This window comes from Miscanthus floridulus, chromosome 13, assembly GCF_019320115.1.
Source record: "Miscanthus floridulus cultivar M001 chromosome 13, ASM1932011v1, whole genome shotgun sequence".
Lineage (NCBI taxonomy): Eukaryota > Viridiplantae > Streptophyta > Magnoliopsida > Poales > Poaceae > Miscanthus > Miscanthus floridulus.
This window is the reverse complement of record NC_089592.1, coordinates 56,335,194-56,407,282: the sequence shown is the minus strand read 5'-3', so window position 1 is coordinate 56,407,282 and position 72,089 is coordinate 56,335,194. Positions and strand designations below refer to the sequence as shown.

Genomic DNA, 72,089 nt, shown 5'->3' with positions numbered 1-72,089 from the left:
AATCGTCGCGGCGGTTGTGCCGCTGATTACGTCAGTCACGGTGGTCGCGGGAGTCGTTGCGCTGGTTGCGGCGGTCAAAATTGTCGTTCCGACCACGATTGCCGCGGTAATCGTCACGGTTTGGAGGGTGGTCGGAGCGTGGAACTCTTGCTGCTTCTTCAACAATTATCTTTTTAGCGTCGTCAGCGTCCGCGTATTTCTTAGCGGTGGCCAAAAGCGCTGTGACTGAATCAGGTCTCTTCCGGAGGAGCTTGTCTCTTAGGGCGTCGTGGAAGCGAAGACCGGTGACGAAAGCCTCGATCGCTTCGTTGTCGGAGATTGATGGGACCTTGATGCGCATCTCTGAGAAACGCCAAACGTACTCGCGCAGTGGTTCGTCTTTCCGATCTTGGATCCATTGCAGATCATACTTGTTGCCGGGTTGTTCACAAGTAGCGATGAAATTGTCGATGAAGGCCTGCTTGAGCTCCTGCCAAGAGTCAAAATAGTTCGGCGGCAAGCTAACCAGCCATTGGTGACCTGCATGACCAACAGCGACTGGGAAGTAGTTAGACATGACATGCTCGTCAGCCATGGCTGATCGGCATGCAGTTTCATAGAGCATGACCCATAATTCCGGGTTTTCCTTGCCGTCGTACTTTTGAAGTTTCTCGAGCTTGAAATTCTTGGGCCATATGACTTGGCGAAGGTGTGGAGTGAACTGCTTCAGACCCGGTGGACCGTGAGCGGTGTCATACTCCATACGGCGATAGCTTTTATGGGATGCACGATCGTTGGCTCTCTGGTTGATGCGAGCACGCAGATCATGTCCACCGAGGTAATGGCGGAGATCGTTATTGCCATCACGGCGATCTCGATTGCCATCTGGATTAGCCCTGCGATCATGGTTATCACGGTGATCGTCGCGGTTATCTCGGCGGTTGTCACCTCGAACATCATGGCGGTTATCCTCTCGACGGCGGTTGTCGCCCCGACCGCCATCATGACCACTGTTTCTGCCTTGACGGTTGTCCGATGGGTCGTTGTTGTGCGAGCCGCGTCGGTTGAGCGGCTATGAGCGACTTGAGAATTGGCGGTTGTGGCTCGATTCAACTGAAACGGATGGAGCCCAGGCTTGATTCATCTCTGCGGTCTAAGCCATAGCAGCCGTCAGATAAGCTTGTATGTCATCACGGACTACTTGGGTCTCGGGAGTGTTGGGCAGCCGCTGCATTGTCGCCATGGCAACGGCTACGTTGGCGCTTGGGGTCTTGAAGACTTGTTTGTCCCCCACCCTATCGAAAGCATTGTTGAGGTCATGTGGTTGGACCCTTATGCGTCGTGCCTCCTGGTCTGCTTCAACTTCGATTTGTCGGCGATTAAACCGGTCAATATTGCGTGCTTCGCGTGCAGTCTTTTCTTGTTCTGTTTCGCCGACTACTGGCGGCTCGTCCTTGCTGACAACATGGATCAAATCCCCTCGTCTTGGCGGGAAAGACGGAAACTGGGGGAAACCCAGGGCGTGGTCTGGCAGATCCAGATCGTATTTGACGCCTTCATCTTCGTGACACTGAAGCTCGGTGTGGACAGATGCGTTGGATGCGATGCCAGACGAGGAGCTGGAGTCACCCTCTTGGACTGTGTGGACGGATCCTTCTTGATAATCTTCAATCCGGACCATGTTGACGATGTTGCATGGCTTTGGCCGAGATCGGTGTATAGGACATAGATCCGAGCGGCGGCGTAGGTTGTACGCGTAGCTGGAGGCAGCGTTTTGCAGGCCGTAGGGCTGGACCTAGTGGTTCTCCGTCGGGACTTCGTACTCGCAGAGTCGAAGACCCATCGCGAAGGCTGGCTGGCGACAAGCGAAGCGCCCCTCAGGAGTAGATACGACCACAAGATCTATTCCAAGTCACGCAGGATGACTAGTCTGAGCTGGTCGGATAGATCTATTGTGGGGAGTTGTTACCTGCTCATTAGGTTGGCTTTGAATCGTACTTACCAGAGCTAGGGTTTCAGCGAGTTTGATGCCGACCCGATCGATGGAGTCGAGCAGGTCGGTGTTGTCGATCTGCTTTCCTCTGTAGCGGGGAAGCGGATGATGGGTTGTCGGCGTGGTTGTAGGCGTGGTCGGCGCCAGATGTACCATGGTCGGAGCCAGATCCATCGTGGTCGGAGCCATGTTCACCGTGGTCGGAGCCACGCTCACCGTGGTCGGAGCCGCGTTCACCGTGGTCGGAGCCGTAGCCGATGCAGGTGAAGTAGTCATTGGCACGGGTTGAATCCACGCCTCCTCCGCGGTCATGGCGATGGAGTCGTCGAGGCCGATGGTCCAGGTGATCTGGCCGACGGTGAATGTGAGGCCGTTGGGCGTAGCCATGGAGCCGGAGATGATGACCATCTTGTTTGCTTGGAGAGCAGTACACACACACCCTACCTGGCGCGCCACTGTTGATGAAATATGGTCGGCAGTCTACTTAGGGGTATGCCCAAGGTAGTAGATTATCGGCAGACAGATGCGCAAGCCTCAAACAAGACGGTGACGCAAGACAGACACGAGGTTTTATCCAGGTTCGGCCGCCAAGAAGGCGTAATACCTACGTCCTACGTCTGATTTGTATTGTTGTATGTCAATGAGAGATGTTTTTTAGAGGGGTCCCCGGCCCGCCTTATATAGTCCGGGGGGCAGGGTTACAGATCTGGAAACTAATCCTAGTCAGTTACAATTGCCATATGTAGCTGGATAAGGATTCCTATCCTAACCGATCAGGATCCTGCTTGGTCGCCAAATCCGTCTTGATTCCTTGTGCGGGACTCCGAACAGGTTAACTGGGCCGCATGTCGTCTTTCGGGTGGACTGAACCCATCGATCCGGGCCAGCCCAAGCTTAGCCGTAAGGGTATAGGGGTTAATACCCCCACACCATGTACCACTTGTTTAGCAGGTACATTTACGTACCCAGTTCACCTAAGGCCTCAGGGTTGTATAGACTCTTTCCATGTTCAAATTTTTTCCAAGGATCCACTTTCGGAGCAGATGGTCCTTCAGCGAGCACTTAGGCAAGGTCCAAACCAGTTTCCTCGTAAAACCGAGCCAGCTCCTCAAAATCGACGTCTAAGTCTAAGCTCGAACCATATTCATTATGAATGACAAGAGGGGTGACTGATTGTTGTGATTGTTGTCCGAGTTGTGCGACACCTTTCCCTGGTCTAATTTTTTTCTGCGCCGCCTCAAATGACTTGGTGAGAGAGCGGTCGTAGTCCGATTTTGGCAGGGTCTTTTTAGATTCCCGCTTTTTCTGGTCCACCTTCTTTCTTAGAAGATCTGGAGGTAGGTAGAAGTACAGTTTCTCCGGGTTCTCCCTCGCTTCTCATTGCTTTTTCACTTTTTCGAAGAAATTGTCCATATATTTTTGTACTACAGCATTTAATTACTTTTCACTTTTCTCATAAGACAGTTTTTGGGGAATAACTAGATCAGATGTGGCTATCTTCTTTGTCGACTGGTGGGCCAATGACTTTGTTTGCAGGGCGGATCTCTTAGGAGCTAGCTTCTTCTTAGTCATCAAGGGAGGCGGGGAAGGCGTTGGAGACCTCTTTGGAGGCGTTGGAGACCTCCTTGGAGGCGTTGGAGACCTCCTTGGAGGTGGCGGCGGTGGCGGCGTTGCCACCTGATTTCTCGGAGCACTATGATGATCTAGAGATTGGATAATTGGACTTAGGTTGGTGGAGACCCTACTATGTGAGTACAAAAAAAGAATAATTAGGTATAAGAAATTGTTATTTTTAATCATGCATGTCAAAAGAAAATTAGTGAAAAATTTTTTGTTCACTTTTGTCTGCACCTATTGTCTGGCAATTGAGGAAGCGGCGGTGGACTAGAGACCCTAGGAATAATGATGTAGCGCTTGCGCCATAGTATGAATGTCTTCTCTACTTCTCCTAGAGTCTTCTCCCCATCACCTCCTGGAATGTCAAGAGCCAGATCACTAAAACCTTTGTTAACTCTATCCACTGAGACGCTAACATATCCAGGTGGTATTATTGCCCCATGGATTCTTGGTGTCTTGGTAGGATCTGGAGGAGAAAAAACATCGAGAGCCACCATGATTGTGGCATTCTCTTTTGGAATATGTAGCTCATATGATGTAAATGGTGCAGTGATGTCATCCACAGGGAAACGTAGCATTGTGTCATCTTGATTTGGCAACTCCGTGGAAGCATAGCTGCTTTTCAACTGATCAGGGGGGCTAATATTAATATTGATTCCTGCATCTGATGCCTGCCTTTGGGCACTCATTGCTATTTGCACTTGCTTTATGATTTCGTCTTGCATTCTAGCTTGCATGTTTTTTTCACGCTCTTGTGCTTGAAGCAACGCCTCCCGTGACTCACGAACATATTCCTCCAACCTGCTGATCCACGCTGCTTCCTCATCATTCCTTCTCTGTCGGCTTCTGTAGGTATCTCTGTCATTAGGAAAACCATGCTCCCAAGGAATGTTCCGTCCTAAACCTCTTGTTCGACCACTATGTTCAGCAGTCTCGATGGCATACGTCAGTTCATCCTTCTCTCTATTGGGCCTGAACGCACCAATAGCTTTAGCTTGTAGAGCATAAGATAATCTTTGTGTTGCTCTTTCGAGTTTTGGGCCATGAACCAGCTTCCCGGTCTCTAGGTCCAGTCTTTCCCCATGAGCGAAAAACCAATTCTTCGCGCGTTTGGGCCAATTGAGTGATTCCAGTGTGATACCCTTGGCAAGAATATCCGCTTCCATTTTTTCCCACTTGGGAATGGCAGTCGCGTAGCCACCTGATCCCATGCCATGGTGGTATACCTTCTGTCGGGCATTCTCTTGGTTCCTTCTCACCTGTTCCTCACCCTCTTCCGATGTCTTGTACTGTACAAAATCATTCTAGTAGGGCCTCAACTTCGCGAGCAGACCACTAGTATTGAAATTCGGCGTTAGGTTCTTCTTGACGTATTTCGTGTATAGGGATTTCTTCCAAGTCTGGAATTGTGTGGCCATCTTCTTCATAGCCCACTTTCGAACTAGCTCCTTCAATTCATTATCGTTGATATCATCATAATCATCCACTTGCAACATAAAATGTTGAAGGATATCATCCCAAATTAAATTCTTATCAAGATCTGAGACAAAACTAACATGAGGCTCGTTGATCTTTTGCTTCCATTCATGGGCACTAATCAGAAGTCTTCCCTTACAAGGTACCCACAGTGTTGCATGAATTTCCTTACATGTGGACCAACTGGTTCGCCTGTCTCAATATTGAATTCCAATATTATGTAGCACCCCTCCAATGGCTTTTTTGGGCATCGAATATTTTTGCTTTTCGCCATTGTGGTCATCGATCCAGAGGGCTACGTATAAAAAAAGAATAAATAAATATCACGTGTACACATAATAGATGATAGATATTCAAATATATATATATATATAATATTCAAATATATATAAATATATATACCTCGCCAGTCTTTTCTTGCACAATATTTTCTTGGTTTTCTTCAAGAGCCAGGTATTGACTCCCGTCATCTACATCCTGCTGGTCACCATCGGCAAATTGAGTGCCGGTGTTGATAATATTCATCATTTCTTCATCCATGTTGTCTCTCGGGGCAGCCATCTAGCTTTTACTCCACTAGATATATCTATAAAAAATAAAATATGTTTCAATAAATAACCATCCGTACTAGTTAACCTTGCTTACGTGATCATCTCGACGAGCATTTCTCCACCAGATGGCACCGTACTTGGCCTAGGAAGAGCTCCGATTCTACGAGGAAGGGAACACGGTCTTCCACGACCGTTGCCACTCTCCCTCGTACAATCAAAGCTCCTCCTTGATGTCCGTTACCGCTCGGCAGAGAACATGCTCTCCGAGATGAACACGGTCCACAAATTCAACTAAACGAATGTTGCCACTTTGATATGTTGAATTATTGACACTTATTTATGTTAATTGCTAAACAATTTCAATTTATGCATAAATTCTATGAATTTATGAAATCATGCTCAAATATGTGTTCTATATTTGCTACATATTATAAATTAGAACTGTATGGTGTTATACAAGCCAAATATTAGGCTTTAGGAACAACCTATCACGTAGGCTCAAAAATACTAGGTCACAGTTCAATTGGTCAGAATCTTTGTGGTGAAACATGTTATAGTTCAACCGGTCATGGTTTCTATGTACTTATTCATCGGACATGTGCAGTTACATAGATATAGTTGTCTGTGTTTATACCAATCTTTAAAAAACAACACGAACTAATGCAACTGTTTGGGCTCCAATTCTACGAACGAAGAGCTGAACCATGACCAGCAAAACCATGACCGGCACCGCAGCCGATGGACCGGCAGAGCAACGCAACCTCAAAACCACGACCGGCAGAGCCGAATGATGAACGATGAAATGAGCCGCACCGCTGGGCACCGCAGCCGCGTGGAGTCGGTAGCACGAGTTCTTCGCCGTCCCGCACATTGCGTTTTACAGAAACTCAAACACGCTCAAACATACAATGCTACCGACAGGCACATACAAGAGAAACTAATTACAAGGGAGCTCGGCCACGCTCCGGTGAGGCAGCGCGCGGGGAAGGCTCAAGCGAGCTCCGGTGAGGCAGCGCGGGGAAGGCTCGGCCGCCCTCCGATGAGGCAGCGCGCGCGGGGAAGGCTCGGGCGAGCTCCGGTGAGGCTGCGCGGTGAAGGCTCAGCGCGCTCCGGTGAGCACGAGCGAGGTAGGGGCCGGGGACAAGGACAGCGCATGCTCCAGCGAGGATGAGCGAGGCGCACTGGCCGGTCGGAGAAGAGGCGCGCTGACGAGGCAACGCTAGGGTGGTCGCCTGGGAGCGGCGGCACTACTGGATCGATCTGGTGGAGAAGATGAGGCGACGGCATGGCGAAGACAGAGAGGAAGAGAACTAGAGCATGGTTTATAAAGGGATACCTTTAGTCCCGGTTGGAGATACCAACCGAGACTAAAGAATATTTAGTACCGGGCTATTATTAGAACCGGGACTAAAGGTTTGAGCTTTAGTCCCGGATGTACCCATGACCCGGGAGTAAAGGGCATTTGGGCGGGCCGTGAAACCTGCAGCTCTACCTTTAGTCCCGGGTGGTTGATCCACCCAGGAGTAAAGGGGGATCTATCCCGGCTAGTGGATACACCCAGGACTAAAGCTCCACCTTTAGTCCCGGGTGGTTGATCCACCCGGGAGTAAAGGGAAAGCTGCAGTTGGCTTTCTCCAATTACCATAAGTTTTTTCCTTTTATATATATATTTTTTATATAAATATGCAGAGAGTTATTAATTGCCTAATAAATAAAATATTATCCAAAAAATGTATAAAAAATTCTTGGACTTGGTTTTGCATTATTATACGCAACAAAAATTTGTAAACTAAACTCTTCTGTTTTACTGTATAAATATTTGACATAGTGTAAATAATAATTACAATTTACACCATGCAAAAATATACTACTTAATTATAATCATTAAAACTATTGTTTTTCGATAGGAAATTAGTTTTCACATCTTATTAACGTTCATCATTTGGTTTTTCATCACACATTCTCCACGGGAAATCCACCGTCTAGCAGAAAATTCATTTAAACCGTAGAAAATATGAAAACACGATAATAAAATCTGAAGTCACAATTATTACATAATAGGTCTAATACATCACTATATATATCAAGCGGGCACAGTAGTGAACTTCTTCTTAACATATATCCCTTGGTTATGATCGCTTCGTAACTATGGAGTGTCCTCATCATTTAGCTGGATGCTTGGGTCTTTATTCACTGTGAAGGGTGGAATTCGGTCATCCTTTTCATAATCTTCTAATATGTCTGACTTGTCTTCAATTCCGACAATGTTTCTTCTCCCTGAAAGAACTATGTGGTGCTTTGGCTCATTGATTGGGTCGTTGTTGTTTTTTCCTCTCTTCAGTTTTGTAGCCATGTCCTTGACATAGAACACCTGATTCACATTCTTGGCAAGGACGAATGGTTCGTCTTTGTATCCAATATTGTTGAGGTCCACGGTTGTCATTACATACTGGTTGTCGACTGCTACCCTGCCTCCAGTCGCCTTTACCCATTGGCACTTGAACAAAGGTACCTTAAAAGTAGGTGCATAGTTTAGTTCACATATCTCCTCTATGCGGCCATAATATGTTTGCTTATTTTCATTAGGGTCGGTGGCATCTATGCAGACACCACTATTTTGGTTGGTGCTCCTTTTATCTTGGGCTACTGTGTAAAAGGTATTCTCATTTATCTCGTACCCTTTGTATGTGAGGATATGCCACGATGGTTGCCTAGCCAACAAATAAAGTTGCTCATCAATACTCTCATCACCCTGACATTCTTTTCGCAACTAGTCACTGAAAGTTTCCATGTGATGACGCGTAATCCAAGCTTCAGACTTCCCTTGAAACTCGGATCAGAGCAACTCTTTATGTGTCTCGATATACGGATCCACCAAAGAGGAGTTTTGCAGAACTATGTAGTGTGCTTTATTAAAATAATTGTCCTGCATACCAATATATGGTTTTTTCCCTAGTGTCCCCTTTCCACTTAGTCTCCCCTCATGTTGTGATTCAGGAACACCAATCAGGTCAAGGTCAGGAATAAAGTCAACACAAAACTCAATGACCTCCTCTATTCCATAGCCCTTGGCGATGCTTCCTTCTGGTCGAGCACAGTTGTGAACATATTTCTTTAGGACTCCCATGAACCTCTCAAAGGGGAACATGTTGTGCAGGAACACAGGACCGAGAATGCTAATCTCCTTGACCAGGTGAACTAGGAGGTGTGTCATGATATTAAAGAAGGAAGGAGGGAACACCAACTCAAAGCTGACAAGGCATTGAACCACATCATTCTGTAGTTTAGCTAGATCCATTGGATCGATTGCCTTTTGAGAAATTACATTTAGGAATGCACATAGCTTCACGGTGGCTAGACGTACATTTGGAGGTAGAATTCCTCTTAATGTAATAGGAAGCAATTGTGTCATGAGCTCGTGGCAGTCATGAGACTTTAAGTTTAGGAATTTCTTCTCTGGCACATCACATTTATTATACCCTTTATATTCGAGGAGAATCCAGATGGTACCTTGATGCTTGCTAGGCATTCAAACATGCTTTCCTTCTCTTCTTTGCTAAGAGTGTAGCTGGCAGGACTTAAGTAATGGCGTCCATCATCTGTCTTCTTTGGATGCAGGTTGTCTCGTTCTTTCAAACACCGCAGGTCCTGTCGTGCTTCAAGTGTGTCCTTAGGCTTCCATACACATCTATGAAGCCTAGCAGGTTCACACAAAGATTCTTCGTCAGGTGCATCACGTCGATCGTGCTACGGACCTCTAGGACTTGCCAATAGGGTAGCTCCCAAAATATGGACTTCTTCCACATGGGTGCGTGATCGTCGGCGTCGTTCGGAACAGGTTCGCTGCCATGTGCCTTTCCAAATACTACTATCACATCTTTGACCATATTGAGTACATCCTCACCAATTCGGCTGCCCGGCTTGGTCTGGTGGTCTGCCTTACCTTTAAAATGCTTGCCTTTCTTTCTTGGGGGTGATTCACATGAAGAAATCGACGATGGCCAAGGTACATGACCTTTTGACATTTTTTCAAGAATATACCTTTAATGTCATCGAAATAGTACGTGCACGCATTATATACCTTGTTTGATTGTCCTGAAAGATTACTTAGAGCAGACCAATTATTGATTGTTACAAACAACAATGCTCGCAGGTCAAAGTGCTCATGTTTGTGCTCATTCCACACACGTACACGTGGTCTGTTCCACAAAAGTAGAAATTCTTCAACTAGTGGCCTCAGGTACACATCGATGTCGTTGTCAGGTTGCCTTGGGCCTTGGATGAGCACTGGCATCATAATAAACTTACGCTTCATGCATAACCAAGGAGGAAGGTTGTAGATACATAGAGTAACAGGCCAAGTGCTATGACTACTGCTCTGCTCCCCGAAAGGATTCATACCATCCGTACTTAAAGTAAACCTTAAGTTTCTTGCGTCATTTGCAAACTCTGGGAATTCTCTATCGATTGCTCTCCACTGGGACCCATCAGCAGGGTGTCTCAACATATTATCTACCTTACGGTCTTCTTTATGCCATCGCAACAACTTTGCATGGTCTTTGTTTTTGAACAGACATTTCAAGCGTGGTATTATAGGAGCATACCACATAATCTTGGCAGGGATTTTCTTCGTGGGACGTTCGCCCTCAACATCACCAGAGTCATCTTGCCTGATCTTATACCGTGATGCATGATATACCGGGCATGCATCTAACTTCTCGTACTCCTCGCCACGGTAAAGGATGCAGTCATTAGGACATGCATGTATTTTCTGGATTTCTAATCCCAAAGGGCAGACTACCTGTTTTACTTCGTACGTAGTGGCGGGCAATTCGTTATCCTTCGGAAACATCTTCTTTTAGATTTTCAGTAACTCCCCAAATCCCTTGTCAGATACACCATTCTTTGCCTTCCATTGCAGCAATTCCAGTGTGGTACCCAACTTTTTCTGCCCCACATCATAAGTTGGGTATAGCAATTTCTTGTGATCCTCTAGCATGCGCTCGAACTTGATCTTCTCCTTTTCACTTTCGCGTTCTCTTTGTGCGTCATGAATGGCCTGACCAAGATCATCAGCGGGCTCATCTTCTGCCCCTACATCTTCTTCAGCTTCCCCCATTGCAGTATCATTGAAGGCCCCATATTCAGCAATAATGTCATCATCGTCCCATTGTTCTTCTTCACCTTCTTCCATTACAACCCGGTTTCTCCGTGCTTCGTCCAACAAATATAGTTTGGCATAAACCCCGACTTCAACAAGTGTGAATGAAGACTCTTTGAGCTAGCATATTCCTTCAAATTCTTACATATGGCACATGGGCAGCACATGAAACCATCGTGTTTCTTTACCTCGGCCACACGTAAGAAAGAATGCACGTCCTCAATGAACTCTTGGGAGCAGTGATCAGCATTGTACATCCAATGCCGGCTCATCTGCATTACATGACATACATACCATATTAAAACCTAGAACATAATTAGTTAATTATACGACATGCATGCCACCACACAAGGTATTAATTTATGAAAGTCTCGCTATAATGTAGACAAACTCAACTACCACTAAAAAACTAAAGCTAAAATGCACTTCAGCAGCATAAGGATTTTGCGACCAATCCCAACTAAAACAGACAGATTATGCGTTTGTTCAACATCTATGGGCTTCTTCCGTAGGATTACTACCTCATCAGCCACCGTAGCCGCATGTGCAAGAGAGTTTTGCACGTGTTCAACATACTCTTCCTCCCAGTACCAGCCTGAACATCCAGTGCCATCTCACTGAAATTAAAACAAAAAATTAGAACTTTAATCACAATCATCGTGAAAATAAGTATAAATTAACTATAATTATCAAATGCGACAAAATAACTCACATTGCGAGCCGGACACTTGTAGAAGATACGGCCCTTGTTGGGACACTCCTTCCTCACCCGGTACTCCATCACAATCTTCTCCTCACACTTGCCGTATGCAATGAGAGGGAGGTCCGGCCTCAGTCGCTTTATAACCCGATGAGAGGCCGAGGACCCGAAAGCAGTTGCCATCTACTCTCTATACTCATTTTTAATATAATATAAATTTATCATTTTATAAACAAATAAAATTAAAAAAAACTCTAAAATTCTCTATATCTCTAAAGCTTGAAGTGGGCTATGCATGCTAGAAATGAAAGCTCAATACTAGTTTTGAATAACTACTTTAACCTTCCTTGATCCAAATATGCAAACTTTAAAATGATTTTGAGCTTAAATGGCTTACAAATAAAAAAATCTACCATAAAAAAACCCACATATATCTAGTCCATAAAATGAAATAAGCTACTGATGAAACAAGAGAGTATAAAGTTGGTAACCTTTAGAACCGAAGAATTGATGGAGGAATAGAAGAAATCTTGTGATCACCGGTGATGAGGAAGAAGAGAGGCCGGCGATGAAGCAAGAACACTGAGCTCGAAGTGGCTCGGGCTCGGGAAGGAACAAGGGGTATATAAGAGGGGACCTGTAGTCCCGGTTGTAGACAGAAACCATGACTAAATGTCTCTTTCTAGTCCCGAACGGAGCCTTCAGCCGGGAGTAGACTTTTACTCCCGGTTGAAGGTACAAACCAGGAGTAAAAGTGAACATTTAGTCCCGGTTTGTAGCTCCAACCAGGACTAAAGGTCCCCTGCAGCAAAAGCCTGTCTCAGTAGCCGTTGGGCAGGGACCTTTAGTCCCGGTTGAAGCTACAAACCAGGACTAAAGGTCTCTCTATTCCCGGACGTGAAAAATATCAGGACTAAAGCCAAATTTCGAGATGGGATCAAATGTCGTTTCTCTACTAGGGGTCCCTGTTCCACACGGCGGACAGCACCGACTCGGAGGAGGTCACCTGAGGAATTCTTTGGATGCTCGAGGGTGACATGGAGCGCGCACGCCGGATCAACTATGCCTTCATCAACAAGGAGGGCCCGTCTTCTCCCTAGCCCCATTCATCCAGTCCGCCATCTTTGTCGTGGCCTCGGGCGTCCACTTCTGCATGTTCCCCTCCACTAGGGGGCAGATGATGCTGCACTTTGACATCGTGGTGGAGTGAGACTTTGTCGTGGAGATGTGCCCCATCACCTAGGATGGTGCGCAGCTGTCGCTGGAGCGGTAGGAGGACTCCTCCAACTGTCTCACGGTGGACCAGCCATGGCTCGTCGCTATTTCTGCGACAAACTTCTTCGACGAGCACTGGACGGTGATCGGGATCCCTGCTGCGTTCGCCAATATCGGGGACGTGGTGGAGATCGACGAGTCCTGCCTGCTTGGCAACTTTACCTCAATTCGTGTCCTGGTGGCACGGACAACGACCACAGGGAACCCGGCCACTGAGTTCCTGGGCAACCCTGGAAGAGGCGCGAATGGCAGAGTCCTCGGCTCCACATTCAACATCGAGGTGCTGCGCGTCTGGCCCCGAGCTGAGCAGGTGGACGCCTCAGGCCGCCTCAGGCCTTTCTTCCCTCGCCCACCAGGGCCTAGCAATGGTGGGGGAGGGGGTGACCTGGGCCGGCTTGTCCACCAGAGTCATGTGGTGGGATCTCCTTGCTACGTTTGGGCTAGGACGGGGCTGTTCACTGGCTATCCGACCTATTTCCATCACCTCTCTCTCTATCCTTCCCTCTCCACTCTTATCCGCATCCTGAGGGCTATCACTCGCCTTGCTGACTCCACCATTGAATCCCCCACTCCTACTTCCCCTTCCACTGCCTCCCCCATCCTCACCCTCCCGTGGTATGAGGATGATTCGCCTCCCGCTCCACCACCCACTCCGGTCTCCTCTCCTACTCACCCGGTAGCCACTCGGCACTCCTCCTAAGGCCGCGTGCAGTGGGCGCCGCACTAGGTGCCTCATCCCATCTAGGGCCAGTGTCCGCCTTGCCGAGCAGGGAGATGGATCGTGCCTATGGCCACTAAGGCCATACAACGCAAGGCCATTTGGGAGAGCCTGGAGGCGTGCTCGGTGGCGCTCAAGAAGCAGATCAAGGGGCGCAAAATCCTGAAGAGGAAGAACGCATTGGGGGCGCTGGATCTGGGGCGCCTCGCAAGAGCTGCTGGCCTCTCATGTGCTAACCGCCAGGCGGTCGAGGTGGTCGCTGCCTCCACCGTCGTCCCATGAGGAGCACCACCCTAGGCCACCGGTGGCGTCGTCGACCCAAGGTGTCACCACCTCCCGAATCGCATCTTAGCTAGTTTGTGTTTGTGTTCAAAGGTAGCTGAGTGCCTGTCCGCGTGCAGGATGTTGTCTTCACCCCCTCCGGCCTTGGCCGTGAAGGTGACTACCTTAGTTGTAACCTTAGCTGTCGTAGTTAGGCAAGTCAGTCTTGCTAGGTTTATTTTCATTCTGCTTCCTCTATTCCCCCCGTGTATCTCCTCTACGGTTGTAACCTCGTTTAAATGAATCAAAATCAATTGCGCTTCGCTTACTCCCTCTCCTGGAATATCGGTGGCCTTAGCCAATCTAATAAACGTGACGCTGTTCGTGATGTAATCTCGGTCTCGCACCCTCACATCCTCTGCCTCCAGGAAACCAAACTGGATGTCGTAACCCTGATAAAGACCAAATCTTTTCTTCCCGACCCCCCCCCCCCCCCCCCCCCCCCCCCCCCTTCAGCGACCTCCTTGTTGTCGTAGCCGAAGGATCTCGTGGGGGCTTGCTCACTGCCTGGAATCCAGCAATCCTCTCGATTGGCACTCCGATGTTGGGCACCTACACTCTCACCATTCCCTTTTCATCAACCACCTCGGATTATAGCTTCCACCTGACCAATGTCTATGCCCCCTCCAATCACAGTGAGACCAGCGCGTTCCTTGCTGGGCTCCGGAGCATCCAGCCACCGGCCAGTTGCCCCTGGCTGGCCGTTGGTGATTACAACCTCACTCGCTCCCCCATGGACAAGAACACCGCTGGCTTCAATTGGGCCCTGGCCATTTGGTTCGATGGGACCATTGACGAGCTTGCTCTCCTTGAACTCCCTTTACTCGACAGACTCTACACTTGGAGTAACAAGAGAGAATCGCCCACCTTAGCTCGATTGGATAGGGCCTTCATCAACACGGAATTCTGTTGTAATCCTAGCTTGGACCAGCTCATAGTTATCGGCCTAGATTAGAATAAGGAGAGCCCAATCCTAACCAGGTTGAGTGCGTCAGTTAGTTGGAGCTAGATGCATGCTGTGTTCATGCAGTGGCCTCCCGTTTTCTTAGTTTCTGCAGAGTAGTGGAGGTACTCGACATGCTCTCGACCATGAGATGGCGCGGTCCAGTCGGAGGTCATGGGAAGTGCAGCATCGTGGCGCGAGGTGCGCTCAAACATTGTACGTTTATATCAATAGAGTCAGAAAACGTCGCAAGTAGCGCGCGGCACCAAAAACACTCTTGAGTTCGTGTGTGTTCTTCTGAGTTCCTGGTGTGCAGTTAGTGTGCTCGACTTGTCTTCGGCGAGGGGCGCCAGGCAGCGTGGACAACAATTGGTACCGGAGCTATAAGATAAGGGACCTAGCGCGTCGTGATGGGGTCATCGAAGGGCCGAGGCCGCTCGCCGCTGCTGGCAAGCACGAAGGAGAAAGGCGGTGGCTCGGGCAACAAGTCTCCAAGGCGTTCGCCGTCCCCAAGCCGTTCACCGACGCGCCGTTCGCGGACTCGCGGCGCTTGCCGTTCGAGAACAAGACGCCGTGAGGGCACCGTCGAGCGCGTCGTTCGGGAGACAACCGTCTCCGGCAACTGGCCATAGCTCACGAAGACAAACTATGACTCGTGGTCACTGCTGATGAAGCTGAAGCTGCAGTCTCGCTATCTTTGGGAGGCGATTGAGGACGAGGACATCGACTACCACGACGACCATTCCGCGCTGGAGGCGATTTGCTCCGGCGTGCCCCAGGAGATGGTGCCCACCCTAGCGACCAAGCCATCGGCCAAGCAGGCGTGGGAGGCGATCTGGACGATGCGCATCAGCGACGATCGGGTGCGGAAGTCGACGGCGCAATGTCTCCGTGCGGAGTACGAGCAGATCGCGTTCCGAGATGGTGAGTCCGTCGAGGATTTTGCCCTGCGTCTGTCTAATCTTGTGCAGCGGTTGGCGATCCTCGGCGACCTAGAGCCGGAGCCGAAGGTGGTTGCCAAATACCTCCGCGTCGCTCGACCCAGGTACAGGCAGCTTGTCATCTCCATCGAGACGCTCCTCGACATCAACGAGCTCACGATCCTTGGCAAGAAGAAGAAGATCGCCGGCGATGAATGTGCCTACTACGGCAAAACGGGCCATTGGGCTCGCGAATGCCGCAAAAAGAAACACGACGAGGCGGCCCATGCGGCCCAAGCGGAGGAGCCCAAAGAAGGGGCGCTGCTGCTGGGGGTGATGTCGCTAAGCGTCATTCATTCCCCAACCTCGTCGCCGTCATACACTCCATCACCGCAGTCGTCTGAGGGTGCACTCTCTATCAAGATCGAGGGCAGGGGGAGTGCTACAATGGCTCTTGCCGAGGCGGAGCCGGAGCCCATGGCGCACGTGGATCTGGTGTCCGCTGCGGCGGCAGATGCATCCGCATCCTAGTCGTAGGAGCGCCCGGCAGTACACCTCGAGGAGAGCAAGCTGTTCGTCCAACTTGGTGAGAACGGCGGCAACGGGCGGACTCGGTGGATCCTCGACACGGGGGCGACGAATCACATGACCGGGGAGCGTCTGCTTTCTCCGACATCGACACCGGCGTGCATGGTACAGTCCGGTTTGGGTATGGCTCTGTCGTCGAGATCGAGGGGCGTGGAACCATCTTGTTCAGCTACAAGACCGGGGAGCACCAGAGGCTCGCCGGCGTCTACCTCATCCCCAAGCTAACGGCGAACATCATAAGCCTCGGGCAGCTAGATGAGGATCGGTCGAAGGTCCTAATCAAGGATGGGATCCTGCACATTTGGGATCAACGCCGGTGTCTTCTAGCGAAGGTGCAGCGCTCGGCAAACCGGCTATACACCCTCGACCTCAGCATCTGTGTGACGGTGTGTCTCGCCGCACACGCCGATGACGTCGCCTGGAAGTGGCATGCGAGGTACGGTCACCTAGGTTTCCAAGGGCACAAGCTGCTGTCCAGGAAGGAGATGGTCCGAGGGCTCCCGACGATCGACCACGTGGAGCAGGTGTGCGAGAGTTGCCTCGCCGGGAAGCAACGTCGTCAGCCGTTCCCGACGGTGAGCAGATTCCGCGCGTCGCGTTCCTTGAAACTCGTGCACACGGATCTCTGCGGGCCGATCACGCCGGAGACATCGGGCGGCAAGCGCATGTTCCTGCTTGTCGTGGATGACAGGAGGCGGTACATGTGGTTGATCCTGCTGGCGTCCAAGGATCAAGCTGTTGCTGCGATTATACAATTGCAGAAGCGTCTGGAGGTGGAAGCTGGAGAGAAGCTGGGCACGCTGCGCACCGACCGCGGCGACGAGTTCATGGCGCAAGCGTTCGTTGACCACTGCGCCGATCATGGGGTCCAGCAACACTTCACTGCGCCGTACACGCCTCAACAAAATGGCGTGGTGCAGCGGCGCAACCAAACTGTGCTGGGGATGGCCCGCAGCATGATGAAGGCAATGAACGCGCCCAGATGGCTCTGGGGTGAGGCGGTGAGCACCGCCATCTTCGTTGACCACGTGTGATTGATGGTCTTCGAATATTAATTGCGATGTGTTACCGATTTGTCAGTGTGTTCAAACTGACAACGAAATGGTGACGCGAGCAAATTTCTGAAATCTAAGAGAATATTGGAACGCATTATCAGACCACGACCAGCTAACTATAAGATTGATATTTTCCTGACAATTAGTTCAGGAGAATCAGAAACGCATTCATTAAACATGTATAATGTCGAGACAATCATTAACATCCCTCGATGCTGTTCATTCATCAGGTCCACCTACCTTCCGGTGTGAAGTCAGGCACCCAAGAAATTTCATCTGCATTTCTTGTTAAGTCCTCTATGCCTTGCGAACAAGAACACAAAAATATGTATATAATAAAAACCTCTCGAACCCACGCCTCGCTTTGGTCGAACGATAGTCCCGAACATGACCAAAATAGTGGAATTATCCTAATATTTTTAAGTAGTAATAAAACACGACCGCTAATAATCATAGCACATAGGAATTTTCACTAGCAGGCATTTGGTAAGAAAAGTTTATACTAAATTTTAAATGCTAAAACACTAGTAGAAGCTCACGTCACTAAAAAAAAAAGTCTAAAATTCTAGTTGTGAATGACACTGTAGCCCTAACAGATCTTATAAACTCGTGCTTTAGCATGAGACACACAAATGGTTTTTTAACCCTTCTGTTGATTGTTTCTTATCTCCTTGAAGTGTGGACATGCGATGAGTACAGTATAGATAATAGGTAATTAATTAGTACAAAATTATTAGTGTTTATTCTTATGATCATAGTTGTATGTTTTTCTACTAATTTAAATTTAGCAAATTTTGCATGTTACCTTAGGGGCATTTGCCTCGTAGCGAGAAAAGAAAACTACAAAATCGACTTATCTATATCTAGTATTAAAGACAAAGAATTATTTGGTCTATCCTTTTTTATTTCCACGATACCCTCGTGCTCCTCTCTGCATCGTATGTACGACTCACGATACATGTTCATATGAGTTATGGTCTTTTTGGCATAGCTCAAAAGGGCTTCAACTAGCTTATCTGGCAAGTGCATTGTGGTGCTACTGTTGAGCTTTTGTAGATTGAATCCGATGAAACCGTTGGCAGCAAAATGAAGTAGAAAGGTGTTGAAGCCGATGAAGGCAGTGTTTTGGGGCTTCAAATGACTTATGATGTAAGTAGCTTCGATGCATGAACAATAGTGAACTTGAAGCTGGGACAAAGCCTTACCGAAGAGAACCTTGGAACCATGCGTGTACGCACTTCTAACGGCGAGACTCGAATCCAAGACGTATTGGAACAGATGATACAGTTATTGAAGGATAAATACTAAGGTACACCATTTACCTACTAACATGGGCGGCGGCAGGGGTATGCCCCCGTATGCCTCAGCATACCCATGATTTGGGAGAAAAACATAATATGTATAATATACACTAATACACAGGTTTATACGTATCTTGGAAGAGAAAAGTTTCTGGCAACCCATGAACGAAGCCCCAGAATACATCTCCGTGACTCCGTCGCTCGGTCGCCCCTGCCCGGCGCCCCTTTCCCTGCTCATGGCGCGTTGCTGCCTGGCATGTGCCTGACTGGCTAACGATTCATCTGCCGCCGCGCCCCACAAGCCGAAGCATTACACTCGATGATTCATCTGCCGCAATATCGCAAGAACTGAGCGTCGACCCCGTCTACCGAGTGTCCTCTTCCTGCCTAGTGGCTTCCGATCTTGGCCTGCTTATGACTCTGAATCTGTGCCTGGACTGGCTCGAACAGGTAAGTTAATTAGACCTATAGAGTCCTAACGTGCTAGCAAATTCTTAATTTAATAATTTACTAATGCTGTTGTTGGCTGATTTGATTTGTTTGTGTTTTCTTTTGTTCTGATTAGAGTGAAGGGCTGAAGACATTAGATATTTAGGCATGGGACTTGACTTAATATATATATATATACACTATGAATTTATTTAAATTAATTCAATCTACATCATGTCTACTAGAAATAGAAAATATGATTCTTGAGGTTAGTAATATTTTTATTGTGTTTCTACATATGGTACAAAAGAATACATATTAAAGTTATAAATTTAAGTGAAAGTATGTCTATAATACATGTTAAAGTCATATATTTCATTGAAGCTATGATTTAATTTTATTAGCCATACAACTTGTATAAACTTTAGGGCCCCGATTTATCGTCGCTCCAGCCCCAAATTTCTCGAGATGGCCCCGAGCACAGAGCACCTCCCCTACTCCGGCTGCCGGCACCGCCAGGCAGCACCTCGCCACGTCCCCCACTCCGGCCGACTCGCCCCTGCACTCCCCCTCGCCGGCTCGACTGGTCGCCCACTGCAGGCTACGGCCCTTGCCCTTTTCCCTACTGCGGCTGCTTCGAAATTTTATACATGTGGCATACCTAGCCATAAATTTCTGGCTCCGCCACTGCCTACTAAGAGGTAATATCTCAAATAAATATGAACAATTGATTTTTCAGATTTTATGGATTACTTGATAAATTAAAAAATCTAGAAAAACAAAAATACTTTCTTCGCATTCCCCTAATGACGGGAGGGTAAATCCTTTAGGGCTCGTTCGTTTCGGTTGAAACCCGGGCAGGAACGATTCCGGTTGCCTAAAGCTTATTCAAATTAGGTAACTAATCCGGTCTGGAATATTTCCTGGGATCCGTTCCCCTTCAAACGAACGTGGCCTTAAAAAAAACCATCCCGGTTCCCCTAATCACAGGAGAAACAGAACGTGGATTCCTTTCCCTCTCCGTGCGCGCAACAGCGCAGAATCCTGGCGGCGTGTGCACGGAAGCGGTCTAGCAGGCGGGCTGGCGGCGCTGCACGCCGGTCGTCCCCGATCTGGCCATCCTCACTAGCTCCCTTCGCCAGGTGCGCACCTCTTCTTCCCGTCTTGATCTGATTTCTCCCTCAAATCTCTGAACCAGATCCCCTCCTTTCGATCAGGGAAAATGCTCCGGCAATGTCACCGAACAAGCCACGCTCACGGGACCAATCCCCAAGTTTCCACTCATGTTACCCATACTCATCTAACATGCATGGACACGGTAACACGTTGGTGCAGATAACGTGCCTATATATACACACAATAGCAAATATGTCTGCGTTGCAACTATGGCTTGCAGCTCCGTGATTTATTATTCAGTAATGGCCGGCACTGGCGTCGTTCACGAGACACGCTTGCTGGCGCATGAAGCACTGAAATGTCGATATTCACTGTAGAATTGGACAAACTGCAGCATCATATAAGTATGTATTTATTTTCCTATGAAATTCGTCGATGGAGTAAACAACTGCTGCCCCAAATATTCGCACGCCCATCAACCAACCGGCTCGCGACCGCCGACAGTGTGCAATCTTTATTGCTCCCGTGCTGCTGACTTGACACGGAAGAAGCAGCGGCGGGTGCCAGCGCTCTATTGGCTGGTGGGTTCACTTGATTCGTTTTGGCTTCAGTGCTGAGAGTGAGAGGTCTGCTGCTGCCTGCTGGCTTCGATGCATCCACTTCACCTCATCAGCTCTTTCAAAAAAAAAGAAAAAAAAACCTGGCAGAAGAGAGACTGGGAGCAGCAAGCATGATTTTGGGGGATTCTAAGCAATTAATTTATCCTTGTGCTCTACCAAAATACATCTTACAGCGAAACACAAGAAAATACATCGTACACCGACGGAGACATATGGTTGGTGTCCAAGTTTGCTTCGCTGGACCTTAGCTAATATGACGAGTAAAATCGAAGACATACCTGTGATAAAGTTTGGCAAAAAAAAGTCTATAACATATGACTTTTTATCGCGTGATGAGACTCAAATTTCAAAAAATAGAAAACCCTTCAATACGATATCGAATGAAGATAATTTTTATATGTAAATTGTAGACCTCGATGAGATCTACAACTTTATAGTTTTAATTTTTTTCATTTGAGGACAGTAAGATGCTCGAAAAAATAATATAAAATTTCAGCACCATATTTTGTCACGTGATGAGACTCAAATTTCAAAAAATAGAAAACCCTTCGATACGATGTCAGATGAAGATACTTTTTATATGTAAATTGTAGAGCTCAATGAGATCTACAACTTTGTAGTTTTGAGTTTTTTCATTTGAGGACGTTAAGATGCTCAAAAAAATAATTTAAAATTTTAGCACCTCCCGAAAATAGAAAACCGCTTTTGAAACCGGCCGAGGACCAAATTCGTCCGGTTTTGATAGTTGGAGGGTGTTTCTTGACCGGTTTCATAGTTGAAGGTTGAAAATTGAACTTTGGTGCAAGTTGAGGGTTGTAAAGTGTACTTTACCCTTAAAAAAAACTTGTAATGGAAAGCCGCAAGAACTTTGATCCATCTCTACCAATAGCTAGTTCAAAACCTGCCTTCCAGTTTAGAAATTTCAAAAGGACGTTAATCATGCAAAACATTCATGTTCATTCTTCAAAAATTGAAATTCAAATCTCAAAGAGGGTGAATACAGACGTTGAGCATTAAAATCAAAAGCCAAAAATGGATAGAAAGATTAAAAAGTTCACATCCGCCCACCGTGGGGCTCGAACCCACGACCACAAGGTTAAGAGCCTTGCGCTCTACCGACTGAGCTAGACGGGCTATATGTTTTATCTGCTGTGCAGTTCCTCTAGAGCTTATGCACATTTTTCAAAGCTACTCCTCGGTCCACAACGGGGCGCTTTTCTGGCATCTCTACCGTATTCGATGCACCGATGTAAATGTAAACTTTCTTAAAACCACACAAAAAAAAATATCCCCCACAATCGTGACCTCTCCTACATGCACCAAGCAAGCTGCACTCAGAACCTGTCATATAGGTATGAACCTGTCATACTATAGACACATGCGGGCTTTGCAGTTGTCTAACTCCAAGGATGATGTCAGTCCAATTGGTATGTATTTCTTTAATTCAGATTAACCTATTGTTTTATTTGGTTCATTAATATTCTTTCATATTTCGTTCTAATTTTTTGTCTCTCTATCTCTGAATTTTACTAGCTTGGGATTATTCTTCATGAGTTTGCACATGGTTTATTTTTGGAGGAAAAACTAGAATGCTTCAGGTCATGAAGTGACACTGAAGTTGAGAGTTTATCGAAGCAAGGTCAAGGGCCTGGAAAGGTATAAACTCTGGCATGCCCGTCCAGTATTTTCATTTTATTTTATTATTACCACTTTACCAGAGCTGAATAGTGTTATCCATTATTTGTAGCAACTTGCTTATGCTACTTTAACATGTAATTAAACTTCTTTATTTTCAGGTCCAGACCCGAACTAGGAAAATGAATTCTCAGGGTGCTAGAACAATTGTCAAGGCTGCAGCAATTATTCTATCTGAATTATTAGCTGTTGGGTAATTCTCTATTATGGCTTGGGACAAATGAGTCGGATCAGTGTAAGAAATAGATTTTTATAAACATGTTAGTATTTTGGTTTGTATTTACTATTTTAATTAATAAGGCAGCATGGTAGTCCTTTTTCTTCTTTTTTTCTCAGACCTCACTCACGTGGGAGCCTCCGACACTGGATCTGCCCCTTTGTATTCAGCTAGGAGTGGCACATAACAATTATCTGTTGTAGCAATGCTCTAGCCCTGGTAAGCTCTTTCCTTCTCTGAAGGCAAGGGGTGCTCACTGCTGCTTGTTACGGGAAGTCGGGAACGACCTTGCTCTGTATGCCCCTAGCTCATGAGAGGGGAGGAGACACATGGGCTGCCCCCGTCGATACTACTCACCACACCTCCGTCAGGTACATCTCCCTTCCCACAGGATTGAAAACTAACGCTATTCCTATACAAAAGGGGCTTCAGAAGAAAAACAGAGCTTAGATGACATAAGAGTATAGGACTATTACAGGCACACCTTTACTAATTCATCAGGCACTCCAATCATTTGGATCTCATAGATGAACGCAGAGGATTTACTCAGGTTTAGGCCTACATGGCACAACTCTAGGTTTCAATTAACTTGTACTAGAACATGGCTGCTCTCTCTCTCATCAGTATTGTGAATGCTATAATTGGTTGGATTTTCCGGTATGTACAGTTTCAGACAAGTAATGATTAATAACTACTTATAAAGTAAATAATCCATTATGTATATGGAAATTTACTAAAAAAAGTGAGTGCATGGGAACATTGCATTGAACTCTGCCAGTAAGCATGGATCACTGAATGAAATTTCCAGCTTTGCAGTCATCGTCCTGGAGATCTAAATCAAGAGGTTTCAGTTCAAGGTCATTGTGGCGACCAACAATGTGGTAATTTTATATATTGCCTGTCAAAGTTCTAGGATATGGTGGCAATTTTTTAAAACTTTTATATCACACTGAGCCAGCAAAGAACTTGCTGACCAACTTAAGAAAAAATTTTACAAAGCACTAGAAGGACTACTCCATGATGGAAGAAAATCCCAATTAAAATGGTGTAATATGCTGCTTAAACATCTGCAGTACCACTTCCAACAATAAATATCAATTGTGCTCTCTGGTTTAAATATCAATTGACACGGACATATCATGATTTGCATTTTGACTTTTATTTACGTGAATAAAAATGGAATTTGATGTTATTGTAATTATTGGATTATGTGTGGAGCTCTATGGTTTTTAATACGACGACGGCTAACTAGAACTTTTCAGCTCTATGATTTTTTTTCTTCTTCTTTTACAGTTTTTACATGGCATCAGTTGGTACTCCATTATCCTCTCTGTTCGCTTGATCGTATCAGCCATGCTTATCAGTTATAATACAGTATTTTTCTCTCACAATAAAACAGCATCAGCCAGCTTATAAGCTACAGAAACGATCAAGCGAATAGGGATACGTGCCACGGACGTTATGCAGGATACGAGGCAGCAGCGGCATTGATGATGTCCTTCTTGTTTTTTTTTCTTTTCTCATGTTTACAGTGCGTTGGAACCATGCTATATTCTGATTATATATTCATTTTTTTTGTTTGCATTGATGGCGACCGTATGATGGGATGGACTAAAAAAAATGATCCCATTGATTTCTGTTTGCGTTTAATAACTCGGAAATATATGTCTTTTGTTTATTTGATTTGTATGGCTATATGCTGTCACGGTGTTAGCACGGGCATTATATAAAACCATCGTCGCAATCACAAAGGAACAACTGGAACCCTGAGCCCCGAAACATTCTTTGCTTGAGTGTTTGTGCATGCTGCATTGAAAACAAAAGCTTGCCCCCTCCAGAGCTGCAAATCCCAACCAAATCAGCCAAGCAACCTGCGCACGCGGATGCAATAATCAAGAACATCTTTTGCCGACACAAGACGACTCCTCTGCTTGCTGAAAGCCTCACACAACATGCATGCCACTCCCCTCTGCCCCCTCTGCCACACCAAACACGAAAGACAAAAATAGCAAGAATCATTTGTCTTTAAAACTGTTCTCTGTACATTCATATATTTGCGGTTCACAAATCAGATACAAAAGTGCTCTCTGTACATTTGTATTTGTCTTCGTTTTGTACGCCTCACCACGAAATCAGTATCAGATCCCGTCCCGACTCTTCAAAAAACTCGAGCCGGGAAAGAACAAACTTTGGTCGTCCCTCATCACCCTCTAATAACCCAATCAAAGACGAAAAGCAGCCACAAAAAAATTTCAAATGTACAACTTCGTGCGCCGGGGACGACCAACTATACACGGATGACACGGTCGCCGGTCGCCGGGGTTGGTGCGGACGCCGGCGTCTGGCGCTGCTCGTAGTGGCGGTGGATCTCATTCACCAGCCACCGCGCCCTCTTGCCCGCCTGTGGGGTGCCTTCAGCGATGAGCGCGTACAGCGCCGGCATCAGGCCAGGCAGCTTGCCCAGCAGCGCGAGCACCTTGTCCCCGCAGTGCCGGCCCAGCGACGCCAGCAGCGCCACGCAGTGCTCCTTGGCCGACCGCGACGCCGCCTCGCCGAGGAAGTCCACCAGCCTCGTCACCAGCTCCGAGCTCGCTGCGACGGCGCGAGCGCCGCCCGGCTGCTCCGCGAGCCTCGCGAGCAGCGCGACGGCGTCGAGGGCGAGGTCGCTGCCGTCGTCTCCGGCGGAGGCGGACGACGCGCCCACCAGCATCAGGCCGGCGAGCACGTCCACGGCGCCCGCAGACACCGCCCTGCCGTGCGCGTCCGCGCACTGGAGCAGCCCGTAGAGGCTCACCAGCGCGTTCTTCCGCCCCCGGTACGCGCCGTCGCGCGCCAGGCGCACCAGCGTCGGGATCGCCTCCGGGATGCGGCTGATCTCCACGCAGTACTCCGGGTTGGACGAGAGGTAGAACAGGACGGCCGCCGCGTTCTGCCGCGCCTCCACCTTGGCGGCCACGTTCACGGCGTCCACGATGAGACCCAGCCCGCCGGCCTCCACCAGCGCCCGCCGCCCCGCCGGGTACTTGGACAGGTTGAGCAGGCCCGCCACGGCGTTGTCCTGCACGGACGCGTCCGCGGAGGAGAGCAGGTGGAGCAGCCACGGCACGGCGCCGGCCTCCACGAGGCACGCCCGGTAGAAGACGTTCCGCTTCGACAGCTTGCGGGCCTCGTGCGTCGCCTTCGTCTTCTGCTCCTCGGGCGCGCCGCTGACGCTGGACAGCCTCGCCGTCAGGAACGCCGCGGAGAGGCGCACGCCGCCGGCCGCGGCCGCGCCGAACGGCGTGGCGGTCTTGTCCACCGCGCACCGGTGCTTGCTGCTGGGCTCGTGGACCGGGACGCCCCTGCTGAGGAGGATCTGCTCGATGACCCCGCGCGCCGCCACGTTCGGCACCAGCTCCGCGCTGCGGAGCCTCTCGCCGGTGACGGGGCACGTCCGGCACCCACTCTTGATCCACTTCTTGATGGACGCGCGGTCGTACGTCTGGCCGGTGGCCACCGTCACCGGGTCCGTCATCAACTCCAGCGTGATCGGGCACTGCAGCGCCTCCGGGTTGAGGCTGAGGGTGAACATCGGGGGGAGCCTGTTCACCGTCGCGGCGGCCTTGTCGGTCTTGCTGCCTGAATCATCAATGCGGTCGAACAAGACGACGCGGCAGTAGAGCAGGAACGCCATGAGGCTGGTGATGAGCACGAGGTCGTTGTCGTTGTCGTCGCTGCCGGTCTCCAGGCGCTCCAGCAGCTCGGCCTCCAGGAACGCGCCCTCCTCGGAGCAGTCGTGCCAGGTGGCGAGGCCGACGCGGGCGAGCACGAGCCTAGCGTCCTCGGCGTCGGGCGTGACGCCGCTAGCGAACCGCGCGAGCACCGAGCGCACGCCCCGCGCCGCGCGGTCGTCGTCCGGGTCCGGCCGCAGCCGCGCCGCCGCGCGCCACGCGTGCCGGGACACCAGCCCCGCGATCTCCTCGGCGTCGGCGTCCGCGGACGCCGCCCCCCCGACGACGACGTGCCCCTCCGAAGGCAGCAGCAGCACGTCCATCGCCGTGGCGACGGAGCCCAGCAGCACCCTGAGCTCGGAGGCCGCCAGCTCCGCGTTCATGAGCACCCACAGGCGCGCCCCCTTCCGGGCGCAGTCGGCAAGCAGGAGCCGCAGCTTCTGCAGCGCCACGTGCAGCTCCGAGAGCCCCAGCACGAGCACGGCCGGGGCCGCCTCCGCCTCGTCCGGGACGGGGATGCCGTCGAGGAACGCGAGGAGCAGGCCGGCGATCCGGACGGCCTCGCGCGCCGCGCCCCGGAGCGCCGGGAGCGCGTCCACGTCGGCGGCGGCCCGGAGGCCCGCGACGTCCGCGGCCAGGGAGAGCAGCGACGCCAGCAGCGGCGCCGGCGCGATGGCCTCGCACGGGCACACCGCCGGCAGCGCCAGCATCCGTCGTCGGCGCGGCGCCATCTTCTCTGGGTGTCGGACGGAGCAAACAACCTGGATGGGGGAATGGAAATGAACGCGCAGACGATGGTTCCTCTCCTCTCTGTGTCTCGTCTCGCCCACCTCTTGTCGCGGCGCCGGCCAAATTTAGAAGCGCGCCTAACTTATAGGGGCGCGGGCACACGTGTTGGCTCCAATGGGGACACGTGGCGATCAGTCCACGTGGACGGTGCCCGGTGGGACCGACGGATGGGTCCTGGATGGTGAGCTGCAGCTTCCACGACGGGATCAGTATTGCTAAATAAAGTCTGTTTTGAGGTAAGTCAAATATTTTAAATTTTAATTATAAATAAAAAAATTTGAGTTGAGTTTAAAATTATAAAAGTGATGTAAGTAGATTCATCTCAAAATGTAGTTTTATAAAAATATATATTAACTATATTCTATAAATATTTTTTAGCAAAAAATAATGGTAAAGATTATTTTTTTTTTATCATGTCGATGTCCAGAACGATACAGATGAAGGCACGCGCGGACGCACAGTGCAGTGCTGCGCTGTGCAATCTATAAACGAACTAGATCAAGCTGTATTTTCAGTAAAAGATCCAGAACGGATGCACCCAGTTGGAGACTTGTAGACCGTTCGGCTGGCCGGAGCCGGCTGCTTCCTCCTCATAAAAACATTGTTCACCTATCAGCGAGAACAGTATTTTTCTCTCATAACAAATCAGCTGAAAACGACAGCCAGCTTTATTTGAACGCTTGCTCGGCTTGGGTTGCCTGAAAATGGCAGGATTATTTCAGTAGGTGTCAAACAAGGATGGCTACATGGAGCAAGGTTGTCAAATCTCGTTGCTGCCGTATCATTATATGATTATAATTGTATTTTGATACCTTTACTAAGAGGGAGATCGATTCACCACCAGATGAACCGTTGAGGATGTCACCAACCGAGGGTAGTGAAAGAGTGTCAGCTAGCCTTTCAAGGCTATGACATCGCACCGTACCAACTTAGCAATGCAATGCGGTGTGCAAGTTTCATGTTTTTTTGGGTCTATCTAGGGCTAACTAGAACGTTTTTTTTTTGTCCATTCATTTTTTTTTGTCCCACACAACGTGTTGAATCTTGGGGTTGTTCATTCATATGATGGCCATGTTCGGCTTACCCCATATTCGGTTTGTATGACTTGTTTTTTTAATCGGAACAGCGTTTTTCTCTCACAACAATTCAGCCAAAACAATGTTTTTCAGTCAGTTTCAGCCAAGATTCAGACCAGCGAACGGGGCCGATATAGGTCTGGAGCAGTTAAAGGGAAAAGGAAAGGATGTTCTATCGTATTAAACGCCTGCTAATGGGGCGGGGGGAAACATGTTTTTTTGGGGCGGGTTTTGCTATGGAGTGTGTGTGGATGGGTGGAAACGTGTTCGATTGGCTTGCGGGTCGGGGCGGGCTGGGTATAGAGCGAAGACGGGTTGGGGCGGGGCGGGGGAAAGATGACCCGTCACGTAGCCTCCCGTGCTCGCCGGTGAGTCCGTTACTCATCGCTATCTCCCGTCGTGAACTCTCGGAGAAAGCAGGCAGCAAAGGGCTAGTGAGCGTTGTTCCGTACCTATCGATGCGGTTGCAGAGCTTATGGAGCAATTTTCTAGTTGTCCGCCACGGCAACGCGGAAGACGCGCTCGCCGACGCCGCGCTTCATCACGTCCACGTCCTTGAACTGCTGGCGGGGCTTGTCGTTGTCCCCGTCGGCGGCGGTGGCGACGGCGTCGGCCTCCGTGGACGAGTACAGGATGGCGGTGCGCGCGCGGTTCGGCGGTTATAAGTAGGTAGGCGCTGGATGGCCGCCCAGCGGAGCGCCCGTCGTCATCGACGCCGCCGCGAATGACTGACCGGGAGCCGTGCTGCACAACTGCAGCATGAAGACATCGTCGACGCCCCACGGCTCCATGCCCATGCCCTGGCCGATGCCCCGACTCATCCGACGCCCCAACTCCCGGACAGCACGGCACGGGCATGGTGCCGCCGAGTGCGCCTTGTCGAACAGGTCGCGGACGTTGGACTTGCTCTCGCCGTACCACATAGTCAACAGCTCGGGGCATAGAAGAGCACGCCACACGACGGCGACATGCAAGACATCTCGAACATCTCCAGGAGATCCACCGGGTATGCAGCACGCACACGTACTGAACCATCTCCTGGACCTTAACTTCTTCTACTTGCAGAAATCATGGACTTGTCGGATTCCAAGTGCAAGCCGTGCTGCCTCAGCAAGGTCGTCATGCTCACGCGCCTCGCCGGCCGCCACGCCCCCGCGTCGTTATGCTCACCCAGCCACCCTGTCAGCAAGGTCGTCATGCTCACAAGCAAAACCCGCAAGAGCGGGGCGGGTTGGGGCGGGTGTGGTTGGGTTGGCATCCAGTGTTCTCCAAGGACGGGTCGGGGCGGGTGTGGGGTGGGTCTGTCCCCATTAGCAGGCGTAATCGTATAAGGCCCTCCACAACATGTAAGTGGTGTCTAGAGAAAGATAGGTTTCACAACAAAAACAAAGTATATCGCACCGAAGGACCATAGTGTGACAAGGAAAAGGACGTCAAAACTATCTGCACTGTTTAGTCCGCGAAATGAAAATTTTTGGATGTCACATCGGATATTTCGGGGATGTCGGAAGGGGTTTTCGGATACTAATAAAAAAACTAATTACATAGCTCGCCTGGAAACTGCGAGACGAGTTTATTAAGCCTAATTAATCCAGCATTAGCGCATGGTAGTTACTGTAGCACTTATGACTAATCATGGACTAATTAGTCTTAAAACATTCGTCTCGCGTTTTTCAACCAAACTGTGCAATTAGTTTTTTCGTCTATATTTAATACTCCATGTATGTGCCGCAAGATTCGATGTGATAGTTTGGGGTGAAAATTTTTTAGAACTAAACCAGGTCTAAGAATCTGGAGCCCAGATAAAATAAAATAATCACTATCTCTCTTTGCCTGTGATTGGCTGGATGCGCGTGACCATAAAAGGACCAGCAAAGGATTGATTGTTTATTAACTGCGCACAGGTGGGTAATGGCATCGAACTGGCTCCACTAGAAACTGGCATCAGCAACCACCGTGAGAAGAGTAGTGCGAAAACCTTCTCTCTCCTTTTTTTTACGTCACTCTAGGCACACGACGTGGACATCTAAAAAAACGAGCTTGGTTGTTCTTTTTCTTGTTTGGAGCATCGTTTTCTCCATTGCGGCTACCGATGCTAATTCGAAGAATGCAGGCATCAATCAAAGCTTCAATTGTCAAATAAGTAAAATACTAGTCCCTCGAGTTCAAATTATAAGATGTTTTAGCTTTCCAGATAGGTTGTGTTACTATATATCTACACAGTATATATCTAATTGCATAGCAAGAATTATATATCTAGAAGAGCTCGTGAGAGGATTGGAGTGATTTTAGTGCATTGCATCTTGGTCATAACATTTGGTGGCACTATGTGGTCTCTGTGACTCGGGATTTCTTGTTACTTTTGGTGATTGCCGTCACCAAGCCGGCTTGGTGCTTGTGGTGACCGTTGAGAAGATCTTGGTGATTGTTTGAAGTCTCCGGTCTTGGCTATTGTAAGGGGCTTTGTACTCATCCCTGCGGGAGAATCGCAAAGAGTAACTCTAGTGAAATCATATGATGTTTGGAGAGGTCCTTACCGGCTTCTAAGTGAAGTGGTGAACTTAGGATACACCTCAATGGGGACATAGGTTGCCGGCAAGCAACCGAACCCTGGGGAAAAAATTCATTGAGTCACTTGCCCTGGTTGGTTTGCTCTCTCAACACTTGCAATTACATTCATAACTTGTTCTTGTGTTGTTGCTTGCCTAGTGTTAGCTAGTGTAGCTTAGTCTTCTTGTTAGTAGCTTTGTTATCTCTAGCTCTCTAGTTGTTTTAATTTCTAGCTCTCTTGTTAGTTGTTTAGCCCAGTTGCTCTTGTTGCTAGCTTCAATTCTAATTGCTTGTTTGTGTGAAGAGCTTAATTCTTGTTCATGCAACTAGAATTGTATAGGGGGTTTGCATTCTATTGCATAGGCTAGGCAAATAGTGGCTATTATGTGCCCTGTTTGTTTGGCTGATAAGCCATGGCTGAAATGGCTGAAAGTCCTGTTGGCTGATTTGTTGTTAGAGAAAAATATTGTTCGTTGGCTGAAAAAATACGGCTTATAAACCAAGCAAACAGGGCGATGGTCTCTTTTACTTGGGATAGGCTGGATTTGCCCGTTGGAGACTTGGCGTGTTATTTTTGCACGCTTCCTCGGCTTGGGTTGCCAAAATGGCAGGATTATTTCAGTAGGTGTCAAACAAGGATAGTCGTAGGGGCTACACGGAGCATGCATATGGTTGTCAAATCTCGTTGCCGCCGTATTTTAATTTCATGTCTAAGATAAGATAATATTGATTGTAATTGGTTTTGAATATCTAGATTTGATTTAGAATCTATAATTTTGATAACTTTACCAAGAGGGAGATTCACCAACAGATGAACCGCTGAGTATGTCACCAACTGTGGGCAGTGAAAGACGTTGTCAGCTATAGCCTTTCAAGGCTATATGGCATCGCACCATACTAATTTAGCAATGCGGTGTGCAACTTCCATATTTCTTGAGAACGTTATTTTGTCCATTCAAAAAATTTATCCCACACAACGTGTTCAATGTTGGGGTTGTTCATCATATATGATCGAACATCTTGTTTTCCCTTTAACTACTCCAGCTAGGCTGCTTCACCGTCCAGATCATTGCCGCCTCTAAGAGCGTAGTAGGTAAGGCCCTCCACAACGTGTAACCGCTGCCTAGAAAATGGAAGGTTTCACAATAAAAACAGAGCACCGCATTGGCAGGCTACAGCGAAATCACTATCTCTCTTCGGCAGTGGTTGCACGTGATCACAGAATGGCAAACAAAGAATTCATTATTTATTAACCGGGCATAGGTGGGCAATGCGCATCAGAGCAAAAATGTTCATCGCTCTATATTTTCTTGGCTTCACTAGAAACTAGCATTAGCAACCGTAACGAGAAGAGCGGTGCCAAAATCTTCTCTCTTTTCTTGGCGTCACTCTAGGCACACGACGTGGACAGCCTAAGGGCCTATTTGGAATGGCTTCTTCCATACGGCTCCGGTGTCAAAGCCCTCTCGAGACGAAGCCACTTTTTTTTTTTTTACTCCAACTCCTATTTAGCACCAGAAGTGCAACTCCTATTCAGCACCAGAAGCACTCCTCACTGGTGCTACGTTTGGTGCCGAAGCCCTAGAGAGGCCGGTACCACCAGAGCCGCACCAAACAAGTCCTAGAAACCGATGCTTGGTTTTTCTCTTTCTTCTTTGGAGCATCGTTTTCTCCACCGAAACTGCTGATGCTGATTTGAAAAATGCAAGCATCGAAGCTTTAATTGCCAAATAAGTAGAATATTATTTGTTTGTTACATACATGGCATTTGAGTTGAACTGTTGTATTTTATTCATATTCAATATATAGGCTTCATGCTACACCTGATCACCGATGCTCACTCACTGCACATTGCAACCTAAAGCAAGGTGAAACACTGCTCTCACGTGGCAATTGATTGACGTTTCATACCTCATCTTGCAAGGAGAGGCAGGATTTATTTTTAGCTCTCAACTCCTACGGTAAATGAAGATGTGATTTTTATTTACTCTCCAATAGAGTTGTTGTAGAGTTTTGTTGTTTGACTGATGACTGACTCTCATGGATTTTCTCAAGAGCACTGCCAAAAACACCCTCTAGTATCCGGTATGTTGCTATTGCGTTGCAATGGCAGCTCTAGAACACTTGTGTGAACTAACTTTCGATAGCTCGTGTGAATTTGATAGGTCCTCTGGATTCAGGCAATGAGGCCAGCAACACGGCAAATACAGCTAGTAGTCTCACGTAAAAGTAACATCCATCTAGATCAAGTACCGGTAGAGCATCTGAGGCCACAGTGCCCTCCACTCCAAATTATAAGTCATTCTAATTTTTTTGAGAGTCAAAGCATCTCCAATTTTACCAAAATTATAGAGAAAATTAGAAAGATTTATGACATTAAATAGGTATATATTATATGCTGAAAGCCCTAGTTTTATTTTGACTAATTGATGAAATATAAGTATCAACCTTTGTCATGAGTGGTGATGTGAGTAAGATTGGTACATACTAAGTGATGGAGCATGGTGATGAAGTCCATGGAGGTGGAGATGGACATGTGATGACGGTGATCAAGCTCCAACTTGAAAAATAAGAAAGAGAAAAATAAAAATCCTATGAAGATCAAGGTAAATGTATAAATAGGATTTTGTTTTGGCACTCAAGACATCATAGAGGGTGTGAGTGTATTTAGAATAGATAGCCGTACTATTAAGAGGGATGATCTCGACGCAATTACGGTTATCTAAGTGCCACTAGGTGATTTAACACTTGCATTTGCATTAGGACCTAGTGTGTGCTAACATTCCTTGGAAAACTCATTTGTGAAATGCTAACTCACGTGCACAAATGATGGAACTTGGTGAAGTTAACACATTTGCACAAGGGATGAAGTTTGGAGAAGAGTTGGGGTCACGCTGGGTCCGGGATGACTGGACGCGTCCTATCAATGACCCAAGGCACAGTAGAGAACGCTAACCGATCGGACGCTGGTGTCGGACGCGTCCGGTGTGATTTCGGTTGCTCTCTGTTTCTGGAAATAATTCGTCGGACTGCAGGTGAGTCCGATCACGCCGCGTCCGGTCTTGAAATAATATCGGCTCTGGGAGCTCCCTGTATTGGACCGGACGCTGGACCTGGGTGAGTCCGGTTACTTGATCGTCGTGTCCGATCATGTGCTGACTATGTGCGCGAGACTAGCCGTTAGGCGCCAATGGTTCTATTCAAACACTTGGGACACATGGCGCTGTAACAGCGACCAGACGCCTCCGGTCGCCTCGAGCAGCGCGTCCGATCTTCACGTAGAAAGTTGGGGTGAGTGACCAACGGCTATTTGAGCTATTGAGGCTCTATAAAAAAGGGGTTGGTCGGCTCTTGCTCACCCTCTTGGCTCTCTAACTCATTGTGTCGGTGCAGAAAGTGACCAACACGTAAATATTTATATTTATAGTTTTGCCGTATGTTGTGATCGGAGGTGACCTATCACTCAATGACACAGGGTTTATACTGGTTCAGGCAACGTGCCCTACGTCCAGTTTGAGTCGGTCGGTAACTTTATTCCTGAGCCCAGGTGCTCGAAGTTTGCAGTGGGGTTACAAACGAGAAGGAGAAAGATGGGGGGTACAAGAGGTCCGGTCGGACTCTGGTCTGAAGGGCCGAGAGTGACGGGAGCCCCACTATGTGCTAAGTGTTCGAGCGTGTGCTCGTGGTTTGAACCTGGTGGTTCTGTTATTGTGTACTAGTGAACTTAATCGATCTAAATCAACTTATCTGTTGGGAGAGTGCGCATCCCCTTTTATAGAAGCGGGTCAGAGTCGGAAGTAGTGTTTTGGCCAGGCCTTCCGGTCGGAGAGGCCGTCCGGAGGCGGGCTAGAGACCGAAGCGAGCGCTCCGGTCGGAGAGGTGGGCCGGAGTCGGAAGCGAGCGCCGTTCCTCCTTGGCCAGGCCTTCCGGTCGGAAATTGGATCGCCCTTCTGGCCTACTGTTTAGGTATTTGGGCCAGCCCAAGAGTTGCGTGTTGGTTCGCAACGTCGTCTGCTGGGCCAAGCCTTTGCTGGGAAGTCGGTCCATGAGGGACCCCGGGTTTATGAACCCAACACATTGATACACCTTGTGAGCATACTCCAACACCTCCCACTCATCTAGCTCTTGATTTGTTCATCCAAGTTGAGATTGGGAGAGATCTTAGTGCATTTGCTTAGTGTTTGAACATCTAGCGACACTAGTGATCGTGTGAGCTGCGGGATTGTTTGTAACTCTTGGTGGTTGTCGCCACCTAGACAGCTTGGAGCAGCGGAGGAGCATTGGCACGAGTTGGTGATCGTTCGTGGCCATCTCCTGGTGATTTGTGCGGGTTCTTGACCTTCTCCCGACGAAAAGCATAAAGGTACTCTAATAAATCGCTCATATCATTGAGTTACCCTCACTTGTGGGTAGGTTCTTGTGGCGCCCAAGTATTAGCCGTCGAACCACCAAGTGTGTGGTTAACACAACGGGGACTAGCGTGCCGAGAAGCACGTGAACCTCAAGAGAAAAATCATGTGTTTATTGTCTCCTTGGTATTCTCCCAGTATTCATTTGGTGCTTGTTGGTTGATTGATTATCTCTTGCCACGGCGGTATAATCACCTTACTCACTCTTGTATTACTTTGATTCATACTTGTAGTTTGAGTAAAGTAGCTCTCTTGCTAGTTAGTTGAATAGCTTGTTTAGCCTCTTGTTAGTTGTTAGTTAGCTCAACTAGAGTAAGAATAGTGATATAGCCTTGGTGTGTGTCTAGAGATTATAAAGAACTAGAATTGTGGTATAGGTGGCTTACAACCCTTGTAGAGCTAGAGCAAAATTACATTTCGCCTTTTAGGTTACTAACCCTTTGCTCTAGTGAATTTGTAGATAATTTTTATTGGTTATTCACCCCTCTGGACATTTAGGACCTTTTATATGCAAATATATTTAATGAAAAATCTAATGATACTTATCTAACATCATAATGTTATTGTTTTATTATATAAATTTGGTCAACAGAACTTGGAATGACTTATAATTTATGATGGATGGAGTATTTTTAGTTTAGCTTTTCAGTGTACATGGCAGATGAATCTTTTTTCAGGCCTTGTTTAGATTACCTCAAAGTTCCAAGTTTTTTCACTCTCTCTCCATCACATCAATTTTTGGACGTATGCATGGAGCATTAAATGTAGGTAAAAAAATAACTAATTGCACAGTTTGGTTGTAAATCACGAGACGAATCTTTTGAGCCTAGTTAGTTTATGATCGGACAAAGTTTATCAAATACAAACGAAACGTACTACAGTGTCCAGATTATAAAAATTTGTAATCTAAACGAGGCCTCAGGCCCCAACTCACAACGCTGGCTGGAGTAGTTGCTTCGACCTTCTGTTGGACGGAGCAGTCTCTGACGGACTGCGATGAATGCTGATCTGAATGTTGTGGTAACGCAGAGACTGGGGCATACTGATAATTGCAGCGGGTCCCACGAGGCAGTGGCGCTCGGGTGCCAAATCTGACTGGGCCGACCACGTGCTATCATACACTTGCTGTACCTGTACCGCCTGCCCGAAAAGGGAACGAGGCCCGATCCGTGCACGTGACTCGCCCGCAGCGCTGCACGAGGACGGCGGTCTCGCGGACCCAGCTGACAGATGCTGCGAGCCTGCGACCAGAGAAGGCGTGGCCGTGTGGGCGGCCACCGGCCGCCGCGTCCCGCGTGCGCTTCACGATGCTGTGCCGGCCGGACCATGGTGGCTGCCGACCGCCGTCGTTTTGTAGCGTACGCTACGGTACCTCCGCTCTCGAATGCTCGTTATCCATCCATATTATTACAGTATAGGTTTTATATATATTATTATTGGCAAAAATTGAGTAACTTAGAAGTTACACAAGTGGTTCTCAGCATTTCTCGAGGACAAAAGAAGCTAGAGTTTTTTCGGGCAAAAAAGTCAAACCAAGTTTGCATTGGCTCGATCGTGAAATCTTTTCGAGTTTGCGCATTTCACTTTTCAGATCCACTAAATGTCACGAGCAATTGGAAGCAACAGAAAAGGATGCTTTAGGACCACTTTTATTTTTTTTTAAAAAAATGCAGATTTATTAGGCTAGTTTTCTTTAGTGATAGAAATGTGTGATTAAGATGCAAATTTGGGTTGAGTTATTACCTTAGATTATTTTTCATATTGGCATAGATGGATAATTTAGATCAGGAACTAGTTGCTACTGTAGACTATTTAACATAACAACAACATCGGCTAATTTCTTAAAAAAGAAATAGATTGTGAGATTTTTTAGAAATTGTTTTTTATTGTGCTGGTGGATTGACATGAGGCTAAAAGATGATTATATTAATCAGTAATAGTAAGATAAATTGGCTCCAAAACAAATCTGATGTGTAAGCATTTAGATTAATTCCTCCATGACGGTCATCCTAGGCGCTCTTGCACCATTATCTTCGGGCCCCCTCCTTGGCTCCTCATCCCGTGGAGCGGTTTCACCGGTGGTATGAGGCACAAGGACTCTCCCTCGTTCGGTCTAGTCATTGTCAAGGTTTACATGGAATAGGTTTTACCCTATGGGCTATTGAAGGGTATCGCCTCTGTCGATTCCTTCCTGGATCTTGTTTCTTACAGTGAACTCTGATGTAAATGCCTATCTAGGCATTCAGTCCGACATTAATCACATTATTTTGGTTTTTTACAGAGTTGATGTGATTAGTGGAGATGATTGTGTTCCTCATTTGCATCTTTGTATCACCAGCTCATCGGATTCATATCTCGTGATGGCCGAGAAGTTATCTAGACTTTTTAGTTCCCTTGGTCATCTTTCATGACGTGGTGGCTAATGCTCTTTCAATGTGTCAAATGGGTCATAGGAAGTTTCTATGGCATTAGATCATGTGGCATTTCCCGCGTTCAAAGCTTGTCGTTGTAGATGATTGGAAGGTGATGCTCCGACGGGGACCATTAAGTTCTAAAATATCGAAACTAGGTAATTGCCAACGATATGGATTGAAAGTGAAGAATGTCATTAGGGGGTTTTGAACTTACTCTAGTGCATCTTTCTTAAGTGCAAACATGGATGTAATTGTACTCTCCATTTAATAGAATCCATTCCCATTCGCGGGAAAAATAATGGCCACAGCATACATATAGACAGATGAAAGACATTGGCTTGTTTGTTTTCGTGGAATTGAATCTTATTTCAAGTAAGAGTCATATTTGATTTTAGATCTTGATTAAAGTGTTGCCGCTAGTGAAATATTGACAAAGGCAATGAGGGTTCCCCCATAAGAAGTTTTTTTGGTATCCGGACTCACGAGAGACGAGTGAAAGAGATGAGGACGTGGAGGTGGCGATGAATCTCACTTTAATTTCTATTTCTTATTATTTATTATGTTTTCATTTTCTTACTCTCTGAATTTGACACAGGCCAGTATTTAAATATTTGAAAAAGTTGTAGAGTATCAAATTTTAAGTTAAATAGTCTAGTTCACGAAGTAGATTCCAATTGAGTCTAGGCGAAATGATCTGTCATTATAGAAAACTTTTTTATTGACTCGGCTATAGGTTTCTTTGGCCTGCTTCGTCCCATACGGAGGTATACCGATTTTTTTTTGTTTTTTAGCCCTTTTTTTGAAAAAATTTCACAAATATGCCCCTGAAGGTATGCTTTTAAAATCTGGACCCTTAGCTCGGCGCCATCGTTGGTGGCGCCGAGACGCCATAGATTTTGGCACCTAGGTCATGGGCTCGGCGCAGACATGGCGTGACTTGGCAGGGACCATGGCACCGTAGATCTTGGCGCCGAGCTTGACGCCGTGGTTATTGGCACCGAGAATGGCGCCGAGGTGGTGTTTTAACCCGGCGCCCAACCTTCCTGCCTGAGACTTCTTCCTCTTCTTTCTCCTCCCTCTCGGGTTTTTTCTCTCCCCACTTCGCCCTACGTCACGAATCGACATATTGGACCTTGGAAACTTTGATTGGATCCGTAGATCTTCGAGAGCAAGGTATCCTCGCTCCCTCCTAGTTTTTTTTCAAATTGATTAGGTATATATTAGTCGGATTTTTCAACCTAAGAATCATCATTACTTAGGGTTTCATGCAATTTTAATATTTATATTATACAACCATAGGATGCCAAGGCTTGGAAAAGCTACCAAACCAAGGTAACCTCAGCGCACGTTGTTATGATATGGGTTCATTGTTGTGGATCAAAAGGGAAACCCTAGGTGTAGGGTTTAATGTTAATTGCTTTTGGTTCTTAGAATGAAAATGGCTAAATTATAGTTATGGCCGGATGACCAGAAATGCCTTTGACCCATCGCCTCTGTCTAGTGGTGTTCTAGTGCCCATGTACTTTTGCGGTGATCCTTGCAAGGTAGCCAAGTCCGATGAAGAGGACACATATAGGTAGAGGTATTGGATGTGTTCCAATTTTGCGTTTGAGCCTACACTTCGTCAGCTCCTCGTAACAAGATGGTGAGGAATTGATGTTTGTGTCATATGACATCTTGCATGATTTTTTTGTTTTGTAATAATTACATTTTTTGCAGACCCCTCCACCGCTATATGATTTTGAGTAGTGGATCAACACTGAGATCAAGCCAGAAGACAAGGAATGGATGCAGAAACTATTGTGGTGGGAGGTAGAGGACAAGGAGATGATGGAGAAGAGATGCGGAGAGGAGACTGCAAAAATGGAGCACAAGGAAGAGGAGAAAAGGAGGTGTGTTGCTGCGTACAGGGAGGAGAGGGAGAAGAAGCTTGAGCATGCACATCGAGTGAAAGCAGCGATGGAGGAGAATCCTGATGCCCTGAGGAAGGGAAAGTGGCCTCGTTGCACTCAGTAGTCTCCATTACTTGCTAGTTCTATGGTTTATTCATGAACAATGTTGTCTACTGTTGGACTTTTTATTGTGTTGTCATGAAATGCACTTTAAGTATGGGCATGCTTAGGTCATGTACTGCGTTATTTAGTTTGTCAGCACGTACTTCTAGTATTATTGTGTTGTTTAATGTGTCATTGTATTGGACTTTTTATTATGTAGTTGTTTTTATTGTTTGTGGTCATAATATTCAGTTTAATATTGTGGATGTAGTGAAATATGATCACGTGCTGCAAACAAAACCTAACGAAGTAGGACATTATATAATTCAACACACAAAACATATGAAATGGCATGTGAGAACATGTACCGAACTAGGGTATAGAGGTCCTGAACTAAACCTAACATGCCTTAGGAAATTGAAGCGAACAACAAGCACAAGAAATGGCATGTGAGAACATGTACCAAACAAGGATATATAGTTCCTTTGACTAAACCTAACATGCCTTAGGTAATTAAATCAAACAACAAAAACATGGATGTGCCATGTGAATAAGATAGAGTCGTCCTAGTAGTGTGGCCACATAGCAAATTGTGTTGCACCTTCTCCACAGTAGCCTCCTATTGTTGGTGGTGGTGGCGGCAGGGGTGACGGCAGAGGCCTCTTGTTCTTGTGATTAGGGCAGATGCAATATGGATCATTTTAGAGTGTCTCCTGTGAACTTGCACCATTGTTGTTGTCGTCGTCTTCGTCTTTCTTGTACCCACTGCTAACTTCCCTTTATAGATCAAAGATTTAGTCTTGTAGGTAGTAGATGTACTACTGATGTAGATAAATTGGTTGAGGATCGACCCACCTAGTGAACCCATAGTTTTCTTCGGACTCGGAAGACTACAATAAGTGTGTCCTATGAGTTATAAGGGTATTCGAGAAACATATTTAACAAACAAAATGTAATAGCAATTACCTAAGCTCGTGGGCATTTGAAGAAGCGACGACCTCCATCGATCCCCTCGGTGAACATCTGCACTAAACAGTCAAATTTACTAGAAACTACCAAATAATCAAAGTAGCACTACAATGGCCCCGTTCACTTCGTTGAAAAAATAAGCCAAAATACTATTCTAGCTGATTTGTTGTGAGAGAAAACACTGTTTCGGCTAAAAAAACAAGCTAAAAAAGACGGATTATAAGATAAGCGAATATGGACAATTCAAGCTAACTAAGTACCTACATTGCATATTTAAAATTTTTACCTGTCCAAGTCAATGCAACGATGCGACGTGGATGCGTACGCTGGGACTGGAGCAGGATGGGGACACAGAGGACGGGATCGACGGCGAGGTCACGGTGCACTGGGAGCAGGGGCCGTGTCATGGCCGAGGTCGTCGGAGGGAGCACCTATGTGCGCGGTGGATGAGGCGAGCCAGGACGGACGAGGCAGCGGGGGCCGGTACGGGTGCAGGCCGGGAGGGGCGGCGCGCGGTGGGCACGGGATGGTCGACGCTCTACGCGGCGGGGCGGCGCAAGCGGGCTGGGGCCACGGGTGGCCGGCACGGAGGGGGCCAGCGTGGGCACGGGCGCAGGGGCCGACGTGGGTACCAGCGCGGGGGCCGGCACGGGTGCGGGCGCGGGCTGGGGCCACGGATGGCCGCGGCTATGCGCGACGGCGGGCACGACGGTGTGGCAAAGAGAGAGGAAGAGAGAAAGAAAGGGAGGGCTTGGCGCCAAGATCTACAATGCCGAAGGTGCCTGCCAAGTCACCGCCACGTCTACGTCGAGCCCAAGACCTAGGCGGCAAAATCTATGACGCCGAGATGTATAAGCTCAGTGCCACCAATGATGGCGCCGAGCTAAGGGTCCAGATTTTGAAAGCATACCTCTAGGAGCATATTTATGATTTTTTTTCAAAAAAGGGCTAAAAATAAAAAATTTAGGGAGGTATATACTACTCCCATACTTGCACGTGTGTTGACTAGAACATGACATCAACGTGGGGGTCCTACATGGAGTCGGGCTTTTTGAGGAGCGACGTACGCTGATTAGTCATGCTCATGCATGGTGATTGGTGATGCACATTGTCGATGTTTCCGATCACCGACTAGTAAATTTGTGATTTGCGTATCTAGCCTGGATGGTGTGCTCCAAGAACACAAGAATTTATACTAGTTCGGGTGGAATGTCCCTACGTCCAGTCTGTTGTTGCTCGTGTTATCAACACTAGTTTGTAGTAGGGGTTACAAATTGGTGAGAGAGGGAGCAGGTGTGGCAGAACCACCCGAAGTAACACGCTTTCAGAGGCGCTCGTCTTCCACTAAACACTAAGCACCATGAAAGTTAGCTACATCGAACAGTTCCGTCGAGCACACCCCAGAGGAGAACTCGAAACAATCCACATTTTACATCTAGAACCCAATAATGAGTATGAGCTTACAATAATTAGTCCATTTCATACAACAAGAGTTCTTGAAAATTATTTATTACAATACTAGAGTTCAGAGTGCGATAATTAAATATCAGAATTTAAAATAACATCTAGCGGAAATGATACAAGGATCCATCTGTGCCCATCAGAAGAATCCTCCACACAAGAGCTACTCCTCAAGCTGCACCTGCAATAGGGTAAAATAAATCCAGCGTACGCAATGTACTCGTAAGACTTACCCAACTAGTGAGAATAGTTTCCTGACTCCAAGGGGTATGATAGGCAATATGGGTTTGATGTTTTTTTTTGTTTGCGAAAAGCATTATTAGAAGTACGTCCTTAAGATCAAGTTTAATTAGCAGTCATGATTACTTCATTAACTAACTATTTTAGGTAAGCACTTGTTCTACTTTCGAGCAAGGGTTGAGCAATCAGAACCATTTCACCATCTTTTATCTTCCAGTTCTTACTATAGTGCTAGACCATAGCCAAGTCGTACCATCTCATGGAAACGGCAATTCGTGAACCAATGTATCCTAGCTGGGTACCCTAAAACACACGCTCTATTTGTACCCAGGCACAAACAAGACTAACCCATTCCACTCATGTCATGAGGTCTAGATCCCCATCTAAACTTGGACTCTAAGCCCCCACACTTGGGACCCGGTCTCAATATGGTGCTTAGACCTCCACCTTTCCCCGCCTCCAATTAGTCGATCCGAAAAGAGCCAGAACTGACGATAAGAGCGTAACAAGCCTTCCCGCTCCCATAAACAAGTATGTGCTCAGAATAATAAGTCAGTGACCTGACTACCATCCATAGAAATGGACGGTCCTCAATCGACACGGACAGGGAAAATAGTGTAATCAAGCTAAGCCGTATGGCCGTGGGACACAACTCGTCACATTCACCATAACCCATACCATATCACTGCCCAGTCTCTATTTTCCTTTCATTATTTTTATCATGAGAATAATTATAATAATCACCTATTATGAGTAACGGCAGGTTATTCACGCTACCGAAAACCTAAGCATAGCAGCTACTCGAACCTGCACTAGTAAGACTCATAGGACAAATATATCTATGCATATGGTTTCCATAAATGTGGTAGAACCGCCTGAAATAACACGCTTTCGGAGGCACTCGTCTTCCACTAGATACTAAGCACCTCGAAAGTGAGCTACACCGGACAGTTCTGTCGAGCAACCCCACGGCAGAACTCGAAACAATCCACGTTTTACATCCAAAATCCAATAATGAGTACGAGCTTACAATACTTAGTCTATTTCATGCAACAAGAGTTCTTGAAAATTATTTATTATAATACCAGAGTTCAGAGTGCGATAATTAAACAGTGGAATGAAGATAAACATCTAGCAAAAAACAATACAAGGATCCGTCTGTGCCCACCAGAAGAATCATCTACACAAGAGCTACTCCTGAAGCTGCACCTGCAATAGGGGTAAAATAAACCCTGAGTACACAATGTACTCGTAAGACTTACTCGACTAGTGGAAATAGTTTCCTGACTCTCAAAGATATGATAGGCAATATGGGTTTGCTGTTTTCTTTTTGTTTACGAAAAGCATTACTAATAATTCATCCTTACATTCAAGTTTTATTAGCAGTCATGATTCTTCATTAGCTAACCATTATAGGTAAGCACATATTCTACTTTCAAGCAAGGGTTGAGCAATCAGAATCATTTCACCATTTTTCATCTTCTAGTTCTTACTATGGTGCTAGACCATAGCCAAGTCGTACCATCTCATAAAAACAGCAATTTGCGAACCAATGTATCCTTGCTGGGTACCCCGAAACACATGCCCCATTTGTACCCCAGGTACAAATAAGACCAACCCATTCCACTCCTATCATAGGGTCCAAGTTCCCGTCCAAACTTGGACTTCAAGCCCCCACACTTGAGACCCGATCTCATTATGGTGCTTAGGCCTCCACCTTTCCCCACCTCCAATTAGTCAGTCTAGAAAGAGCCGTAACCCGCGACAAGAGCATAACAAGTCTTCCCGCTCCCATAAGCAAGTATGTGCTCAAGATAATAAGTCTGTGACCTGACTACCATCCACAGCAATAGACGGTCCTTAATCGACACAAACAGGAAAAACAGTGTAACCAAGCTAAGCTCCATTGGCCGAGGGACATAACTCGTCACACCCACCAATATCCATACCATATCCCTGTCCAGTCTCTATTTTCTTTTCATCATTTTATTATGAGAGTAATAATATAATAATCACTTATTGTGAGTAACGACAGGTTACTCACGCTACCGAAAACCTAAGCATAGCCGCTACTCGAACCTGCACAAGTAAGACTCTTAGGATATGTATATCTATGCATGTGGTTTCCGTAAAATTCCTGTAACATAAATACACATCATATATATATATTCAGTGATTATCAAAAATAGGGGTTATACACCGGGGCTTGCCTTGGGCAGACACGGTGTCAGCTGAGTCAGTCAGTGGTGGCTCTAGGACCTACTCCTACATGAGAATCTCCTCCTCGTACACCTCGACAATCTCCTCGAACCCATGATCACCGGTGGGCACGATCTCCGTCAACTCGTTCTCTACATACATGCGATGATGATGCAACACTTAGCATTTAGGCAACAACAACTTTTAGACTAAGAATATGCATACTAAGATACTAAGCTAGCTCTAATGACTACGGTACTAAGCTAACTATCATCTTTACTAAGCAAAGTGTTGGGTTCAACTAACAAACATCTAGCTTTATAAATGAAGGATATATCTTTATTTCTACTAATAATTTAATGTATACTGAAACAAAGAGCATTTAACTACCCTAATGTTAGTCTATTCTAAGGCTACAAAAATTACTATGAGCACATAATAATACAATGAAGCTATCATAAAAATTTTAGGACTAAAGCTATCACCAATTTACCACGAAAATTCCTACAATGATTCATTTTAATAATATGAAGCAGTTTCAAACGATTTAATAGCTCCCAGTATCAACATGTATAGATATGAACCAAATACACCAACAGATAGAGCATAATTTTATGAACCTAACAAAATTTGTTTCATAATTTTTGGACACCTACATGATTTGATATTAATTACCAAAGATTAGCTCATAAATTAAATTAGAAAACTATTTCTAACTCATGAAAAAGAAAAACGAATTCTCCCGCGCGACCCACATGCGGCCCATGCGACGCAGCGCGTGCGCGAGCGCGTGGCGGCCCGCGGTGTGGCCCACACTAGGCCAGCCCACGGCGGAGAAACCCGCGCGCACTGGTGCTTTTGTAGAAACACCCCCACGCTATCCTCTATTAACACGACGAGTATGCGCACTATTTCTATAAACAACGTTTATGCAAGAATGCCCTCGTATTAATCTGTCTTTGCATCGGGGAGGTCCCCGATGCCCCTGCTCTTGCCGGCACGGCATTGACCGGCACTGGGCCGCTACGCCGGCCAACTAGGGACTCCCTCGACCCAATTAGAGGGCCGATGCTCACCTACGGGCCAACACACAACAATGGGCAGTGATTCGGAGACCGGAGATGAAGTAGGGTGACTTCTCCACGTCGGCTGCAGCTTGTGGTGGTGACGACATTGTTTCGGTGAGCCACGGTGCTAAGGGAGCAGTAGAGGTAGCGGGTGAGCATCATCGACTCACCAAGGACCTGGTCAAGGCGATGGTTCGGTCGGAGACGCCCCGAGCAGGGCTGGCCACGTATGCGTGGCGAGCTCGACGATGAGCCGTGGTGGACACGACCGCGTCAGCAGCGTTGGAACAGTGGTAGGGGTACGGCTCAGGTGCGCATGACGAGGAGGGGTTCGAGATGAGTCTAGCGGTGCAACCAATTTGGCTAGCAATGTTATTTTTTCACGGCAAGTATTTCATTGTCTTCTACAAAGTTCATATTCTAAACTTTATTTAAGTGCTACATATATGTTCTATAGTGTTTTTTGTTCAATAAAAAATAATTTTAAACCCTACTTGATACATATGAGTTAGGGAATAGCTTCTCATTTAACATTTTTATTGATCATCTTAAGTTACAAAAATGTTATCTACATATTCCATCACATGCATTATCACATAAACATGATGCTCGTGACATGATTTGGTAATTTGTTTAAGGCGTAACATCGAGGGTGTTACAGCAGGTCCTAAGTCTCTTGGTGAAATGGTCGAACGAAGTTGAGTCTTGTTGAGCTTGTTCAGCCGTTCAACGTTATGCCCTTCGTGGGACGTTCTGCTTCCCCTTTTATAGATGAAGGGGAAGGCGCAGGTTACACGAGAGAAACAGAGAGAGAAAAGCAAAGGAGAAGAAGGCCTCCGGGGTCGCGGCGTCCTTCATCTCCGTTACACGGGTCCCGTCGGTCCTGTAGATGATGACGGGGATGGCTCCACGTCGCGACCCTGTTCATCACTGGCGCCATACGCGGCCGTCGTCGGTCGGTCGTGGCGCTCCATTCTATCCTGGCGGGCGGCATGGTTAGCAGATACCTCCGTCGAAAGGAGTACGGGGATTAGGTAGCATAGCGCCGGCACGTCCGACACTATTGGCCGCGGGTCACGTCAAGACGCACCTACTCCCTTTCTGGTGTTAGAAGTTTGACCCTTGGTTCGTACTCTTAGACCAGTAGTGGTTAGAAGCGTTACGGACCCCGTTGGACGAGGCGGAATCCCCCTTCGAGGGATCTGACGAGGCGAAGGCCATGCCCTCGGTCATCAGCTTTCTTCTTTCACGTATTCCTACTACTGATACCCGACACGTATGCACCATGGGAAAGCATGCACGCGGTACAAAAATAAGCACGGCATTGTCCAAGTCTCACATCTAAGCAGAGCAGGCAGTCCCAACTGGCAACGCAAGTGCCCCTGCTGCTCAGCTCAGGGACACCACATTCGTATCGTATCCATCGAAATCTCGTCCAAAAACGTGTTACGATAACGCAAAGCTGTCTTTTTTACAATGTTATGTATTCATCGGAAACGGCTATGCAACCCAACTTTTATAGTAACGAGGCAGTACATATTCAGAAGAAGAAAAAAAATCAAGTGATCGGAAGACATGCCTTTTATGTTACTACAGTACACGTTTCCAAAGCTTGGAACATTCCACGATTCACAAGTGTACAGGCAGCTGATGATTGGCTTGTGCCTCCACTCCACCACCAGCGTCTCCTCCCTCCCATCATTCAAGCCGGGGCCGACGGCCGATGCTGCGTCAGCGTCTCGTTTGCTTCGTTCTACAGTGTGTAGTGTGTGTACCACCAACACTGCACTACTACTACTAGTCTTCTAAACGCGTTCAGATTATAATAATAAATAATCACTATAGTTAATACTAATGTAATGAATCAATGTATGACCGAGACCGACTGGGCGGCAGACACACATAGGTGTCGGTCTGCGTTCCGTCTCCGCTCGTGTTCCCTGAAACTGACACGCACAGAGAGAGAGAGGACAGAGCAGCCGAGCAGCGGCACGACGACGCCGTGCAAGACAAGGGACTCGCGATTGGAATCTTTGCTCGGGGATAGGCCATCAGCCCATCACCCTGCTCGATCACGATCCAACTACCCGCGGCCAGATGCGAATGCGAATCTCCGCTCCGCCCACGGACCATCACCTGATCGAGTGGCTGACGGAGAGTTTGCATCATGACCTGGCTTGGAGCCTCGTCCAGGTATATCCAAGCATCAACGCCAGGCGTCCGACGGATGCTGTTGCCTGGCGGCGGCGCGGAGCTGACGTCGGTCTCGGTAGAACCAAACACGCTCGTCGAGCCAGCCCCAGGCCCCTAAATGCACGTGCGGTAATGGAACACGTACAGTAGTTAACTGGGGTAGTGTTTAGTTCCTAAAATTTTGTAAAATTTTTCAATATTCTCCGTCACATCGAATCTTTGGACGCATACATGAAACATTAAATATAAATAAAAAATAAAACTAATTACACAGTTTAGACGAAATTCACAAGATGAATCTTTTAAGCCTAATTAGACTATGATTGGACACTAATTATCAAATAACAACAAAAGTGCTACAGTACCGTATCGCCAACTAAACAAGGCCTGGCTCGATGCCGTACCAAAACGTCTGAGAGATGTTTTTTTTTCGTACGAGGCGAGTAGCCGTAGTCATTTTTTATGTGGAGGAACTATAACTTGAGGCTTCTGCATCCAAGCTCCAGCGGAGTGGATAAACAAGGCCGCACCAAATAGGCACTCATCATGGTGCCTTGCCGTCTATGGCCACCTCTTTATAATGGTTTTTATCTGGGCGTTGCTATGTTTACAATATTTTAAGTGTTATTTTTATAGGTATTTCAGGCACATGTTTTAAATGTTTCATTTGTTTTCAGACGTATGATATAATTGTTGCAACCGGATGTTTCAAAACTATATTGGGTGTTGCATCTCCCTTTTCGTCTTTCTACTGTCTCGCTTCGGTTTCAGGCGCATGCGGAGGCAGTCCCCACTGGCGCGGCCGGGTCCCACGTGCTTGCGGGCAGGCACAGCAGGCGAGACGTGGGCGGACAGACACGGGCGTCCGAACAGGGCTAGCATCCAAACGTCTGGGCGCTAGCCACACCATAAGTTTTTAGTGGCATTGCTAGCGCCCCGGACGTCCGCGGACGCTCGCGGCTGCATGTAGTTTTCGCGCGTCCACGCATGGCCCCACGCTTGCGTTTCGCGGCCACTCGGGAGCCCGCACCGTGCGATCGCTCGCGTCCAGCTTCTCACGCGTATCCCATGTGTAACACCTGATCTACTTTTGAAATATTCCATTCCAACACTTGCAACATACAAAAAGAGACAGATGAAACACTAGAAACATGCATATGAAACACTTGAAAAACATTACGAACATCCACAACATTCAGATAAAACACTTACAACATATGTGTGAAAACATATGCAACATCCAAATAAACACGCTTACAACATATTCTGGAAAACAGATAAAACATTGGAGACAAACTCCTGCAACATACATGTGCAACATATGCAGCATCCCGATTTACTTTTGCAACATTCGTATGAAACGCTTGCAACATACCTCTAAATATCTGAAACATTAAAAATGTGAGCTTGCAACATGCATCATATCCCGGTGCAGTATCATCTGCCGTCTACATCGGGGAGCCGCTGCTGTAGCAGCAGGCAAGGCCGGAGGGCTTCCGTGCCAGGGCCTCACACTTCTCCTTGCACTGGCGGCGTCCGTCAGTGTCATCAGGCCAAGCAGGTGGCGGAGCAGGCACGCATCGGAGCAGCGAGACGGGCGCACGGAGCAGGAACAGCGAGGCGGGTGCGCGGAGCAGCAATAGGAGCAGTGGGGCGAGCGGCAAAGGAGCAGGAGCAGCGCGGGGCGAGCGGCAGGAATAACAGAAGGGGGCACAGGTGGCGGAGGAGAAGAAGCAACGCTAGGCGGGCGGCAGGAGCAAGGGAAGAAGATGGACGCGAGATTTGTTGGGCCGGCTGGTCAGCGAGCCCAGACGCGCGGCGTCTGGTCTGGATGGACGCCCACGTCCTATCATTTCCGTTTTCGTTTGGCTTCTTATCTGCACCAGTAGAGGTTGAATCGTGAACAACTGAACACACACTGTTGCCATTTCTCAGCTCACCAAAGCCCCCGCTTACCACCCAGCTTGGGTGAAAACTTGGCAAAAAAAAGGATTTGAATATATACTACGTACTTTTTACAAAGCACACAAATAAGACTGTTGCATGGTTCCTAGAATCACAAAGCTGGACGCGGCCAAACAAGCTTCTTCTGCGTAATTCAGAGCTAAAAAAAAACATAGCCAGGACACCATCAAAAAGAACTCCATCGATATGAAAGTTACAGGTTGATGAGGAGTACTCAATGGAGACTTTTCCCTGTGTGCCCTTATAAAAGATCGTAATCCCCTGTGTGCCCCTGAAAAAATTCAGCGGTCTTCAGCGCCACTACTCCAACTTTTTCGTGTCATCCATGCCACTTCCGTCAGTTTGGGCTCTAACGCCGTTAAACTGCAGTGTGAAAAGACGAAAATGCCCTTAAGTTCAAATATGTTATTAATTTTTTTTGAGCATCTTAACGACTTCAAATGAAAAAACTCAAAACTAGAAAGTTGTAGATCTCGTCGAGATCTATAATTTTCATATAAATTTTTTTTTCATTTAATTTCGCAAAAAAATATGATTTGATATGATTAATATATCTTAGAAAAATCATATTATTTTTTTTGCGAAATTAAATGAAAAAAAATTTATATGAAAATTATAGATCTCGACGAGATCTACAACTTTCTAGTTTTGAGTTTTTTCATTTGAAGTCGTTAAGATGCCCAAAAAAAATTAATAACATATTTGAACTTAAGGGCATTTTCGTCTTTTCACACCTGCAGTTTAACGGCGTTAGAGCCCAAACTGACGGAAGTGGCATGGATGACACGAAAAAGTTGGAGTAGTGGCGCTGAAGGCCGCTGAATTTTTTCAGGGGCACACAGGGAATTACGATCTTTTATAAGGACACACAGAGAAAAGTCTCATGATAAAAATACCAAAGGAAGCCATCCATATCCAGTTACCATGTTCCAAACCAGTAACCGTTTCTTATCAAAGGAAACCATCCATATTCAGTTACCATGTTCCAAACCAGTAACCGTTTCTTATTATTAGTAGCACATATAGCCATACTAAGGGAGAACACAAATCCTGTTCTTTTGACACTCGATCATCAATCACCACAAATCACAACTTTACAAGTTCACTACGGCATGCCAAGATATAGTTAAGCACCACTCGCCAGCAACTTGAATATATACTTAGGGCATGCCAAGATACAGTTAAGCATCACCTATCAGACTGACTGTCGGAGTAAACATCCCCAATAGATTGCATAAGGGAGGGACATACTAGTAGGCTAGCGAACAGCAGCAGCTGCCCGGCGTGAATGCCTGCCTTCTTAGTAACGGTCTTGGTGGAGTAGTCCTTTGGAGCAATCACCAGACCGCGGCCTTTCCGAGCGCCCCTGTAAACAGTCTCCACGATGTCGATGAACTCTTGCTTGTCCTTCAGGGCCCAGTTGATCTTGTTGTTGTTTCCTGTCCCGAGATCGATCATGGTGTGCTTGTTCCGGAAGAAGAACATCACCGTCGAAGGGTCGTACAGCTCGTACATGGTGTTCCTTTGTGATGTGCTAGATTTGATTTACTCCATGATGTTGATTTACTCAATGATGTTGATGTGCTAGAAATCAGGGACCTCTGTGATGTCAACGAGGTAGATGACTGCAAAGTTCTTTATGGTCTCAGCTACTGCTGCCAGCACTTCATCCATGTAAAACATTAACAAGAACGAGTCAGAATAAAGTCAACACACAACAGTGCTAAGTAGAGTGGAACCAAATCATATGACCAAGTGAGAATTTTAAAAAGGGCAAGGGCCATGGACATGATTTTCAGAAAGCATTGATGAAAAGATCAGATGGCTACTTCACTTCAATTTCATTGAGCCATGAATAGCAAAAATCAAGCACCGAAATTGTTGCTTGGCTCGCAACATGAGTGGACAGATTATGTGCTATGCTACCTATAACAAATAAAACATCCTAGCCACTTCTGTTCCAAATTTGAACATAACAAATATCGTATGGCAGTAAAAAAGAATCAAGTGAACATAACTGTAACATGCAATGCTACAATACAACCCAGGCCACTAAACAACAGTTTGTTCTTATAATTTAATCAGCCAAGTAGTAAACGGGCAATGTTGTGATGAGATCCCCAAACCTCAAGTGCTGATCTGTCTCCCCACCAATCAACATCAGGACCAAAGCATTACAGACTGTAAATCAGATTGAAATGCTGCAGTTCATAGTTCTCTTATGCAGTACAATACACAAGTAAGCAGAATTGTAGAATCCTGGAGTCAATACCCCTAAAACACACCTAACTCTATTGTTTCCCCATACCTCAAGCCAAAAGGACAGGCTACCACAAGAAAGAAAGCAACCAGTACAAACAATTGCACCAATCCATAACTTACTAGCAAGGTACTGCCTTACTGGCACTTACTTCAGTTTCATCACAAAAGGCTTCAAAACTAAGGTTAAGTTAGCTGCAAGTTTATCTAAATCCCTATATGGAATAAAACTTTGTTTTACCTGGAAAAAGGAGAGACTTACAATCTATACCCTCAGAACAGGAAACCCGAAGATAGTACCATCTTACACTTTATTGATACTATAGGCAGCCAAGCAGGGAGCTAGTGATGTCAGGTACTAAATAGCAAGTTTACAGATCATAATTCATAACAATGGTCCTCCCAGGCAACATGTTTTAAACTCTTCACGAGACAATCCAGCACGTTGAAAAAAGACATGCAATACATGTTCAAGGTAAAACAAAACAGAGAGGCATGTTTGATGTCTATTGCAGTTTCTTTTGCAAGTTTCAATTCTAAAATCCCTTTTTAATTGGATATTTCAATGCCTGTGCACGTGGTCCATGCCGATTGAAACCAACACTGATATTTAGATTTGTTTAGTAAGGAATTTGTAAATTTAGAAATACTATATATTGCTATATAAGATTCCAAAATTTAGAAGTTCCATATTTTTCTACAAACAAAAAAAAATCATTTATAGATTTTTATGTTTCTTACAAATATACAAATGCATGATAATATATAAGCAACAAGGTTATGGAGTTTGTTGGCCTACGATCTCCCTGCACAGGTGAGCAGCTAGCTCACCAACACACACACGCCACGGCTAGAGGTTGAAGAAGGGAGCGAGAACAGAGCACACGAGCACAGCACTTGCACAGGTGTGAACTCTGAAACTTGCTGCTCTGAACTGGCTTGTTTCATTGCCATTGCCTTAGTATGTATACAAGTCTAGGTACACTAGTACACCTACTACAATGTCCTCTAGGACATGGCTGAGATCAGCCTCAACTACTTGGTATGGATGAGATAAGCCACTACTACCTACTGTACAATCTAGTACAAGGTGATGGCCTATTGCCATACCTCTACAGCAGCAAGAGCTGACCACAATGCCAACCCCTGCTGCGCAGAATCAGAGAGGGAGAGCAGCAAATTACAATTACAGAGTTGTGGCTATCATTAGTTGTCCATCTATATCAAGCCTTCACATTGTTTTATTTAGAGTCTCTCTACTGTATAACCGTGTGTTTCAGCAAAAACTAGCACATGGTTGTCTGCTGGCTGCAAAACACACGATTTATAACAGAGGAAAAACCATATGTTTTAGCACAAGCTAGCACATGGTTGTTGGTTGCCTACAGAACACATGATTTCCAACAGAGAAGAAACTATGTGTTTTAAAACAAACTAGCACACGGTTGTTGGTTGCCTCTAAAAGAATGGATTTTTAAAGAAGGCCCACGCAGAGGAAAATATGTTGTAATTTCTGTGCGACTGAAGAGTAAAACAGTACAGTCCATTAACTAAAATGACAAAATAGCCCATTAAACAGCACCAGGCCATAAGAAAAGCCCAAAACCATGAATACATAGGAATATAGCAGATAGACTTGGGAGACAAGCAAAGTAAAAAAAAACAGATCTGCTATGCGTGGGGAAAGCCTCTGCTCTGCTCATGCAGAGCAGGGGAAAAGGGCAGACATCAGATTGCAAAGAAGAAGAACAGGAAATTTCAAGAAGAATCACTACAAGACTGATCCATACCTCATCAGTAAAGGTTAGTATCCCAATCTTTTGAATCTACTTTCTAAAAAAGCAAAAAAAAAAACAATAGCAACTCAGATCAAAGACGAGAAGAATGTAGATCCATGGAAAAGACATTCAGGATGACAAAGATGGCCTGCTGCTGTGCTTGCTACAACAGCAGGGCGTGGCCCTGGTTGCTCAGTGTGCACAAGAAGCAGATCCAACACTTGGGGGTTCTGATGTAGTTTAAAGGTACAAACATGCCTACAAAAATAAAAAGAAACCAAGACAAAAGTCTACTAGCTTTTACACCATCTTACAAAACCACCTATGGTGTATATAGAAATAAAGACAAACTGGCACACAAGCATGACCAAAAACCTTGATGACTCATACCTACACATACAGTATTGTGTAGAACTATGTGTCCGTTTACATCTGCTTTCATTAGATCAACACCATGATCAAGTAGATACTTCACAGTGGATATAACACCTGACTGTGCAGAGGCCACAAACGGTGTTGCACCTGCAAAAGAAAAACATAAAAGTGCAGTTTATATAACTCACACTGGCAGGTGCCAAAGAGTTACACATATGAGAGCATACAATTTCTAAAAGCACTAAAAAGCTACAATAAGAGTTATATGTATGTGTTATGTGGCTGGCGGGCCAAAGGGCGCCTAGCTCAGTCGGTTAGGTGACCCAGCGGCACTCCTCAGATCCTGAGTTCGACTCCCCGTGGGAGCGGATTTCAGGCTGAGGTTAAAAAAATCCCCTCGCCCGTTCCCATATGCCAAAGCGCAGTGGAAGGCTCCGGCCCGGTTCTCACAGGGTTACGGCACCTCCTGCGTCAGGATGGGGGCGGGGGTTCGGGGGTTTTCTCGATCTGTGTGAGAAGATCTTCTTCTTAAACGAAAAACCTGAGGGCCGTCATAACCCCCCACAGGTCGAGTTATGTGGCTGGCAGATTGAGAGGGAGAGGCGGCGATGGAGCTACAGTACCGTGGGTACTGTTCACGTGAGGGAGAGAGGGCAGGAACGGCTGGCTCCCAGGGGAAGCCAGCAACTTAATTGTTGCGTCTTCCTTGACTATAATTGATACATGGTTCTCTTTTTTTATAGAGATGGCTGACTTGACCCCTAAGGAAATATCATAACCGAATCAATCTAACATATATCTTTCCTAACAAACCAAACCACATATCTCTTTCCTAACAAACCAAGCTACAGTACCGCGTTGCTACAGTACCGCATGGGCCCCTGGGCCGGCTCTACTTGCCATAACACTACTACACCCCTCGAAGACAGCTCGTCCTCGAGCTGTGGCGATTGCTAGAGCGGAAGACCTTGCGGTCCAGAGAAGATCGCCATGGCAGACCTGCTTCCTCCTCGAGGTGCCAAACTTGGCTGCTCCATCTGATCTGCGTAAAATCGAATCCAACCGGATCGAATCCATGGAGCGCCTGCACGTGGAGTCGATGGTGCCCTCCACGAGCAGCCACCCCCGCTATGGGTGCAGCCGAGCGGGGTTGTGCTGGAGGCGTACTCCAAGCGACCGTGGAGCTTTGAAGGCCTGCTGCTGAGCCGATGGAGAATAAGCGCATGCAAACAACCACGGCCCTGCTCGAGGGATCGGTGCTGTGGCTCGTAGAGGCAGCGACAAAGGCACCATGTCCGCCAACGTCGGTGCATGGATGATCGCCTGCATTGATGACACTAGTGTTGGCGAAGCTGGTGATGAGACTGCCGGAGTTATGGCAGCCGGGGCCTTCATCGGTGATGTGGCGAACTCCAACGGGGCCTGTGCGGCGGCCGAGGGCGCCGCGCACGTGCTGTCCATCGAGGGCGACGCGGCGAAGAGCGTCGGCATCAGGCTGCCGCCGTGGAACAGGGGGCCGTCCACCCCGCCGTAGAAGACGCCCGGAGCCGGGGCGCCGCTAGGCGCCAAGACAGCCCCGGTGGCCGGAAGCGGCGGTAGGTGCGGCTGGGTACTAGGCGCCGTGTAGATGGATTTCGACGAACCGGCGATCCAAGCCGGAAGCGGTGACGGCGACGGCGGGAACTTGATCTGCTGGATGGGAACGCCCTGGGACCGCAGCAAGTGGAGGGGCACCCCCGTCCAGCTGGTCTGGGGCATGCCGTAGGGGAAGATCGCCTACGGCTGCGACAGCTGTGGAGGTGGTGGTGGTGCCGGCTGATGTGGAGGGGGAGGTGATGGGATGAGGGCGGCCAGGGTCGCCTGCATGGCCGCCATGCCGCGGGCAATCGCAGCCACGTCGGCGACCAAAGATTCCAACGTCAGGGGCGCTCCCGAGGATGCGGACGACAACCCCGACGCGGCCGACGACGCTGGCGCTGATGGTGGACATGATCGAACCACATGATCGAACCAGAGATCTCTGATACCAGATGTTATGGGGCTGGCGGATTGAGAGGGAGAGGCGGCGATGGAGCTACAGTACCCATGGGTACTGTTCACGCGAGGGAGAGAGGGGAGAGAGGGCAGGAACGGCTGGCTCCCAGGGGAAACCAGCAACTTAATTGTTGCTTCTTCCTTGACTATAACTGATACAGGGTTCTCTTTTTTATAGAGATGACTGACTTAACCCCTAAGAAAATATCATAACCGAATCAATCTAACGTATATCTTTCCTAACAAACCAAACCACATATCTCTTTCCTAACAAACCAAACAATCTAATCTAATCTGTTCGCGCGCCACAGTACCGCGTCGCTACAGTGCCGCATGGGCCCCTGGGCCGGCTCTACTTGCCATAACAGTATGAACCTCCACTTGTAGCCATATTTCGATCAAACCCTTGTTCCTCAACCAATTATTTGCAGACATACAAATGGCCCTGGTATGTTGTTGGATCACAATTTTCTATGCCAAGTGCTCAATCACCATTTCCTAAATATAATTTGAATTCTTGTTTCTTTGTGTTTGGGCAACCGGTAGAACCTGGTGTCTGAAGTTCCTCGATCTGCTTGGTCTGCTCTGAATCTTTCCTGTAATCGTGTTTATAAACATTTAATTAAATAGGTTTATAAAGGTGGCACATGATTACTTGACAAAAATTTTCCTTAGAAACTTGTGTCCATGCAGCAGTGTACCCACCTTGTCGGGGACCTAATACTGGGGTACCCAATGCGGTGGAGCTAATAACCCTTGAACGTTGACGCTTCCGGTCAGACAATAACGCTACTACACTTCTTGCCCGAACGACGGAAGATTGGTTCCGCCTCGCCCGACCCCCGAACGCTAGACTCCGCCTCGCCCGACGTCTGAGGGCTGACTCCACCTCGCCCGACGTCTGAGGGCAGGCTCCGCCTCGCCCGACGTCCGAGGGCAGGTTTCGCCTCACCCGATGTCCCAGGGCTGGCTCCGCCTCGCCCGACGTCCCAGGGTAGGCTCCGCCACGCCCGACGGCTGGGAGCAGGCTCCGCCTCGCCCGACGGCTGAGGACTGGCTTCGCCTCACCCGACGACTGCGCCCTGCTCCTTCATGACGACGAGCACGAGGTAAGACAGGACATTCAAGTCAACCGTAGTACCGAGGATCATACCCTGCACGCTTGTAGAAAAGTACCGTCAGGATACGACGGGATGGGCGTGTTAAGCCCTTCTAGGCATGGCAGAGCCCAAATAGTGTTGTAGGCGCCGACTTTGGTCTTACAGTGTTGTAGGCGCCGCCATCAGCCCTCGGACGCGGATCCTGACACAAGCATACGGCAACCACTACAATCCAAAAGAGAACTCACATCATCTACAGTGACGGGCGTATGGTCACTTCCCCGTCTACTTCCCGTAGGGTCACAGCTCGGCTCCCTGGCATGCCGCACCATTCGCCGGTGTAGGATGGAACGTACCCACTTGTTGAATGAGGCCAGGGGACGACCCTATGAGGATCAACGAACACGCCATCTCTGACACGGTCTGCCTTGTCAGCTGGGCAGGCAAAGGGGGAAAGGAAGACCCGGCTCCTTCGAAGGACCTTCTCTACCTTTGGTTTTTTCTCTTTCTCCCATCTGTAACCCCTACTCTCCCCTTGGTCTATAAAAGGGAGGGCAGGTCACCCCACTAGGGAGACAGATCGATTCCACACAACATACAGCCAAGCCGCGACCAAGCTCTTGGCATCATTTCGACCTTTCCATCAGAGACTTGGAACCAGCCCCTCTTTCGACCGTTTGTACCCCCTACAACGAACCTTTTTCGGTACTAATCACACGAGCAGCAGCAAATTGAACGTAGGGACATTCTGTCCGAACCAGTATAAACTTTGTGTTCTTTAGTACACCATCCGAGCCTAACGCGCAACAAATATAAATTTACTAGTTGGTGTTTGTTCGAAACACCGACAGTTGGCGCGCCAGGTAAGGGCCTTTGTGCGTTCCAAATCAGGCATCGGATGGCTAGCCACACAATAAGCTGGATCCCGGGTGCACATGTGCGTTTCGGTGACCTGGACTTCATCGTCACGGTGGGAGGAGAGTTGGTGTTGGCCCACGCCGCCATCCAATCTCTCCCCTCCATCGGCTTCAACTACGGGAGGCTTGAGCGTCAGCCCGGCGTCTCCCTTGGACCCTGGCCGCCCAAGGAGGACCCGCGCCACCTCACCCTCTCTCCGGAATACTCTACACGGAGCGCCTCGACGGCGCTTCCGTTCGGTCTCCGCAACGCCGCTGCGACCGTTAGCCACCTTGTGGAACAGCGCACGATCCCGTCCCCCGTGAACAACGAGTTCGTGGGGATGATCGAAAGCGTCACGAAATCCCTCCACGGCCTCCTCGCGGAGGAGCCGGGGTCGGACTCTGGCTCTAACTCCAGCAGGGGGAGCCATCATCCCTCCCGAAAATGATTCATGGCGGGTACCCCCGAGGGACACATCGAAAGCATCTCCGCGGAGGAGGCTACCCCGACAGACAACCTCGACGACGGAACTAAAGGGGGGACAGCGGCCCCACCTCACGTAGGGGTGGAGCAGCTAAGAGCCCGAAAGCGGGAGATCGATGAAGCCGGACTCCAACTTGTGCGGGAATACGCGGAGGTCGATTGGGAGATCGAACGCAGCTGAGACGGTGGGCGCGCACGCGCCATGGCCCTTGATGTGAATCGAAGGATCATCGCCGACGATGAAACCCTTCCTCACTTCGCTCGGGCAAGCCAGAACATCGCCGTCGCAACGGCCTTGCTCCATGGCCTTCCAGAGGCCGCAACGTCCGAGGATCATCGGGCCCACCACGAAATTCACACGCTACTTGAGCGTGCGGCGGCCCAACATCACCGTCGTTTAGATGAACCAGCAGCAGCCATATAGGCAACGATGGAAACTTGAGCTATTTTCTTCTTTTCTTGTCCTTGCTTCTGCTTGGTCTTTGTCCCAGAACTAGGCGGTTCAACTTCAATAACTTCATCACCTTCACCCTCTTCAGAATCTTGTTTTACTTCAGGAACTACCACAACTGCAGACCTTGTATGTTTCTTGATGTAAGCATCCATCTCTCTGGCAATAATCTCAGGGCAACTTCCACATTTAATTGCATCACCATAACCTCCAGCAAGGTGCTGTTTGAACCTACTGATTCCTGATGGAGTTATCTTCTTACAAAAAATACATTGCACACTGTCCTTCTTTGCAATATCTGGCCACCACCCATACTTCCATCCAGGGTCTCGAGATTTGGCCTTCCTCTTGGGATCTTTGGCTTCAGCAGACATTTCTGGAGGTAGTTTTGCTATGGCCTTCTCAATAAGAGATGCAACATCTGGAGCAGCTGAGGATGCTAAACCAGCAACAGCTGAGCCTGAGGCAACTGAGGAGGCTGGAGCAGAACCAACTTCTCCTTGAACGGCTTCAGGCATGTACACTTCCACTGCACGCTACCGCTGTCGATCCAGATCTACACAAGTACACAGAGAAAGAGAGCATAAGCTTCAAGCACAGGTAGAGCATCAAGCTTGAACGAGGAGGTGATGACTGATGACTGACCTGAGGAGGAAGAACTCATCTTCGTCGTGCAGTCCTCCTACCTTGCACAGTTGGACCTGTGCACCCGCTGGATCTGCAGGCCTGCGCGTCTGCAGCAGCAGCCGCAAGGAAGAGGGAGGGTAGCTGGAAGGGAGGGAGGAGAGGGAGCAGCTAGGAACTGAAAGGGAGGAGAGGAGAGGGAGCTACAGAACTGCAGCAATGGAGGCGGCTCCTGCTGCTGGACGGGAGAGGTGAGAGAAGTGAGTCTGTTCTGCTGACTTCTGAGTGATTGAGAGGCTGAGGGAGTGAGGGGTAGGAAAGAAGAGAAACGCTAATGGGCTTGGGCCAAAATATAAGACAACTAGATAGGCCCAACTCTAAGATGCAGCCTACTCTCTGGCTGGACGCCCACACAGCCTGGACGGACAATTAATCGTGACTGGACGACGACTAATCGGACGTCCAATTTCCTGGACGGTCTGGCCGAGTCAGAGGCCCTGGTCGAGTAGCTCCAACCGTCCAGGACAATTAGTCGCGATTAATCGGACGTCTTGAAAACATTGCCGCTTACATTCCAAAATCTCGCACCCAAATCTCCAATGCTGACTACCCCAATCGCAGCCGCAAAAAAGCACCAGAACTCAGCACTGAGCAAGGAGAGCAAACCACTGTTGTCCCAGTAGGGAGGCAAGCTGCCCAGTGCCAGTCCTGCTCCCGGCGAGCAGCGGAACTTCCGAAACCCACAACAAAATCAAACAAGCGCAAAATTAGGGGAGCAAGCGGCGAGCGTGGGTACCTCAGAGCTCTAGCAATGGCAGACGACGAGCGAGCAACCGATTGGTGAGGGCGGGGAGACGCACAGAGACGGGGAGGGACGGAGCGGCGAGGTCGCCTCTCCTACTAGGAGAGCATTGGAGGGGACTAAAATCAAACAAGTGGCGCCTACCTAAGTCAACTTCAGTCTTCCTCTGCCTCTCATCACGTTACTATCCTGGCTTAGGATTCCATTACGCACCGGTGCCTCTGGAGGTCTCCATTGGACATGTCCAAACCATCTCAACCAGTGTTGGACAAGCTTTTCTTCAATTGGTGCTACCCCTAATCTATCACGTATATCATCGTTCCGAACTCGATCCCTTCTTGTATGACCTCAAATCCAACGCAACATACACATTTCCACGACACTTATCTGTTGAACATGTCGTCTTTTCGTATGCCAACATTCTGCACCATACAACATAGCAGGTCTAATCACCGTCCTATAAAACTTGCCTTTTAACTTCTGTGGTACCATTTTATCACATAGGACATCAGATGCTTGGCGCCACTTCATCCACCCTGCTTTTATTCTATGACTAACATCTTCATCAATATCCTCGTCTCTCTGTAGCATTGATCCTAAATATCAAAAGATATCCTTCCTAGACACTACTTGACCTTCCAAACTAATATTTTCCTCCTCCCGAGTATTACTTGACCTTCCAAACTAATATCTTCCTCCTTCCGAGTAGTAGTGCCGAAATCACATCTCATATACTCAGTTTAATTCTACTGAGTCTAAAACCTTTGGACTCCAAAGTCTCCCGCCATAACTCCAGTTTCTGATTCACCATCAAATTAAATCTAGACCTTGTTGACATTATCCATGTGTTAAACAGACATATCAAATGAAGCTATTTTAGATTCTAGAAACAGTCTGCTTATCAGGCTATGTCAATCTGTTATAGGATAAGGAACACACAGGAAATGGTCCTGAAATTCTTTTTGCGGAGTTTAAGACGTAGCAGCCTGGGACTAACACCAATAATTTCGACCCTATTGCCACACATGTACAATTCTACTCTCATGATAGTTCCTTTGCTCTAATTTATAACTATTTCTGTAACAAGATAAGCTTAAAAGAGTAGTATTCCTTTTTTTCGAAAACGCAGGAGAGCTGCGTATCATTGAATTGTAGAGAGGAAATAAAGGCCCGAGAAAATTACCAACTCATGCCGGTACCATACATGAGAAGGTTGGGACACTTACAACATTATCACCTACGAGACATATGAGTATATGACGACCGACAACCAGGCACCTAACCAAAGGTCCCTACCCCATCTGACAGGAGTGCTAGGAGCTAATGAAAACTGTCAATTCTAAACATTTGTAAACCTCATTTTGATAGCTTATTATGCGCTAATGATAGGAGGGTTTGATCCTTTTTCCTGACAAGTGAAAACATCTGGTACTGTCTAATTTACATTATGTAAGGCTAAACTATTAAAAACTGATGTACAATTTCTTACTAACTATTCATGTAATCTTCCTGAGATGTTCAACCCCATATGTTCCTAAGGTACATCAGCATAAATTTTGAGTCTTAGATGGCAAGCTAGAATTTCACAGTTACTACTCTAATCTAACCATATTAGTCCATAGTACGTTGGTGCTATGTGAGTCCTCAATATATCCAATTATTAATGAGACAGGAGGTTGCTAACTTTGTACATGTTGCAGCTCTTTGGATCAGCAACAGAAGGAGAAAACAACAATGATAATATGTATGAATATGTTGAGAAAGTTGTCTGTTATCAGACCTGTAAACGGTCATACTTCCCAAAGCTGTCATACAATCATGTAATGCATTTTGGTGCACCTTATTTGGATTAAATAAGCATGAAAAATCTATTTATCTTTGAATCAAATGTTACCTGCATATTGGCCTCATTTACATGTTTACTAATTAAATTGATTGGTGCTTATCAAAACAAATAGAGTTTCTATTAAGTAAAAAGCAGGTGAACTATGACGAAAAATAATTATGCAATCCTACGATGCATTTTCTCTCCCTTTTATTGTTTTGATTGATCCAAAAATTAAATCCAGCACAACAGCCAAGTGGGTGTAATTGTTCTCACTAACTTCTATACGCATTGTAAAAAAATTGGTTTAGTGATTAATTCTTCGACATTCTCATTCAATTCAATTATTCAACATAGTCCAATTATCAGCGTGCAAATGTTGTGGAGCAACACCAACCTGCAATTGGCACATCTTGCCGCGCCGTATTTTCTAGTTAATTGAAGGCAGCACGGATTGCAAAATCTAAAGCAGCAACTGTTACAGTTCAGCTATCGCATCAGTAATCAGAACCCTTGACTCGATTCTAACAACCTACTGCAACGTCGTCGACGGAACAAAGCCTTACCCCAATTTCCTGAATTACGCCCAGCCTCCGACCTCCACGAATTCAATAACCTCACAGCCCCCATCACCCCACCCCAAACCCAAAGTAGGGCAAACAGAAATCAGACGCAAGGTAATCGCACAGCCACAGATCAAGGATGGTTAGAATATAGGGTTAGGAGATTGCTCGGTACCTGCATGCAGGTCTCGTCCCAGTCGTGGCCGAAGCGGATGATGACGAGGCGCTCCTCCTCGGCGAGGATGGCCTGGTCCACCGCCCACCCCGAGTGCAGATGCGGCAGCAGGTACGACATCTTCTTCCCCCTCCCCCCCCCCCCCCCCCCCCCCCCCCCCCCCCTCCGGGCTTCTCGAGCTTTCTCCTGCGGGTGCTGAGCTGCTGATCGGCGAGAAAAACTGATTCGCGAACAAGGACAGGAGGAGCGCCCGAAGGCCGAAACCTACCTGCGGATCTGGTGGCACCGGTACAAGGCCCAATGAGGGTAGAGAAACAAACGGACACGGCTCGCGGCACCGCCATGGCTTTTTTTTTTTTTTTTTTTTTTTTTTTTTTTGAGCAACGGCACCGCCATGGCTGCACCGGTCCGGGTGCTTGTAGCCCAAAACACACAGTTTGGCCTGTGCGATGGAATAGCCGTGGTACATTGGAGTTGGGCCTTGGAACTGCTCTCAATCTCACTAGAAATGCGGGCGCGGCTTTGCCGCGCCTTCCCTTTCGTGTAGTGATGAGAAACTAATCATTTTTTTATTTTATGATTTTTATGTATTTTTGAGATTTTATCATTATGAAGGTATAATTTTATTTACCCGTAATAAAAACATTACTAACGCGTAGAGTTTGTTTCTGTGATTCCGTAAGCGCAAGAACCACCTAAATCAGAGATAAAAATTATATTGGTTTTTAAAGTTTAAGTTTTATTAAAATAGATGTTATTGTTTTAATAATTATTAAACTAAAAAATATATAGATGTTATTGTTTTAATAATTATTAAACTACTTTGGAAAATGTTGTATTAAAAAACTTGGTTATAAGCCTAAAAATAGAAAACTCCAATTTTTTGTGGGGTTTTTTATTCTAGGAAGGCTTGGACGTGGTTATGCGTAGAATGGAAAGGTCAGCAAGAAAGATTGGCATGACTCAGTAAATAGTACACCATCCGGGAGGAGAGAGTAGTCCACCGTGGTCCATGTTCACCAGTGAACCATAGATCTAGTGATGGTCGGTCGAGGTTTCTTGCTGTTATATGTGTATTTCTAATGTATTACTGAATTTATTTTTGTAAAGGAAAATGGGCGTATTACGTAGGCATCAGGTGACGTCATCAAGCTAATAAGGAAACAAGGCCGAGCTCGCTCCCGGTCGGTGCTTGCTCCGCACCGTGCTTGCACGGCTGCGTGCCTGGCGGGCTTCGCGGCTAGCCGATTCCGCCGGTCGAGCCCCAGCTAGCCCTTGGCGATGACACCTTGTCCAAGAGCTTCTGCTGGTACTGGTCGAGCGCGAGCAGGTCGAGGTCGAAGTCTGGCTCCTAGCCGACGAGCGCGGTGTTGAGCCTGCTGCCCGGGGAGGAGGGCCAGTGCGGGATGAGGATGCCACGAAGCCCCGAGAAGGAGAGCGCGTCCGCGGACTGCCCCCGCGGCGAGGAGGAGGAGCACGGCCGCTACTGGGCCCGAGGCTCCGCCGGTCGCCACGAGGTGAAGCGGCGTGGCGCCGTCCGTGGGCGACGCGCACGCGGCCTCTGCCGGCATGGAGGATAGCACGTACGCCAGGACCGCTGTGGACGCTGTCGGCAGCCGGAGTGGCCCCCACCCGCGCCGGGAACGCCGCGCCCCCGCCCGCGTCGAGAGGAGGAAGGATTAGGGAGGAGGTGCGGGAGTCGAGGGCGATGTAGACTGCGGATTGATTTTGAAATAATCTGAGGTGTTTTTTGTAAAATATACTGAGAGGACCTCTGGAGCACGGGTTGATTTTTGAAAAATATAAGGGGTTTTTTGATAAATGACCGTGGCTCGCCCAATCTAGGCCGCCCGCGCGCCTGATCGAACGGCTTCGAAAAGCACGCGACGTGGCACGCTGGCTGGCCAGCTTTTGGAGCCAGGATTCATATGTAAAAGATGACGTGGTACGTGTTATTTTATTTTTTTACTCTTTATTTGTAGAAATAAATCTATCCATCCTGCCTAATAATAAAGAGCCAAAAATTTAGGTTATTTTTTTGTCCAGCCCATTATATTCTGGCCCAACTACCCGGCCCACTTCTACATCTCTGCATCCTGCCTTATCCCTCACGGCTCACTCACAGTTTGATTAGTTAGACCATCAACTGATTTATGTTATAATAATAATTTATTCCTAATCAAAATTACATTAATCTCTTAGTGATAAAAACATTTATTTATTACGCATTGGTAGAAGTTTCGAAGGCCCATAATACTATGTTCACTATTTATTTTTTTATTTTTATAAGAAAAAACAGAGGTCCATATCATAAAAGAAAGAATTAAAAATCCATGGAAAAGAGGCACGGAATGTGGACGGGGCGGCACTTTCCTTGAGACGGGACCGACTATAAAACACCTCCGAACCACAGAAAAAAAAAAGAGAGGAAGAAACGAAGACAGAGGGAAAACTAAAAAAAGAACACGCAAAAAATATTGTTTACCGGCTAGACGAAAATTTGATTTGATGGCAGATAGGAAGGAGAAGATGGTCGACGGACAAACCTCTTGACCTCTTTCGATTCGGAAAAGCAAGAGACGTAGTATAAACGTTAAAACAAAGACAAAGACGGTTATCTGATACTCTAACGGAATCGGACGGACATTAATAAAGAAACAAAAATAAATCAGAGCTAAGGCCTTGTTTAGATTTTAAGTTTTTTCACTCTTTCTCCATCACATCAAATCTTTAGGACACATGCATGGAATATTAAATATAGATAAAAAAATAACTAATTACACAGTTTGATTGTAAATTACGAGACGAATCTTTTGAGCCTAGCTAGATCATAATTGGATAATAATTGTCAAATACAAACGAAAGTGCTACGACACCAAATACTGATTGCTAACTCCAATCTAAACAAGGCTAAGAGGGAAAAGATGGTCTACGTAGGAATTAGGAAACCTCCTGATCCCTCTTTGGTTCAGACTAAGAGGGTAGTTTTTCTTTCCGTAACTCCGGTGTCCCAGAGGCAGTCGTGAGAGGACGTTGGGAGTTGGGACACACGCACGGAAAGGACCAAACATAAGATTGATTTCTACTTTTATCTTTTTTATTATTGGGATGGATTAGGATTCGTATTCCTAACTCTGGATCGAAGGGATCTATATATTCGGATTAGGATTTAAGCTATATATGTTACCTCATGAACCTATGTTCATATGTCATTAATAAAACGGGAGACAGGTAAACAATTCCGCGTTCACATAGTTAGTTAGAGAAGGCCATAAAAAAATTAAAAATAATTTTTGTCTTTTTATTATTAGGTATAGATATGGATAAATTTTTATTCCTTTGGGCAATACTGTACATTCTACCTTTATATCTTATATACTGTAGCATGAATAGCTATCATATTCTTTACCCCCGAAATAAGCTAATGTCCAGAGAATCTAATCTAGTAAGAAAGATAACGTAAGGCCAGGTTGGCAGCATATAGGAGGAGTATTTACCCATAAAGATGAAAAGAGTGGTTCATGCCATCTCTCCCAAAGGAAGGCATGGATGATGGATGCAACCTAAAGTAAACATGGAAATCTAAAGAGGGTGTAATGGTATTCTCTCCAGAAGATGATGCAATGGGCTTTCTATTCAGTTGATGGTGGATGATCTGAAGATGCAGATACTAACTTTTTAGTATATATCTTACCCAGGTAAGCCCTAGTGCATAACCCCTACTTTTCTGCACTTTAAATTATATTTGTGCATTAAGTTTTAAGGAGTTCAATGAAACCCACTTGCATATATATATATATATCTTTATCCTAGGAGTCATACTAGTATGACACAAGATCGTGTAAATTGCTATGCTACAGGACTCCGGTAGAAGTCGAGTGATTACTTGTCACTCACGAGAGATAGGAAATATATTACTGTATTATTATCACTTGGAAAATATAAATGGTCGAAAGGAAAAATGGTGACCGGGCAGGGCTATGGTTTGGGTATTGGTGGGTATAAGAGGTTGTGTCCTACGGCCAACGGGGCATAGCTTGGTTACACTGTTTTCCCTGTCTGTGTCGGTTGAGGACCGATCGTTGCATTAGACTCTAGGTAAGTCACAGACTTATTATCCTGAGCACATACTTAGGTATGGGCACAGGGAAGACTTGTTACTCTCTTATCATGGGTTTCGACTCTTTCTGAACCGACTGTCAGGGTGGTTTTTGGGTAGGAGGTTCTTGCACCGCACTGAGTCTAGGACTCAGGGGCGGGGGCTTGGAGTCCTAGTTTGGACGGGGACCTGGACCCCGTGACAGGAGGATAGTGGGTTGGTCCTGCTTGTGCCTAGGGTATAAGCGGGGCGTGTATTTTTAGGGTACCCAGCTGGGGGCATTGATTCACGAATTGCTGGGCAATCCAGTACGGCTTGTCTACAGTCTAGCACCGTAGTAAGAACTGAAAGATAAAAGATAGAAAAAAGAAATCTGATTGCTTACCACCTGCTTGAAAGTAGCACAGGTGCTTACATAGAATGGTTTGTTAATGAACCAATGCGACTGCTAATAAAAATAAAATATAAGAAAGCACGCTTAGTAATGCTTCCTGTAGGTGCAATAAACCCACAAGCCAGATAGGCTTACATATCCTTGAAGTCTTTTCTTTCCTCCTGTCGGGTAAGTCTTGCTGAGTACAATTGAGTACTCGGGGTTTTATTTCCCCCTGTTACAGGTGATAGGCGGATGCTTCAGATGATTCTTGTGTGTGGATTCCTCCTGGTGGGCTCAGAGGGGATTTCTTTATGCTGTGATCATAGTTTTTATTTATAACTCGCACCAAATATTTTTGTAAATGAAAGTTTTATAATCTGTTGTCATAGTTTACATACCAATGCTTCATCATGTCATGAATAGATATTTATTTCCGCTGTAATTCTGATCACATGTTTATATTCTGCTGTTAAATTATATTGTTCATAACTCTGATAACATAATTATATTATGCTATTATCAACAGTAAATATTATACTCTGATGTTATATTAAAAGTTATGTAAGAAATGTTTAAATGTTGTAAACTTTATTCTCTCATTTATGGTCCTGATGGGAAAAGTGTGGATTTTCGGGTTCTACCCTAGTGTGTGCCCGACGGGACCACGTAATTTAGTGTCCTCCCTTGAGTGATTAGTATCTAATGGAAGACGAGCACTCCTGGGAGGCATCAGGTTAGACAGTTCTGCCATAGGTGATATCAGAGCATAAATGAGGAAATAAAGTTTCAAAAATATTTTCTAAAATAAAATTTGACAACTAATTCTTTTCAAAAGAATAGGACGTTTGTATGCTAAATTATATAAGTAGCCCTATTACTACGGTTATGTATCTAGGATAGATGGCACTCTACTGGCATAGGTTGGCTTAATCAATTTTTTTGTAGGTACACTGACTTCGAGCATAGTCCGATAGTATCGACTAGTTACAGGGAGAGAACGATGTGTCAAAAATCTAAGAACGGTTGCCCTATACGTTGGCAACAGTGGAATGACGTATAGGACGTGCATTCATGCATATCCTATTTGTGCATTGTAGCACTCGTATTACTTGTAGATACACCATCCCTCGTGGTTCACGTCGGTCGTGCCCCACATCTCCCCATACCCCTTTTCTACGCTCTTGTCAGATCATTGCCCTGCAGTCGTACTAGTCAGTAATGGCCTCAGACATCGCTTGCCTTAAATGCGTGGAATTTTGGTTGATTCATTCGTAGTGATCCCGCGCGAGAACCCTGGTAGACCACGTCAGAACCACTGAACACTCTGCCTTTATAAGTAGAGCCTGACTTAGCCATTGGTACCACCACTCGGCGCACTTTAGCTAGTCTAGCTTTTCCTTTGAGCAAGTTTTTCGCTCAATCCATTCCTCACAACCATCGCCAGGGATGGCAGGAGCTTGGGTTAGTAGTTACTGCCTAAACATTGAGGGTTTCCCCAGAATCCTGCATGCCACCCTTCAAAAGCTCGGAGTCAAAGATCGTCCTGAGTATGACGACCGTGAGTATGAGAAGCATAGCACCGAGCGGTGTGAGGTTACCGTCTATATTGGGAAGTGTGAAGAGTTCTCCAACATCACTGAAGCCTAGAATGTGACCGCAACTAGGTTTTGCTTTGTCGATACCTATCAGGTTGTGGCATGTAAAGCCTTGCGGTACCTTTGCTAGATCTATGAAGAGCCCATTGCTCGTACCCCCATGAGATTCTTTCCACCTTTAGAAAAGAATCGACGGGCATGGAGGGCTCGCATGGAGGCTTTGCAGGGGCAGGATGCGCAAGAAGATAGTCCTACCATGGTGCATTTGACCATATACCTGCTTGCTCTGGATGAGTAGTATGACCAGCAAGCCTTAGAGCTGAGGAAGTGCCTCCGTCGAACCAAGGAAGCCGAGATCTTCTCCAGGATGCTCTAGGTGTAGCTTGTTGAGGCGCATGCCAATGCGGCAGCCGTAGAGAGTCGAGAGACTACCATATCGAAAGCCTTAAACGAGGCTGAAGATCGGCATGTCCATCAGTTGGGTGAGGCCTATCTTGTTAGTAGGGCCAAGCGGAGGGCGCTGGTTGCTAAATGGTAGGATCCCTTGATCGTGGAGGGGATCCCTGTCCACTCGCCAGAAAGAAGGAGAACCGGTGTTGCAGTGCCGCCAGCACCCCCACCCTCGGAAGTGTCAGAAGTAGAACCCTTGATTCCTCTCACTCAGTCGTTGCCAAGAGAAGAGGCAGATCCATAGCCAAGGCGGTAGAAGAATCCACCGAGCTCGGGAATGAAGATGCGGGGTCCAGAGTAGATTAGTTGCCTTGGGATGTTGTACCCGTAGTAGTAGTGCTCCGGTATTGTACTCTTGCCGTGTTTTCATCCATAGTTGTTGAGATTGTTTGCTAGTAGGGAAGGTGAATGATGTGCCGCGAATGGGAGACTGAATGTTTGTACGTTGTACCTGTATAAGACCATTCATAATATGCATTTTGTTTATTTTGCTGTGTTTATTACGTCCAACTACCCTTAAGTTTCATGAGACGTGCTTAGAGTTTTCATGGGCGATGTTAAGCAGGTTACAAGAGAAGCTACCACTCAGATACCAGCAGACCAGCTATGATTGGATAACATTGGACACGGTATCGACTAATTATAGATGTCCCAGCAGAACACTTGACTCTATTTAAATCAAATCCGTCGTTGGATTTGAATTCCTTGTCCCTTGTTGTGAAGGGAACCCTTGTTGTTTGAATCTTCCCTTGCAATACTCCTCTTACTTTGTGGCCTATGACCCCACCGCCTTCATTGCGTGTAAGTTGGTAGTAGTTGCCTAGTTAATAGCTTATAGTGTCGTGATGAAACCATGGGCCCTTATGGAACAGCTGCCACATGGTGACGCTGCTCGGCACACGCTGGTATCGAGGTTGTTGACCAAATACCTTTACCAAGTTACACCATCGTACCGCTTTTGCTACAAAATATTTTTTGGGAATATTCAGGTGTTCAAATGAGAAATCCACAATGGGTTGATGCAATAGTATTCTCTCAAAGTAAACAAGAGGAGGTTGTTATGGAGGAAGAACGTATGATATGGTCTTAGTTAATATGAAAGACGGATGTGGTTAAGGAAGGGAAAGAAAAAGAAGAGTAGTAAAAAGTTAGTCGTGGGTAGTCAGGAGTGATTGTAAAAGCTTGAGTGGACGTCATGTCCCAAGCCCTGTGTTTAGCTTGACCCGGCTACGCATGCTGGGTTATTTCACAGCGTGCCCTACAGGCGTCGTCTGTGTCGGGACCTTTAGCACCCCATTTTCATGTGGCCACGGCATCATGCCGCACTCGCCGTCCTTGTGCACTGTGCATTTCTCTTTTCCCCAATATCCGGTTGGCTCTTGACTCCCACGCCTCGTCCCCCATACCGGACCCCCCCTTTCTCATCTCCTTTTTCTTCTCTTAGGGACCCAGCTGCCGCACACCTGCCTCATCGAGCAAACCCTCTCCTTTCCTCCCCTTTTATCCTCTGTCGTTTGCGTAGGAAGCGCACCATGGCCGACTTTATCCCCACAACATGAACCATCTGTGTATCCCATTCATGCCGTCTCCACTTTTGGTGTGTTGCGCCCCACCTCCATTTGCCACTATAAGATACCCTTGGTCCTTGTTCTTCTTCTTCATCACATTCTCCTCGCATTCGAAGTAGAGCTATGAGTTCTAGTCGTCATTCGTGGGACTACGTTCATCAGTCTGAGGTGATGGTGTAATCTAAGAAGGAGGAGGATCTAGTTTCGAAGAAGTTCAAGTCTTCCGTTGGTTAGTTCGGTCTTAGAGTTCACGATGTTTGACTTCTAAGTCTCTTGTTTCTAGATCTGTTGGACCTACGCTATGTTTTGGATAATTATCTTCCTACTGTTTCTCCATTGCCCTCGTCTATCTCAACTTCTAGATTAAGCCTTGGTTGTACTAGGTTGCTCTTGACCATGTATCTCTAAAATCCTATGTGGTTTAGCATCCGAAGTCATGTAATCCCTGATCTACGAAATATAATCGCGTTTTCCCTCTTCTAATTCTTACCTCGAATCTAAGGACGAGATTCTTTTTAGGAGGTTGGTTGTAACACCTCTGATGTTACGAGCTCATTTAGCACTGAGATTTAGGCCTAAGAAAAATTTCTATAACGAGTTTCTTGAATTTTTGATTGAAAATATACTTGATGTGATAGGTGAATCCTGTGTGACTTAGTTTTATGGACTCAAATAAATATCCAAGTTAAATTACTCAGTGCGTAAAGATATTTAGAAATGTCGGACAACAATCCTAGCAAAAAGATAGCGAATGGCTTTTTAGTTGATTAGGCATGAAAAATAATTTCTATAAACAAAAAATTGATGAATGTAAATTTGCTAAATAATAAAACCTTAGAGCTTTAGTTATGCTTGTACATGCATAAAGTTGTTTTAGAAAATGAATTTTTGGAAGTTAAAATAATATAAAATATAAACATG

The 72,089-nt window shown here is 46.9% G+C and overlaps 1 protein-coding gene, 1 long non-coding RNA gene and 1 other non-coding gene across 3 annotated transcripts; all 3 read right to left on the bottom strand.

Annotated features, from left to right (window-relative positions):
* Nucleotides 1–21,824: 21,824 nt before the first annotated feature.
* TRNAK-CUU (transfer RNA lysine (anticodon CUU)) lies at nt 21,825–21,897 on the bottom strand. Its single transcript has one exon. It is a non-coding gene; the product is annotated as a tRNA-Lys (tRNA).
* A 2,725-nt stretch (nt 21,898–24,622) lies between these two features.
* Nucleotides 24,623–27,220, bottom strand: LOC136500899 (U-box domain-containing protein 19-like). The gene has a single exon (XM_066496366.1). The coding sequence runs from the start codon at nt 27,114–27,116 to the stop codon at nt 24,963–24,965; it is 2,154 nt and encodes a 717-aa protein (XP_066352463.1). The 5' UTR covers nt 27,117–27,220; the 3' UTR covers nt 24,623–24,962.
* A 23,382-nt stretch (nt 27,221–50,602) lies between these two features.
* LOC136500516 (uncharacterized) lies at nt 50,603–63,216 on the bottom strand. Its single transcript, XR_010770053.1, has 3 exons — nt 63,081–63,216; nt 54,139–54,270; nt 50,603–51,375 (listed from the first exon to the last, which is right to left on the bottom strand). It is a non-coding gene; the product is annotated as an uncharacterized lncRNA (long non-coding RNA).
* Between the last annotated feature and the right edge of the window lie 8,873 nt (nt 63,217–72,089).

What these genes read in the sequence shown, in the direction of transcription:
- LOC136500899 (XM_066496366.1), bottom strand. Translation starts at nt 27,116, where the DNA reads ATGGCGCCGCGCCGACGACGGATGCTGGCGCTGCCGGCGGTGTGCCCG.